The sequence below is a fragment of the Bactrocera latifrons genome, unplaced genomic scaffold (genome assembly GCF_001853355.1).
Source record: "Bactrocera latifrons isolate USDA-ARS-PBARC rearing strain unplaced genomic scaffold, ASM185335v1 scaffold_345, whole genome shotgun sequence".
Classification (NCBI taxonomy): domain Eukaryota; kingdom Metazoa; phylum Arthropoda; class Insecta; order Diptera; family Tephritidae; genus Bactrocera; species Bactrocera latifrons.
This window is the reverse complement of record NW_017536985.1, coordinates 186,432-258,520: the sequence shown is the minus strand read 5'-3', so window position 1 is coordinate 258,520 and position 72,089 is coordinate 186,432. Positions and strand designations below refer to the sequence as shown.

Below are 72,089 nucleotides of genomic sequence, written 5' to 3'. Positions count from 1 at the left end.
GAACTAAATAGAGAAGGTACCATCTTTTATAAGAGTGTACAGCTGCTGGCGTATGCCGATGATATTGATATCGATGGACGATAATTGTTCTCTTATAGTGGTACGACTGTATGTGAAAATTACGTTGAATCGTACCAATACTTCCCTTAGCTCCTATAACTTAATATAAGGATTTTCGAACTTCCGAGCTTCAATATGTGAGTTATCCCAATGAAGATAAGAAATGGTGTTTTACTCATAACAATGTATCTTTGCGCCAAAAATAGATAAATTTGAGCAAAAACTTGGCCAAGCCTCTATAAAACTAATATCAGGATATTTGAACGTTTGGCTGACTTTACTGTATATGATTCTTGCAAGTTGCAAGAGTATAAAATGTTCGGTTGCACCCGAACTTAGCCCTTATTTAATTGTTTAAATTATATTATAGTTCATAGGCTCACGTAGATCTATTTATATATTCAATACAAACTCCAGTGAAGAGGTTGATAATAAAAAATAAAGCCAACCGTTGTTTGAAAATCTTATTTTTTATATACAAGAAAAGCCAATAGCCAATACTACGACCCGATTTTATCAATATTTGGCATTATTATAAATTAACAGAAGAATATGCTTTTTGAATTTCATTAACGCCCCTCAGATACGATCTCCAATATATTGGGTAGTTGAAAAAATCTTTTCGTATTTCTAATCAAACTTCAACTTGTTTTTTGGAAAACGAATCAATAAACTTCTCATTAAACTAAAACTTTCATTGGTGGCTTACGTGGCATTCTTCCCTTTTTTATACAAAAACTAGCGTACCCACCCCGCTTCGCCGAGCTACAATTTGCTTTTTTGTTTGAATACTCGTGCAAGGAGATCGTGTCTATGGGTTGAATTTTGATCGGGATCTAACAGGTCAGTGATGTCTTTCCAAGTTGGATTGGACGTGAAAGTAATGAAGTGATCCCGTCCTCCGTACTTTCGCACGTAAGTCATAGCATCTTGGGCGTACTCGTTCATATGTCGATTACTACCAGTGTACGTTGCTGGCAAAATCACCATTTGGTCAATATTTGCAGCATTTTCATCATTATTAATCGCATCACGTAAGAGAGTATATTCCTCAGCGCATAGCTTTCATTGATTCAACCGAATAAAAAGAAGATGTTCACTTTTAATTTTTGCGTACGTGTCGACCCCAAATTGATGTAATAGTTCACGGCATTTTAACATACTACATGATTAAATTCATTTCGTGGGATCATAAGGCGGTAGGCATAAAAATTCATGCAACCAACTTTTTTTGTTGACTCATTTTTTAAATATACTTGCAGTACATTAAAATGGTAACCATCTTCGCCAGGTAGAAAGAGAACCAGAGTAGACCATAACCACTGCAACGTCGTCTTTACCGATGCATTGAAACACCGCTTATGCTCCCCGGGTGGTGTTTTGTCTGCTCTTAACACAACCTTAAAATCATTTGTCGGCATCTGATCAGGGCTGTTTTGAATGAACGTATGAGACTGTTGAGTCATGAAACATAGTTTGAAGTTCTAAGACGATTTCTCGTCTTACTTGAGTACTGATTACCCAACGTCGTTCAGCTTCATTGCCGGTATATTTGTAAAAACTTGGGATCTCATCTTTAACTGGGAGCAATGATCCAATTCTGTGATAAATTTAACCTTGTACTTTAAAAGTGGGCATTTAACCGGCATTATTAACTATGTTGGTTACTTTCGGATGTTTAGAAAAAAATGTTTTCAAGTTGAAGTGCGCTCCGAATTATAACTCAGATAGCTTCATCAATGGTGCCAAAACAACTCCAAAGCACCACGATGTGTACAAACTTTGTTCATTGCACCGACTATTGCATCCTTGTGATTTCTGTAATCACCATCCATATTGTAGTTGAACACCGCAAGATTTAAATAATTTTTTTTTTTGGCATCAAGCCTTGCGTATGTTTGTGGATTGTCTCGGTAACTCGCGATGAAGAGTTTTTTCACTGTCTTGTTGAAGCCGTGATTCATGCTCCTCTTTAGTATCTATATTTCTTCTTGTAGATATTATGTTACGACTTTTCTCAAGGCGCAACTCAAGTTCGTCAGCTGTTTCATTTGCTCTTTTTTCCTTAACATTCTTTGATTTGGAAGTTTCCTTTACCAATACTTGCTTTTTGGGTGCTTTTGGGCGCGGATACATTCGCGGCGCTACAACTTACCTGGAATTCCTAAAACTTCTTAATTATTTACTTTAATATACTTTAGTCTACTTCAATATACTTCATTGCACTTCAGTATGTTTCATATTGATATAAGTATGTACATATCCACAATGAATGTGTCAACACAAATTTGGGTTATAAAACAATAGAACCATCATAGCATATATAAACTGTATTTGACAGTTAAAAAAGGCGCTACGTTGTCATGTCGGCCGAATCGACACGAAAACACTCCAACTCTGAAAGTATTCGACCCAGTACATGTCGGGGGAAGCCTCCACTCTGTTGGAAAGACCAGGTGGAGAAAGACCTGGCTTCGCTTGGAATCCCCAATTGGTGCTACGTAGCGAAAAGAAGAAACAACTGGCTCGCTGTTATTAACTCGGCTAAAACCGCGTATACATTATTTTTAAGTTACGAGCCGAAAACTCTTCACTAAGATATCTCTTTTGAACAAACGGTGTGAAAATGAAAAATATACAACTTATAACTTTGTTTATGTGCTGGGTATAAAGAACAAATCGAACAAGTAAGCAAGGGCTAAGTTCGGGTGCCACCGAACATTTTATACTATCGCATGATAAAGTGATAATCGAGATTTCAGGCGTAGTTGTGAACCGATTTCACCCATATTTGGTACATGTCATCAGTGTGTAAAGAAAATATTATGTACAGAATTTCATTGAAATCGRTCGAGTACTTCTTGAGATATGGTTTTTGGTCCATAAGTGGGTGACGCCACACCCATTTTCAATTTTTAAAAAAAACCTGACATTTCTTCCGTAAAATTTAGTGTTTCTGACGTTTTTTCTTAGTCGCTTAACGCATTTTTAGTGATTTCAAACATAACCTTTGTATGGGAGGTATTATTATCCGATTTCTTCCATTTTTGAAGTGTATATGGAAATGCCTAAAAGAAACGACTCTATACAGTTTGGTTGACATAGCTATAGTAGTTTTTGAGATATGTACAAAAAGGGGGGCACGCTCACTTTTCCAAAAAAATTACGTCCAAATATGCCCCTCCCTAATGCGATCCTTTGTGCCAAATTTCATTTTAATATCTTTATTTATGGCTTAGTTATGACATTTGTGGGCGTGGGCATGCGCGTGGGCCGATTTTGCCCATCTTCGAACTTAACCTTCTTATGGAGCCAAGAAATACGTGTACCAAGTTTCATCATGATATCTGAATTTTTACTCAAGTTACAGCTTGCACGGACGGTCTGGCAGACGGACAGACGAACGGACGGACAGACAGACGTCCGGATTTCAACTCTACTCGTCACCCTGATCACTTTGGTATATATAACCCTATATCTGACTCTTTTAGTTTTAGGACTTACAAACAACCGTTATGTGAACAAAACTATAATACTCTCTTTAGCAACTTTGTTGCGAGAGTATAAAAATGTGCTGTTAAATTTGCGTCACTTGATATTAATTGAGGTCAATCACATACCATATCAGAAAGCTATGTAGAGAATATAGTTGAAATCGGTCTAGCAGGTCCCGAGACCTAAAAGCACGTCCATCGACCAATTGTGATACCTTTTCCGATAAGGGCTTCTGTGCCTTTCTGGACATAAATTGTCTTTAGTTATAGATTTATCACACTTCTATTAACTTCTAACAAAACCTTTATATATGAGAAGTAAGTAGGGTTATCATCCGATTATTAAGGTAATATTTGTTTTGAACAAATTCGGTTACTGTAGTATTAGTAGTTTAGGAGAGTCGCGCCCACTTTTTACTTTTTCAAAATTTTAATCCCACAGGTGCCCATTACTAAACACGTCTATATATTACTTTAGTGCTAGTTATAGCATTTTACAGGTTTTCGGTTAAAGGCCTTTTTATGAGCGTGGCAGCGTTCTTAATATGCCCAACAACGAACTCCTCCTCGCTTTTTTGAACCGTATGCCAAGTTGGATTACGATATCTAACTTATTAACTCAAGTTATCGCTTGCAGACAAAAGGATGGACAGACAGACGGACAGATAAAAAAGTCACGCGGATTTCAACTCGTCTCCTCATCCGGATCATTTATATATACATATAGTATAAGTATAACTATATATCGAAATTAGATGATACCAACAACCGTTTGGTGAACAAAGCTATTATGACGTGTAGCAACATGTTGTGCGAGTATAAAAAAAAAACCCCAACCTTTTTGCAGAATCTAATGAAAAACTGACCTCAGTCACAAATCTTAAAGCAAAAGTACGAATAACAAGGCTATCCTTTAGGTTGAAAAATCACCTTCAATATTCCATTTGTTTAAATATGGATATAGTAAACTCCAGGCAATTTTACGGTGATGTGTAATAGTTTTTGGGCTACTTTTATGGTAATTAGTTGTTAGTTAGATATTTGTTCAATGTTATTGAGATATTTTTAAATTTTTATCGTTATTTTAGTTGCTTTTCTGTACAAGTGTTAAACACGCTTCAAGAATTTTCAAGCAAAAAATTCAGTTACAACAGAAAATTAAATAGAATTTGCATTAAGTTGTAAAAATATAATTGTACAAAAAATTTTTTTTCTATTTATACACAAAGTTGACTTACGAAAGCAAATGTAAACATACACAGGAAAAATAAAACTCACCACCATACACAAACTTCAACTTGACACCAAAGTTATATTTTATTCATAAGAACTCTCTACTTATAGAATTTCAGATTATCAGTAAATCGTTTTGCGACCACTGAAAATCCCAATCTTTACTTGGACTATGCTTATTATAGAAGATTTATAATGGGCTACGCTGCAATAGCCAAACAACTCACAGGATCACTTTGGAGAGAAGACGCGCGTTAATATCTGATGGCATAATATAATATATTGACTACAATAAAGAATTTACATTAACAAAAAAAGAATTTGCAAAACCAAGAACTAGAAGGCTACGAAAGCACGTAAAAAGAAATTCAACTCTCATTCGATATCAACATCGGATAAAATGAAAGTTGTGCTGACGAATCGAATGTCCGTTAAGCTCTGCCGTCAAGAATTCCGTCACCGTTGATCTAGATGTAACTTGTGTGTATTTTTTTAAATAAATTATTGTAGGTTATAATTTTGCATTCAATAAAGGAAAACATATTATATGGGAAAAAATTAACCTATATGTGGAAATAGCGTATAACGTTGGATTATATTATCCACATATAGGATAATTTTTTTCCATATAATATTATATGACTTCTATTTTATAAAGTTCCTAAAAATTAATAACAACTGAACGTTAATCGAGTAGCCTTTGAAAGGTAAAAACTGGGTTTTCAGTTAAAATCTAAATGTACTAAATTATTTGACTGTGCATAAAGGTTATTAGCGTAGTGTGATTAAGTACCAAAAGTAAATGACATCTTCACATACTTATATAATATAAGTACATACACATGTATCTAATATATTAATATCTGCTATTCTATAATTTGGATTTCAAGAAATATGAAAGTTTAAGCTGCTAAAAATTAGTTTCACATATAAGAAAGTTTATTTCAGGTACTAAAAATCTTTAATTTTTTAAACAATTGCAATTCGAATTCCTGAACTTAGAATTTTCTTACATGCATTAGGTATTTGATATGAATCATTTAGAAGTTCAGAAAAGAAAAAATATTAACAAAATTTCGAACCAATATTTATTTATTATCATTTAAAAAGTTGTTGACGCTTGCTGTCAAATAGCACCTCCGCCTACAATTCGCACCAAATTGCTTTTGCAGGCAACCGCAACTTTAGCAATAACACGGGTTTATTTCAATAGCTTTAAGCGTGTATTTAACACATCCTCGGATGTATTGAAAAGTATTGCATTACATGATGGGAGATGGATGCTAAAACCTGGTTTCTTTATATTGTTGATTTGATAAATAATGAGAACAATTAATGGGAATTCACTACAAATAAACGACAAATATAATACGTTCAACATATGAATTCAATACATAAGGACTTGCCTAACAAATTCGCATGCACAATAGCCAAATTGAGAATGTTCAAATACATTCTGATGGATAACACGATAGCATATACATATGTATGTACAAATCTGAAGGTAAGCAATAAGTAAGGCACTAAGGCTATATTGTTTTCTTTATTATCTCATGTTGAGATCGAATTTCAAATCGCTTGGAATAATCAAAAGGATCTACTGAGTACTGAAGTGGTAGCAAGAAGCCTTGAAGAAATTTTAGTGGTTGTACAAAATTAAATATAGTATACATATGTATTTGCATATGTATGTTCACCTAAAAGCAAAACAACGTACCGTCAAAAAATTCGAATTTGAGTTTTATATAACATCTTACCTCTCCAAACCAAATATTTATAATACTTTATATCAAAATTAAAACCAAAATTTTAATTCGGTTTCAATATAGTTCCTTCTACTTCTACTTCATATCGTTTCTTCCCCTCTCCTTTAAATATACGAGAGTTGACGTCATGATGTATTTAGTGTATATAGGATGCATATATTATTTATTTGAGTGCGTTGATCTACCGTATAATGAAAAATTCGAACTAGTCTGAAGAGCACTTGACTTATAGCAATTAATTGGAAAGTTGATTTCGAAAGTTACTTGTGCTGTGAATTGTAAAAGTGAACCAGACCGACATTTGAAATTGTTATGTTTTTTATAGTCTTGATACCAATCACGTCACGTTTGGTATTGTCGGCCCCGTTCCTTTAAATTTAATGTCAAAGGTGCACCACGCATTAGAAGGAGAATTGTAATAACTATCTATAAAATAATGAAAATTGTGGATTCTGATCATCAAGTAAGCACTTGAACCATGCTGAATGTATGGGTGCCACATGGTTTTGAGCGTCTGAAAGATTTTGCTATGTGCTTGGTTTGAATATTCATATTTAATCTGAATTGGATCATTCTAACTATTCTAAATAAATCCTTAAAATTAATGCAAAAATATAATATTTATTTCTAGTAAACTTTATAGGTATTAAACTTAACTTACTTTAGATCAAATCCTGTTCGTATTTGTCCACATAATGCATGTGTGGGAGATGTTTGTTTGCGACGTGAAAGGTTTATGTGTTGATTTTGACCATGACAAAAAGTGAATAACGAGTTAACCTAAAATTTTGTGTTTTCAATGACAGGACAGTTACGAAATCTTTTAAAAAGTTGCAAACATATTTTATAGACTACTTTAATCACGAACTAAGATATTTTAGTCTCACGAAACTGAAAGCTAAGGTTGTGAAGTCACCAAAACATGAGACAAGCATGTCTTCTATTAGAGAAATAGCAATTTAAGCTTAGTTTTCAAACTTAGTAACTATGTGTGCCTTTACTATGTGGGAGATATATATATATAGTATGGTTCTATACTTATGTTAATTTCCAATATTATTATTATATATTAAAGGAAAATTTTGCAAAATTATGTATTAAAAACCACATAAAGGTCTTGCAGGAGAAAATAAATAATCGGAAAATTCGGTGGTATGGGTGATATACCTATGTTATAGTTGTATATAGTGCGAAGCCTGATTCCGGTAAGTAAACAAAGCAATCTCAAAACACATCTTTAGTACAAAGGTTTTGGAACTTTTTAAGTTGACGAAAAAGTTTTTATAAATCCTAAAAGCTCAACTACGTCGTGAAAATCGCTGGCCCGAAACTGGAACCTCAGTTTCTTACTCTAGGTTGTATAAAATAAACATTTTCCGCATATGTTTCTCTCGTTTTCTATGATTATCGTGCTGTGGTTGATCATGAACTCCATCACATGGTCAATCGCTCAATAAGACCACGCATTTTTTCGAATGTTGTGAATACAAGATGATTAAGCCAGATTATCACATTCAACACTATTCAACAACTCTTTTGTGGTCTACGAGCATTATATTATATTAAAACATAATTATTCGCTAATAAATAACAATAGTTTTTCTTATTGAAAATCACAAAGAAATTAAACGAAACAAAAATGTATAAATTAGTCCAAAGTTATGTTGATATATTTGCACTCTCTTTGGTTGATATGAGTTGTAAACTTAAAGATTTTCGTCTATCAGTAATAAAAGTACTAACAAGAAAAATAAATTTTTAATTTCAATTGTCATTTGAAACAAGAAATAATAAACAAAAGAAATATGGCAGCATTAAAGATTAAAAGTTATACTCTTTTATAGAGCAATTTTTTTTACAAGTTTTCATATCAACGATCACACGTAAGTTCGAAATTGTAATTTCAATATTCCGGATATAAACCCTACCCACCGATAAACATTCATCGATACTTTATTTTGTTTGCGAAATGTGTGCCAAAACAAATTGTATCGAATAGTATTTAAAATACATTTTGTGCAGTTCAATATCATAATAAGATAATCATTCCCAATTTGTGGGATAAGACATAAAAGTTTAGCTCAATAAAGTCTAATAGTCTATTACACGTATTGACAAAATCGGTACAGAACTGAAAGATAACAATAACGCCTATTTATTCATTATTCATATCAGAAATTAGTAATACATTTTTTCTCTTGCAAATTTTAACATAGGTTACTTTTAAACATAGCACATATACAAAGAGAAAGATTCTAAGTGATGGACAAGTACAAAGTTAAATAATTTTATTTAATAATGTAGGGAAATGTAATCGAATGAAAATTCAAGAAACGAAATTTGTACATTTCTCATAAACATACCTATATATGCTTCAATATTTCAAAACACTATCTTAAGCATCGAACAATTTGCTTCGTGTTTGATATAAAATATATTTGGGGATAGCTTTTAGCTCTTTCAGCGATTTTCATCTCAACATAGCCATACTCATAAAACACTTCTAACCTTAGCGGTTACCACAGACAAAGTAAGCGTCGAATACAGCTGAAAATGTATCGCTTATCAGTCATGTGCATATATGAGTATATTAACATAATAAAAAAATTAACAATTTTACTTTGCCAAAGAGGTTATATTTAATATTTATATTGGGTATGTTTGGAAAAGTTAATCAGAGAATCAGAAAATATTAAGGTAGTATATGGCGTTCAGAGCAAGATCTAGAAAAATGTCATTCATATTCATGGTAAAACAAAATTATGTTAAAAAAAAATGTCTACTTAATTTCAATCCAATACCACATTTATTGACCAACGTAAATGTTTGGAAGTTAGCCGGAAAGTCGGAAATCTCATTATACATTTTATTAACAGTGCCGTTGAGAAACTGGAACACATCCTCATTTACAGTTGCGGCAGCTATTGTAGATACTAATAGACGTCCTACAATTGGTATGTTTCAAATGACTGCTAAAAAGGTAAATAAAAAAAAAACTAAATCCCTACAAAACTAATTTCTTCGTATTGATTCTGTTATAATCGATATATCCTCTTTTATAAAGATAGACCGACATCAACAAATTCATTGGTATGTTATAATATGCCAACAAGAAAACTCGCACTTGCTGACAAGTAGAGCCGCATTTTGCCGCTTTAGCCGCAAACAACAACAAAACAAACAACAAAAGGTAGCTACTTTTAGCAAAAAGCCGCAAACTGTAGCGCAAATATTCGAAATTACCTGCATACCGCATACCGGGCGGTATCAACATCACCAAACTAGCTACGATAATGGAAGAGACAGTAGCATCATCAACTGCTGTAACTATTTATGTGCCAATAAGTATACATTCAACCATACAATCGATGCAAGCGCATGGGGCTTCGATTTTTCATAATTGGTGGTATTGGTGCTGTTGCGGTATCTTTTTATTATGCATTACAGGCTTACTCATATTCGCTGCCCAGTGAGAATTGTCTGTAGTAAATATAATATACGCTACTACTATGATTAATCGAAGAACTAAACAAACAAATGACGGTGTTATAATATTATAAAAAAGTAACGACAATATCTGTTTGTATGTATGTATAGTATCTTATAAATTTTCAAATACTAAACATAAACATGATAAGGGGCTATACCAGTGTTAGGAGATTTTAGTGAATTTTTTCAAAGAAAGTACCCGATTGAATGTTTCGAACTTCCTTGAATGTAATAAAGTATATTTTCAGTTAAGTTTTAAGATGTTTTTTGTAAAATTGTTGAAAATTAACGGAGTTTTGTGCTGTCTTCGGTGGTGGCAAAAAACAAAGTGGCTCAACTAAAATTCTAAAAGTTTCTTAAACTTAAAATATTATTCCCATACAATGACCTACGATCTTCGAAAAATGGCGTAATGTTGAAAAAAATAATTTTTTGGGTAAAATTTTTTCGTTTTTTTAATGCCAAATTGACAATTTTCAACCAATCAAAATGATTGTAGTTCATTGTATAGTAAATGTATTCAATAATACTCAGTCGATCGGTACATTTCACGATGAGTTATGATGTCAACAATTTTAAAAAATGCGTTTCAAGAAAAACGCGTTTAAAGTTTCAATTATATACGTTTGTACATCCGAACGGTCGCTCTTAGAACACTGACATCCAAAAACTATTCCAAAAACCTTGCCGATTCCATAGAATATTTTTGGAAATCTAAACTATCAAAAAAAATTAGTTTATCTACTTTGGCGCAAAATAAATTGTATGTAAAAATTTAAGACAAGTGTTAATAGTTATATTTAGATCTACTATATATATATATATATTTTTTTTTTTTTTTTTGAGAAATACGCTTATAATTCTCATACAGGACGAAATAGTGGGAACGTAATTTATATTTTCAACTGGATAAGTGTTTCTTTTCAAACATTTTTTATTTTTTTTTTTAATAAGTATTTATTAAAATCTACCATGTAATATTGAGAGAACCATTCCTGTTCTTGATTGAAAATTAAACATGCAATACTAACAGTATTAGAACGAACTTAAACATTTGGGTCAAGAATACACATATGTAACTAATATAAATGATGTTTTGTATTAAAAAAGTAACTCAATACTTAAGTCTTTGGTTTACTAGAATTGTTTTGAACATAGGATTACTGAAGAATTAAGAAAAGTAAATATTCCAAGACTGCGGAAATCTATGCGATGTAATGTTAAATCAAGGTGCAGAATCAACTTGTGAGCGTAAATATTTGTAAGTACATATATAGTAGGTGTCCACAGAATCTGCCTTATTTAGAAACTTGAGCTTTAAGGCTCATATTGTTTGCAGAAGCCCGTTAACAAATACAAACGTACATTATAGTGTGGGTAAAAATAGCGTTTTTTTTCTTTCGTACACTGAAAAACCAGTTGATAGACATCTCCAGGATCATCAAGTATGAGTAGTAAAGTATGCCCCCACCCAAGGGTTTTATATTTTTTTCTCATTATCGGATAGTATAAAATTCCCGTTACAATTAAGAGCTCACACTTGAGAGTCCTTCTTAAAGGTGTCATTAACCAATTTATCAAACAAAAAAATTTGAATTTTGACCCACATAAATACAACAGCATCAATAAATACATGTGTATACTACTGTGATCAAAATGAAAGGTGAATTTTGTCCATTTCATTTCCTTCAAAGTAATTCCCTTGCGTTGCAATACACTTATGCAAACGAATTTTACAGTCATCATAGCACTTGGAAATATCCTCCGTCGTGATGGCCATCACGCCTTCGTCGGTTCAACTTTTATATCCTCAATTGATTCAAACTCTCGTGGACAATGCACCACTGAATTTTCACAGACTGATTGATTCTGACTGTTTGGATCAGATGATGAGAATCGTGTGATTGGAGTCCGTAGATCCGAACTAAAATTTTTCTTTTATTTTACTTTGCTAAAATACATAGGTATTACATATGAACCTGAACTACATAGGGTTGAAATATTATAAATCGATTTTGAAACCCTTTTATTGTAATTAGTTCCCTGTATATTTGGCAATGATAAAAGTATTAACAACTGCAACATAAAGGAACTGTAAGGAAGTGAAACAATATTCTGTGCCCCAATTTGCGGCCTTTCCTATTGAGTTCGTATTCTTATTATTAATTAAACCTGTATAATTTCCATATTATCGATTTCTTTTATCTCCAAGGGGATGTTGTTGATTCATCTTGATACTTTTATTCGGATCATGGAAGTTAGGGAAAGCTGTACCCGCTCTTTTGCCAATCCACTTCTTAAATATTATTCGAAAAATACTTCAGTTCTGGACGAGATGGCTAGTAGTCTCGATAACTAGTTTAAGGTTTTATTCCTATAATATAATATTATTTTTAGAAAATATATCACAGATGTAGATGGTTTTGTAGGTGAAAATATTTTGGATTTTTGTAGTAATTGGTTTGACGCCCACTATTGTGCTATTTACACCAGGTCTCGAAATTCGCAAAAATTAGGCAATACAAGCAAAAAAGTATTTTGAACTAGTAAAGATGCCATGAGAGGAACGCACTTATGAGAGCTGCCCTCGTCACGATGTCAAAATCGCGCTTGGCGACTTTAACGCCAGGGTGGGCAAAGATGGTATATTTGGCACTACGGTCGGTAAATTCAGCCTCCACGAGGAAACATTCCCAAATGAGTTGAGGATGATCGACTTCGCCGGGGTCCGAAATATGGTTATCTGTAGTACTTGATTCCAGCATAAGAAGATCATCAAGAAGATTCGACGTCGAGAGCTGCAATCCCAACAGACTGCTCTCCTGCTCTCTGAGAGCACTCCTCAACAACTCGGTATAAGGGAACTGTGGGACGGCATTTCAAACTCCTTATGTACAGCTGCAACCGAAACCATTGGTTTTCGTAAAGTKCARAAGAACAGATGGTACGACGAGGAGTTCCGTGTCGCAGCGGAGAGAAAACAAGCTGCCTCCCTTGCACCGTTACGATCGACCAGAACACTTGCGGGATGGGATAGATACCGAGAGTTGAAGAGGGAAGCGAGACGCATTTGAAGACAGAAAAAGAAAGAGGCAGAAATGCGTGAGTACGAAGAGTTTGATAAGCTGGCCGATAGGGGTAATGCCCGAAAATTCTACGAAAGAGGGTTACAGAAGGTTTCAGGACCGGAGTATACTCTTGTAAAACCCCCAAAGGTGATCTAGTAACCGATGTCCAGAGCATACTTAAATTATAGAAGGAACACTTCTCCAGCTGCTGAGTGGCAGTGATTGCACAATGCCAGAAGAAAGCGAACCCGATTCCTCAATTGATGACGATGGAGCAGAAGTTCCATTGCCCGACTAAGAAGAAGTTCGAATAGCAATTACCCGCCTGAAGGACAACAAAGCGGCGGGGGCCGATGGATTGCCGGCCGAGCTATTCATACACGGCGGCGAAGAACTGATAAGGAGCATGCATCAGCTTCTTTGTAAAATATAGTCGGACGAAAGCATGTCCAACGATTGGAATTTAAGTATGATATGCAAAATCCTCAAAAAAGGAAACCCCACAATCTGCGCCAACTACCGTGGTATAAGCCTCCTCAACATTGCATATAAGGTTCTATCGAGCGTATTGTGTGAAAGATTAAAGCCCACCGTCAACAGACTGATTGGACCCTATCAGTGTGGCTTCAGACCTGGAAAATCAACAACCGACCAGATATTCACCATGCGCCAAATCTTGGAAAAGATTGAAAGATAATACTGATATCATCGCGCCGTTAGTTCTGCTTTCTCCAGATTGGATAAGGAAGCAAAATAATTGGGTCTGGCAGTGAACAAGGGCAAGACGAAATATCTCCTGTCTCCTCTCACGTCACTGTTGACAGTCATAACTTTGAAATCTTAGATAATTTCGTCTGTCTTGGAACCAGCGTAAACACCACCAACAATGTCAGACTCGAAATCCAACGCAGGATWACTCTTGCCAACAGGTGCTACTTCAGACTAAGTAGGCAATTGAGAAGCAAAGTTCTCTCTCGACGAACAAAAACCAAACTCTATAAGTCACTCATAATTTATGTCCGGCTATATGGTGCAGAGGCTTGGACGATTACAACAACTGATGAGTCGACGTTGCGATTTTTGAGAGAAAAGTTCTGCGAAAGATTTATGGTCCTTGCGCGTTGGCCACGGCGAATATCGCATTCGATGAAACTCCACGTAGCGAAAAGAAGAAACGACTGGTGCGCTGTTGTTAATTCGGCTATAATCGCGTAAGCGGTGCCTACGCCAAGTAAGAAGAAGAAGAAGAAAGATGCCAATTTTAATAATTTAACCGCTATAGATTGGTAAAGCTATTTGCTTAGTCATTTGCTTCTTTCAGATAATAACTAGGTAGTCCCACAGTTTTTGAAGCATCAGTATGCAATTTTGCACACGTACTTTTATCCTCATGAAGCTGGCTTACTTGTTAGTAACGTCGAACCATTACTGCTATACCTGAACGATCGGAATAAGTGTTTGTACGGACAACTTTTTCATTTAACGAGATATCAATCTCCGAATAAATTGTTCAGATCGGATTACTACAGCTATATGCTGCCATAGTTTTTGTGTGGACAACTTTTTTATCATGAAGCCCCCAGAAACCGAATATGTGGATCTCATTTCTTTTGCGAACCTTTTATTATAGAAATGCGAATGGTATTCGTATGTTAAAAATGATTAAATGGAATTAATAATAGCCTTGGTTCCCTTACATCTAATACATATAAATATTTTCGATCTTCCGGCTTATTTTGCATATATCCGTATAACTTGTACCACTTCAAACATCTGCAATACATCAAATAAATAATCCTTACTAAATAATCTCCTGCCATTATTAAATATCATAAGAACGTTACTCTTCAAAGTTATGTCTGTGAAATATTGTGAATTGGGATCACTTTGTTAAGCGAAGTCCTTTCACTTGTTCGTCTCTGTCGGTTACGTCTACCCCTAATTTTTATATTAGGATTTTCGCTTGTACCATAATTGGCGAAAGCCATCCTAATGAATAAAAGTTTTGTTACAGAGCATCTAATTTGTTGTTTTGTTATGAGGAATAATGCCGATGTTGACTTCGTTTTCGAATTTAACAAATTTATGTTCTTTAGGTCCTTTTAACTGTTAGTTTAGTGTTTAGCCGATATTTTTTTTAATGGAAATGTTGCCTACGCGTATAATAGTGGCTCGTGGAAGACTGAGACTTTCAGACAGGACGATAAGATAGATGTACAAGGAAATTCTGACTTTGAGTTTTCTGCCAATTCATGGAGTCTTTGAACGGCTAAATATGGGCACAGTTAACGCAGAAGGACACTGTTTTTAATTTGTAGTCACGTAGTAGACTATTGGGGGATTTTCGGAAAATAATTCGCTGAAAATCTTGATTGTCCTTATTTAGTACTATTTGTCTACAATTTTTTTTTATTCCTGTTGAATACATATTTGAATATACGTTGTAAATGAGTTAAGCTTTCCGTCCTGTTATATAAAACCTAAACAATACAACTCATTACATCAGGAAAAAGAAGTACACACCGACCTCACACATCAATACATCACACCGGTAAGCAGGGGTATATGCACATGTGGGATACCAACCCACTATAAGCCTCCACCGCCCAACGAGCAAAAACGTCTGTCCTCGAGCAGACAGCATTTTTACATCGGCTGTTTATCCCGCCGTATCGACGAATTATATAATAATACTTACAATATAGCGTAATCGATTTTTAATACATCCCTTTTATAATTCGTACATAATAAACTTTACAATCGAAACATACAGATATATTATATTATATTTTGATTAAACATTTCGAGTGATGAGGGCTCCCTGCAATTAGGTCAATTTGTTATATCCTTAGTTTGGTGAATATATTTAATATTTAAAATAACAAAACAATTATTGAATCGTGGGGTTTAGTCTATTTTTCTGGATCGAATTGATTACAAACGATCTCAAATTCGAAATTCGCTCGGTGTAATAAACAATAAATATACAACTGAAAATCTCATGCGTCTTTAATGTATAAGTAAATTCAGTGAATATGTATGGAGTTAGTATTATGTATTTTTTAACAGAAGGTTAAACTTTATATACAAATTTAATAAATAATTCAGCTACTTTTTAAGAGCAAAGTAAGAAGTTTTTGGCACCACTACGGGAAAACAGCGGCAATGCGAAGATATGAGATAAGTGCAGTTTGAAATTGTTCAACCGGTCGTTACATTTGGTAATTAGTAGGTAGAAAGTAAAAAAGTTAGAATGCCAAAGTGCCGTGAAGATTCTAACCACTTTTCCATACATCTCTGTTGCACTCATTCACCAGTGTCATATAAAAAAGTATATCTGTCCCGCTCTAATATCCCCAATCGAGAGCTGATTCAGGGTTGCATTTTCTGTTTTTAAACAGCTGATGCAGGGTTGCATTTTTTGATTCCTACATTTAAAATTTTTTAATTCTTATTTTACTTTTTATATATTTACATAAAATTTATTATAATTTAGACAAATAAAAATATATTTGATTTAAAAAAATAAATAATATCTGAAAAAGGATTTATCAAAGAAAAACATTATTGAAACCTGAAAATAAAAGACAAGTATAATACAAAATAAAGGTTATTAATACTTGAATATAAATAATAATTACATTGAATTTGTAATATCTAATAGGAAAAGAAAGATTAATTGATTAAAATAAATTATATTAAATATAAATAGAAAGCAAAGATTAATTAAATAAAATCTGAAAATAAAGATTAAATATTCTTATTAAAAATAATAATAACTAACAGACATTTGTTTTCACATATTATATTAGATAGTGCAGGTCAATTTAAACGCATAAAATACATGCATATGTGTGTACTTATTTTTGCGTATTTTATTGGACTGCGCGGTTCAAGGTACACAGACTATTTTTCACATACTTACTTACTTAACAATTGATATTTGCTGCTATCTGCTATTTCCAATTCATTCTGATTTCTATAAAAACAAATGAAGTAGTTATTTGCAAATTATTTTTAAAAAAATCACATAAAATTCACTTACTTACTTTCTTGTTGTATGCGTACGAATGACATGCGTCTTTCAATCGTTTTTTTATTACCCTTTATGGGATTTTCTATTGGCACTATTGACAATTATGTTCTCTCCTTCGCAGTCATTCAAATAAATCAAGAAATGAAAGACAAAACAAAAAATAACCCGAAAATGTACGTTGGTTTTAGTGCATAGAGAAAAAATGTGTACTTGTATTGAAATGTTTGAGAAAAGTGGTTAGCCGTGGTTGGCAGGGTATGCGTAGGGTAGCGTCGATAATCGTTGCGCTGATTAACTCCTCAGAGAAGATAACATAGGCATATATCTGTGTGTACTTATCTGATTCAAGTGAAATATGTGGTGCTGCGAAGCAACTGTAACCTCATACATACTTACATATGGATGTATATATGGTATTTAGAAGCTATCATGAAGAGTAAAACAAGTTCTTATTAGTTCATAGTCACACTGTTATATATATATATTTGCTCGTTTGATAAAAGTTTCATAAATACATAATAATAGGTATCCTATTTAGTACCCCCTTACGTTTACGCTTACTGCTTATAGATTTATGTAAGCGGGATTATTTTTAGGTTAATAATCAAATGAATTTCCTACAATTAAACTAAATATATCAACAATAATTATTGAAATGATATTTAAAGTGAAATCTGAATACGTATTTATAATTTCTTATATTCTACAAAATCGCCTTATTTTAGAGATTAGTGGAAAATTATCTTGCGTTTTGTGTTGGGAATTTATAATAAAATCACAAGAACCAAAAACAATAGGTTCTAATTTATAACTGTAAAAGTGCTAAAACGCTGAACCGTAAAAGAAGCAATCAATTGCAAATTTATGTGAATAATTTAACGTGGTTGACATACAATAATAGTATTGTGTATATTCACATATGTATGTATAATTATATTATATATTTTCTAAGAGGCATCAAAGTAGACAACTATAAATAATTAAATACGGTTTTCTTCGGCACAATTTTGGTTTAATTCTTCCATTGGTAAGCCTTCTTTATGTGTGACAAAAGTTTGCTTTGCATTATTATATGTCTGATGGACATCAGTAACTTTTTCTATTTCGATATACTCATCCTCTTCGCCTGCTATGATTTTATCATTAACCGGGAATATTTCCCTTTTAACTTCAGTCAGATGGGACGCAGAGTTATCGACTTCTTTAAGAAACGAAAATTTGTTCTCACATTTTTCTTTATTTTTAGATTCAAGCAGTTGCCGCTTCTCATGGCTCAGTAAATGATGCTCAAGTTCCGTTCGGAAAAAAAACTTTTCGCTACATAGATTACAGTCGTAGGGCCTGCTCTGCAATCCATGCTCATGCATGTGGGATAGCAAACCACTTGGAGCAGTAAACACAGCAGAGCATATATAGCAATTAAAGCCTCGCTCTTCACAACCAGCAAATGTGTGTTCGACTAAATGTTCTTGGAGTTTTTGGGTGCATGGTAGAATCAATTTGCAGATATTACAACGACTTTCAACCTTCATTGTGCTTTGGCAAGCTTCGGAAATAGGTTCATAAGGAACATTACGTAATCTTTGGCCCTGAAAATGAGAGCCAAGTTTGTGTTTTCGGCAGCATTTGTCACAAACTTTTGCTTCTCCGTTAATCGGGTTGGGAATAGACTCTAAGCAAAGAGCACATACACTTTCTGGGACGTTCGAAGATTTAGTATGGAACCTAAAAATAAAATATTATTACAATTTATATTTCAAAATTATTTATCTGTTTCATTACTGAGCATGCAAACTGATTTCAAAATCAGAGTGAAGCGATTGTCGGCAGCAGATACATTGCATGGGAAGCTGACTCTCAATGTTGTGCTCACTAAGATGTGCTTTAAATGCTGCAACATCGTCCAATGGTTTGCTGCAGTGAGAACATTTTCCGGATTGACCAACCTTGGAATGTTGCAATTTGTGTTCCGCCAATATAGCTGGCGAGGGGAAAATTTCATCGCAAATGAGACATTTGTGTTTACCGGTAGAATTATGACAAGTTCTCATGTGATGTTCCAACTCAGTGCGTGACTTAAAATTTCCTGAACAATAAGCGCAGCGCAGACTAACACCTGTTTTTATGTTATGAACGATTTTACGATGCGAATTAACTTCTCCTTCTGATCGGAAATCATTACGTTCGCAAATATCACAGCTATACCCCTTTGAAGAGTTCGAAGAAATGGGAGTTGGAATTATTGACTCTACGGGTGATCGTATTCGGTTTGAATCTGTTTGAGATTTTAAATGTTGTTGTTTTGTTCTGTTATAATAGTTTTCCACAGTTTTTGGTTTCTCCATTCTACGATGTGCATACATCTCTATCAATGTCCGGCTTGTGTCAAAATACCGTCCACTGAGCCCATACATGAGATCGGGATGTTTCACGGTGTCTGTATCCACTTGCAAAGCATTATAAAACTTGCCATTGGTCAATGTTGTCGCAGCCTCATGGGGACCAGGGAAAATTCTTTTATTAAGATGTGCCGCAAAAGCAATATTGTAGTCAAGAATGCTTGTATTGTTATTTTGTGAAGAAATATTCATTAGTGGCGCTTTGTTTATTAAGGAATTCATATAAGGAGAGTTCATTTGACTCGGCATATTTGAAGATGTTGATACTTCTTCGTATGTTCCGTTCGAAGACAATGCTTCTCGATTATTGTCTGTATGATGATTTTGCATATGTCGATCTAAAAGAAATTCGACATGAAATGTTTCCGGACATGAAGGGCACTGGAATTGACGAGCATGTGCAGCTAAGTGAAAATGCATCTCTAATTCATTTGAACAAATAGTGCGGCAAAACATGCATTGAAGGGAATTAGGTGTCGGTCTATTAAGACCAGGATGATGTGATTTGACGTGCGTACTAAACTCATTTTCAGATCGAAATATTTCCATACAGGCTGAGCAACGGAATATTTTAGTTTCAATGGAATGTGTACAAGCAAAATGCATCTGAATTGCCATTTTTGACTCAAATAGTTCGGAGCACACAGAACACTTGAACATAGGGATTGCGTGCTGCTCAAACATATGATCTTGAAGTTCCTCCGGTTTTGAATGAGATTTGTCACACTTGTTGCCCGCACAAATATATTCAGAACTTGTTATTAAATAATGTGAAATCACATGCCGTTCGTGTTCTGATTGTTCTTGTAAAGCCAAACCACAATGATGACATATAAGGTTTACGTCTTGCGTTATATGAGTTTTTAAGTGGTTTCGAAATGTATCAAAATCTGGTAATCCAGCATTACATTGATTGCAAAAAAACATATCTGGCTGGAGAGACTCTTCTGGCATTTGGAGCGCAGTTGAAGAACGTCGATTATTTTGACTAAGATCAGTGGGCTCATCCTCTTGTTTTTCAGCATGGACGTTTGCTGAAGGTAAAAGTGGCTCTAGCTTTATATTACTCTCATTTACCGTGATGCCTTCCCTTTCAACTGTTTTGTCACTTACCAAACGAGGACTAAAAGTACCACATGCAGCCAAACGATTGAAATGTTCAAAATATGAATTGGGACTGGCCAATCGATCAACATGTGCGAGGCGTATATGTTGAAATAAAGCTGGAAGGTTTCCAAACTCTCTAGTGCAATATTCACAACTCAGCTGGAACGGGTTTATTTCCGAAATAGCGTTACTTATAGCAAGCTGTGGAGCCGGTTTCTTTACGGAAAATAAATCATTGCTATGATTCGAGCTAATATGTTCATTGAACTGCTCAATAGAAATAAACTTGGACTTGGAGCAATAATTACACGTCAGCAGATTAACTGTGCTGGGTCGTTTCGGATGGTCCATTCGATTGGTTTTACTAATGCCAGTAATTAATGATGCGCCATAGCTCCTTTTTGGTAAACTTCCACCACTTGATACCGATCCACTTGATCGAGGACTGTAATTAAGAGCTTGAGGGTTTCTCCCTGCCGATAAAATGGCTGCTTGTTTCTTGTGGTTTTGCATATGCGAAGTTAATGCTGCAGCTGTATTATAGCCACGATTGCATACCGTGCATTGGAATGGTTTCTGATTATCGTGGGTTTTCATATGAATTTTTAGATGATCACTAAAATTAAAAGTTTTAATAATTAGAATCTTATCGGCAGTTCAACATTTATATAAATAAAGTTAAAATTTCATAGGTTGAAAGCTAGACCATTTCAACTACGAAAATTCTTCACTACATCTTTATTACCTTCGAGAGAAAGCTGCCTCGCAGTGTGGACAACGGTATCGTCGATCCCCAGTATGCAGCTTGGTGTGCCGATCTCTAGACCTTTTATGTTTGAAAAGTCTAGCGCAATATTCACATTTGAAAGGTAGATGTTCGGCATGACTCTAAAAAAATATATATCCAATAAAACATTTGTTTAACTATGCATTGCTAAAATATATGTTAGCAAATTATATATAGTAGCGTGTAACTAATTAACAACGATATTTGAAAAAATATTTGTACTTCATTACTTTTTACCTGCAATGTAAGTTTTAAAATATAGTCATATACATACACATATGTATACACATAGACTACACTACATGTATACATGTAGACAATTGAAACTGTACTATTATTTACAATTTGCATCATATTATAACTTGTAGTCATCAAAACCGGTGGGAATTTCCCATTCTGAATTCGAATTGAACAAAGGCGTATCTGGATAAGTAAAATATGCCAATATTATAAAAAGTAATTATAAATATTTATAGGCTAATGAAATATAAATAAGACAAGGAGATATTTTCGTTATAGGAAATAATTACTGAGCTTAAAAAGAGATACCCAAAGTTTTTATCAAAGAAATTTACAGAATTAAAAAAAAAATTAACGGTATCATGATATATGGGCGATCTTTGTGTTACACCTGTGGCCACGCACAATAAACGATTCAAAGTTTTAAAGTGTTGCGCATATTGTCAACACTTTATAGCGATACTTTTTGCGATTTAAATTTTTTATTTAGAATTAAGTTAGTGACATGCTATTTATCAAAAATATTAAAAATTAAAAACAAAACTCATTCAGGGCTTAGACTAAGTAATTTGAAAGTTAGTGTGCTTTAGAAAATGAGCTCGAAATATAAGGGACTGACATTAGATGAAAAAATCATGTTATCCATTTTTTTAATTTTATTTATACTATAAATGAAATTAATGTTTTTCTTTATTTTATCATTTAAATAAGAAAGTTGGTCGGGTATTACTTTAAAAATAATAAAATCTGCCGCTTTTTCACGTACGTCCATTTGTATTACTCAAGCACAAAATTTTGTAACACATCTAAGCATGTATTTAGTAAAAGTTGTAATATTTATTTTGTGAGCCAAATGGTAGAAAATTGGTAATTCTGACAGATAAAAATGAAATTTTAATGTATGCTTTATACTAATACTTTAGTATGCATCTAAAACTAAACGAAACTAAGTTTAAATACACCACAGAAACACATACATACTTATGAAAATTTCGTATGTACATGGTGAATCATAGTTTCAGCCGTTTTAGCGGCATTTTTGCTTTGAACAGTGATGGTACCAGCCGACGTTGACGCTGACACTGAGAACGCCTTACGAACTCGTAAAATGAGCCAATTTGTATGCAGATTCATAACGCATATTGCACCATATGAACAAGTTATCGTGTTGGTTATGGTTTTTTAAACTGCTCACCAAATCATCAAGCCATGAACATAAATACAAAAAATATCGTAAGACAAATGGTAGTAGCAACGGAGGTGCTGTCGGCTAGTCAAGACAAACAAGTAACTGATGAAGTATATCAAAACTTGACAGTGCAAAAATTTACAAATGATAAGAATCTCGCACACTTTATTGCTGTCGTTTCAGGATAACTGTGTGTGTTTTTGCGGTTGAACCCAATTTCTATTTTATACCATTGACAATGCTGTTGGTAACATCGAAACGAGTTTATACAGAAGCTGAGATGATCGCTTAATAATAGTATGTTTGCTTGGAATCGAGATGCATATAGGGTTATATACTAGTATATTATTATATATATATATTATATTAGTATACATATTATATATATAAAAGATGAAGATAACAAGACGAGTAGAAATTCGCGAGACTGTCTGTATGTTCGACCGTCCGTCCATGCGTGCAAGCTTTAAAAATTATGAGACCTTGATGGAAATCGATGAAATCGGATAATAAAGTCAACTTCTCACTTAAGCCTAAATGCGCTAGAGGCATTTAATTTAACCCCCGAGGTGCTATGAGAGGATTTTGAACAAGCCGGTGTCAATATCGTAAAATGGGCGTGGTCTGTCGATTTTTAGGTAAAATCACATATCTCAGGACCCGCTAGACCGATTTCTAACAAATATGGTATGTGGCAGTCCTCTGACACTTTAATGTTACAATCGGAATACAGCAACGCCTACTTTCCTTAGAATACAGTTTTAAATTCCATCTGATTCTTTCCATTCGAGTGTACAAATGAAAAGCAATTATTATAACAGGATAAAACTTTGAAGGAATAATGATTTTACAGTTAACCACTTTATAACCAAAAATTGTCCAAATCCAACTATAACTGTTCAAGCCCCTAGGTACTGAACTGCCTATACTTGTAGTTGACTTTTTACCGAAAATATTGGTCAATGTGTTAGACACATAACTGAAATTCAGAGAGAATCCTTTCCAGATAGTAGCACGTCTGTGTACTACATGTGGGTTGGGTGGGACTTCATGGATAATGCATTATAATTACTATAATGCTATATATAATAAATGCGTTCGATTTTCTTGCTTACTTACTATACAAAATTTCTGACCTGAACTAATTATTTTGATATTGTTTTTATACTCTCGCAACATGTTGCACGGGAGTTTTGTTCACCTAACGGTTATTTATAATAGCGAAAACTAATTGAGATAGGCATAAATTCAAATATATATATATAAACTAAGGAATCTGGCCACGCGTTGTTATTTATGTAAAAAGGCGGAAACGTTTTTGTAGGTATAAGAATAGGAAAGGATTGTACTCAAAATTAATGAAATTCTGGAGAATGCAGTTATTACTTGGTTTTTACAAAAGAGAGCATTCGGTCAGCCCATATCAGGACCTCAGCTATGTGAAAAAGCATTGGCTTTTAATCAAAAACTTGGTGGTAATAATTCTTTCAAAGCGAGCTGTGGAGGGTTAGCAAAATTCAAATCTAGACACGGCATTCAAGAACTGGAGATTCAAGGAGAGAAACTTTCTGCTAACGTTGCATCAGCCGACTCTTTTGTAGACGAGTTAAAAGAATTTCTAGATGAAAAAGAATACGATTTAGATTTTGTATACAATGCAGATGAAACAGGTCTTAATTGGAAGGCTCTACCAAGCAGATCGTTAGCATCACGTCGTGAAAATAGTAAGGAMAGAGTTACAGTTATGGTGTGCACAGACGCTAATGGAACACATCGATTGCCACTGCTACTTATTGGTAAATCAAAAAATCCGGGCTGTTTCAAAAATGTTAAAATCCCCTTAACTTACGCTAACCAAAAAATAGCATGGATGAACACAGATATTTTTCTTACTTGGTATGAAAATACGTTTATTCCTGAAGTGAAGAAATTTCAAAAGGACGTGGGGAAAGATTGCGGAGTATTGTTGTTGTTAGATAATGCGCCAACGCAACCTTCCGCTGAAATACTAAATCGAGAAAATGGGAAGTTCACAGTTAAGTTTTTACCCCCTAACGTAACATCGATATTGCAACCAATGGACCAAAGTATCATTGAAACTTTAAAACGCTTATACAGAAAGCAACCATTGCGTCGTCTTTTGACAATAGAGGACAGTGAAATAGAAACGACGTTAAATTTTTTTAAGGAAACAAATTTAAAAGATTGTTGTTATATGCTGGTAGAAGCGTGGAACTCTGTGGAATTGCAAACATTAAAAAGGGCTTGGAATAAATTATTAAAATTAACTCTATCTAATTCCTCGATTTAACCGCATGACGATTTTAAAGAAATAACAGAAGCAATGGAAATTCTTAGCATTGGTGAAGGGTGCGATGTAGAAAATATTAAGGAATGGAAATAATGAAGACCCTGGATTCCAAATATTAAATGATAAAGAAATCATTGAGGATTTGAACAATAACGAGAGAGAAGATGAAAAAGAGACTGAAACTGGGGATGTATGTTAAGTACCATCTCACGCAGAAGCTTTTGAAGCTCTTGATATTGCTTTTAAATGGTTTGAAAGACAGGATGTATCGGATCCCATACAGTTGCTACAACTGAAACGCATCAGGGACTTGGCCGCAATGAAACGATGCGATTCTTTACGTAAAAGACCAATAACAAGTTATTTCCAACCAAAATTTTAAATTACATAGGCATTATGTACTACATTATTTATTGTTAGAGCTCGGTTTTTATTAATTGTAATGTAATTTAAAAATTGTTTGATTTGCTTTGAAATCGATTATCCGGATTTTCGATTATTAGGAATAGCCCTGGTTTTATTTGATTTGGATAATCGGGATTCTACTGTACTTAATAAACATGAACAATGCGTATGGTTAATAGCACGTTCATTTAAAAAAGCTTTCACTGTATTCTTTATTTATGAATGGTTTTAACTATCCTATCTTCTAAGTTGGTTCGAACTGGACACAGTGTGCTAAATTTTACTAAAATTGGTTCAGTAGCTTAGGATTCCTTTACGGAAAAACAACGTTGCACGTACTTTTTATATATAAATATGATCAGGATGACGGGATAAGTTTAATTCCGAGTAAATGTCTATCCGATTATTTGCTAACTTTAGTAATGTTTCAAACTTCGTATATGTGTGCCTTGGCACCTAAATGAGACTCATGGGCGTAATTTGAAGACTACCACGCCCACAAAGTGCCAGTGTCGTAATTAAGCTTCACAGTATGACATAAAACTCTTATTTAGTACAAAAAGTAGTCGTGACCCCTCCCCTTAATGTGTTTAATATACATATCTCATAAACCAAATAAGTTAAATCGACCAAATTCGATCAGGTCGAATACTGGGTAGTCGAAAAAATCTTTATTGTATTTTGTCAGACATCGCGACATAAAAGCAGCTCCTTTTCGTGCTATAATCGACGAAGAGGTCAGCGCAGATTGTTGGATCTCCCTTTTTATGGATTGGGCATAGCACATTTGAATTCCAATCGTTGGACATGTTTTCGTTCGACCATATTTTACAAAGAAGCTGATGCATGCTCCTTATAAGTTCTTCGCCGCCGTGTTTGAATAGCTCAGCCGACTATCCATCGGCCCCCGCCGCTTTGTTGTTCTTCAGACGAGTAATTGCTATTCGAACTGGTTCATGGTCGTGCAATGGAACGTCTGCTCCATTGTCATCGATTGGGGAATCGGGTTCACCTTTTCCTGGCGTTTTGTGTTCACTGCCAATCATTCATTGGAGAAGTGTATCTCCTTTGGGGGTTCTACAAGAGAATGCACCGGTCTTGAAATCTTCTTTCTCTTTATTTCTACAAATGCATCTCCCTTTCCTCTTCAACTCTCGGGATAGATACCCCATCCCGCACGGGTTGTGCTCGATCGCAACGTTGCGAGGTAGGCAGTCGGTTTCCTCTCCTTTGCGACACGGCACTCCTCGACGCTCCAGCTGTTCTGTCGCATTTTTCGAAAACCAATGGTTTCGGTTGCAGCTGTACGTTAGGAGTTTGAAATGCCGTCCCACAGTTCCCTTATACCGAGTTGTTGACGAGTGCTCTCAGTAGCAAATCGTTCGGCTGTCTGTTGTGATTGCAGCTTCTCGACGTCGAACCTTCCTTGTGGAAGGACCAAGTCGATGTTAGGACCTCGAAGCTTACGCACGTCTAGAACACTAGCGACGTGTCAATCCGGAGACATCCAGGTAGATTGATGTATATTCTTGTGCTGGAATCTAGTACCACAGATAACCATATTTCGGGCGCCGGCGAAGTCGATCAGCCTCCACCCATTTGGTAACGTTTCGTCGTGGAGGCTGAATTTACCGACCGTAGCGCCAAAGATACCTTCTTCGCCTACCATGGTGTTAAAGTCGCCAAGCACGATTTTGACATCGTGGCGGGGGCAGCTCTATTGAAGAACCTCGCTTTGATGCGGATTGTGGCTAGACGTTCATTCATCGGAGTGAATGATAGTACTCGGCGACGGAGACTCCTTCCCACGACGAATCCCACACCAAAATTGCGCTTCTTTATATGGCCACTGTAGTAAATACCACAAGGACCTTCTTGTCTCTGTCCTTGTCCCGTGAGTGGAGTGAAGTCGTGAGCTGCTTAAGTCATATGTAAAATAATCGTTTCTGGCCACTCTCAAGTGAATGGAGATCCTCTGATCTTCCTCACTTGCGTGACCTTCTGCACATGACTTCGAATAGCAATTATCCGACTGAAGAGCAACAAAGCGGCGGGGGCCGATGGATTACCGGCCGAGCTATTCAATCACGGCGGCGAAGAACTTATAAGGAGCATGCATCAGCTTCTTTGTAAAATATGGCTGGTTGGTTCAATCTGCTGCTGGAGAAATAATTCGAGCTGCAGAACTTGCTGGCGTATGCTGCGATGCGCCGTTAGTTCTGCTTTCTCCAGACTGGACAAGGAAGCAAAGCACATTGGTCTGGCAGTGAATGAGCGCAAGACGAAATATCTCCTGTCATCAAACAAACGATCGTCGCACTCACGACTTGGCCCTCATGTCACTGATTACAGTCATAACTTTGAAGTCGTAGATAATTTCGTCTATCTGGGAACCACCACAAACAATGTCAGCCTGGAAATCCAATACAGGTTAACTCTTGCCAACAGTGCTACTTCGGACTGAGTAGGCAATTGAGAAGCAAAGTCCTCTCTCAACGAACAAAAACTATAAGTCATTCATAATTCCCGTCCTGCTATATGGTGCAGAGGCTTGGACGATGACAACAACTGATAAGTCGACGTTGCGAGTTTTCGAGAGAAAAGTTCTGCAAAAGATTTATGGTCCTTTGCGCGTTGGCCACGGCGAATATCGCATTCGATGGAACGATGAGCTGTATGATGTATATGATAACATTGACATAGTTCAGTGAATTAAAAGACAGCGGCTTAGCTGGCTAGGTCATGTTGTCTGAATGGTCGAAAATACTCCAGTTCTGAAAGTATTCGACGCTGTACCCGCCGGGGGAAGCAGAGGAAGAGGAAGACCTCCACTCCGTTGGAAGGACCAAGTAGAGGAGGACCTCGCTTCGCTTGGAATATTCAATTGGTGCCACGTAGAGAAAAGAAGAAACGACTGGCGCGCTGTTGTTAAATCGGCTATAATCGAGTAAGCGGTGTCTACACCAATAAAGAAGAAGAAGAACAGATTAAGTTTTAGTATCCTCCAAAGTACCATGAATAGTCATTATCTTTTATCATAGAAATTGTTATTATCATTAATGGTTTTTTAAATTTGCATAGAAATTTGTTTAAAAAAATTATTGCTTCTATACGATACATTGAAATATTTCCAAAAAGTTTATATTTGAGTAAAATACAGGATCGTCAATATTTCTCAATATTAATTTTTATCAATTAAGGATACTTTGTTTGTTTACCAATTTACATCCACAATGGAAGCAAATATTCAAATACAATTAGCAACAGTCGTACGGGATTTACCAAAAATACATTTCTTTAATCAAAATATTTTTATATTTTTATTGCATACGTTAAGCAGGTTTAGGAAATAACATACCATATTGCCATAATTAATAAGAAATTTATTCCTAATCTTCCACTCATCTTATACATAACTAAATGGATATAAACATATAGTATAAATAAATCCAAATGAACAAAAATTAAAAGATTTAATTTCTCTTATGCTATGAAATGTATTATCACCCCTTTCTTACTGAGTCTCACCTGTTCGTGTTTTTTTAAATAACCAAGCCGCGGAAATGATTTTTCACAGAATTGACATTGATAAGACCCATCAACGTTGCTTCCCTTAATGCCATCTCCTGTCAACTTATCAAACTTTGTCTCGACTCTTTCGATTTTTCTCAGTTTTGTAACAAGCTTCGCAGTGTGATACTCTCCATGGTGGTAAAGGTGCTGCCGGTGAAGGCGCACTTGTCGTTTGTGTTGAATATTCGAATTACCATTGCTTTCTTCAAGTTTAGTTGTGTTAAGCGTCTTCGCAGAACTGTTTTCTGTTGGTTTGGCATCTTCATTACCCTCCATTTCGTTTCCGTCAATATTAACTCGTTTACCTTGATTTTCGTTTTGATTAACACTCCCGTCGGAACGCTGCTGCGGAAAGTATGGAATGGTTTGTAGATGAGCAAGATGTGGTGTTATGTGTTCATGATTTTGTAATGAATTTGGTGTTAAGGTACCATCCGACACAGACGGTGAATAGTTTGAGGATGTTTGCGTTGAATATATATCTGCAAATAAAAAATATCAAACATTTCGTTATCAAATTTACAAAAATGTATATATTTTTTGTGAATATTAACATTATTCAGTTCGTATTACACTCCACTTAATAAATAAAACGGGTGGTGACGGGATACGACAACAGGACATGACATGATATAAATAATATAATAGTTCATTTACCTATTACTTGTAACACCCAAAATTAATCGAGATATAATATTATATAATATGTACATACATATCAAGATGACGAGGCGAGGAATTTAAGCCTATTGTTTGTCTGTTTATTTTTCTATGGAAGCGATACCTTGAGTAAAAATTGATATATCTTGATAAACTTGGTGCCATTATTCCTTGGAACTTTAGAACATTGAGAATGTTAGTATTACCTGTGAGCGAAATCGGATCATCGCCTCCTCCTCTATACAGTGATATACCTTAGTCGCAAATCATGAATTTACAACAGATTTTTAGACAAAACCGGGTGGGTTTACTTATATCGTATTCTCAAACTCAATTATATTATTTTTGTACGTGGCCATACGATAACGACATCAATAATAAGTAAGAAACGGCTATGTTCGGATGAATCCAAAATTTTTACTATTAAATCAAATTAAAGCTAGGGAAATACCTTAAGGTGTAAAACGTTAACCAGAGGATCGGAATCCTAGCGAATGTATATATGTGTGAATACATAAATATATAATATATAAAGTGTGATCCATTTCGAGGTTTTCAAAGTTTTTAAAGAAAAAAACACAGAAACTTCAATTTAATGAGGAATGTTTATTATCATTCGAAAGAACATTCTTTGGCATTTATTTTTTGAAGAGTATTGTTTTCAAATGTTGGCCGCGGCCACGGCTCTGATGGTTCATTAGTAAAGTCCAATTTTCGATTCGTTCGAAAAATTCGGACTGGTGAATGACACGCGTGATGTTTTGCTCCAAGGCCTGAATCGAAGCGGGATTGTCCGCATAGACTTAATACTCTAAATGTCCCCACAGTAAAAAGACTCACAGTGTGTGTTCCTGTTGAAACCAAATATCGGCGAGATAACGAGCATCAATTTCAGGTATCAAATAGAAGAAATATGGACCGATGAACCCACCGGCCCACAAACTACTCAACCGCTGTTTTTTCAGGAGGAAGTGGGAGCTCATGAATATCTTCAGGTTGCTCTATGCCCCATTCGCAGCAATTTTGCTTGTTAAAATACGCATTGAGTCAGATATGGGCCTTATCGTTGAACAAAATTTGTCTCGAAAACGTCGAACCTTCTTGAAAGCGATGTCGCTTGGGAAGTTCGCGCGGCTTCAGTTCTTGAACATGCTGTATTTTGTACGCTTTCAATTTATGACCCCAACGTAAAATGCGTCAAAACGTGCCATAGCTCAGTTACAGTTTCTGCGAATGGCGGAATAAATGCTGGGTCTCAAGATGGTGTGGCGACCGACATGACCGTTTATGTTGACCATAAGTTGATCGAAGCGTAGGAACGTGATAGAACGTGAGTTTTAATAATACAGTTAAATGCTTTATATAACTTGTTCAGGCGAAAGACTTTCCATTATGAAATTACAAACACTAATGAACAAACATAACATAACTCTAGCCGGTATATATGTATATATATATATATATATATATATATATATATGCAAAACTCATACACCTACCAACATATTCGACATAATGTTTGTTGGAAAAACTAAAATCGTCTATTCATATGTCGAATGTAAGACTTGGGGTGGTATCGACCCGATTTTATTTATTTTTACCAATATTACTTACTATTAACATGCCACAAACTCATTAATTGAGATTCATTAAGGTACCTCATATAATAAGTCTCATATAATAAGTCAACCGGAAAAAGTGGACGTAGCCCCGTCCACCAATAAGTGTAATGTACATATATCCTAAACCAATGTAGCTTCTAACAACAGCGCTGCAGTCGCTTCTTCTTTTCGCTACGTGGCGCCAATTGGATATTCCAAGCGAAGCGAGGTCCTTCTCCACTGGGTCCTTCGCACTTTTAATTCTTATAATTCAATGAACAATGTCAATGTCGTCGTGTATCTCACACAGCTCTGCGTTAAATAGAATGCGATATTCGTCGTGGCCGACGTGAATCAATATCATCGGCATACGCCAGCAGCTTACACTCTTATAAAAGATTGATTTTTGTTCAAGCTCAGTTTACACAGCCGTAATAATTTTGCGGGGTTTCAAATTCAGATATAGCAGGACCTTTCCGAGCTGTAGAAAGCAGTTTGGAAATCGACGAAAATGTGGTATGTGTCGTTTCTCCTTTCACGGTTTTTTTCCAAGATTTTGCGCATGGTGAATATCTGGTTGGATGTTGATTTGCCATGTCTAAAGCCCCATTGATAAGGTCCAACCAGTTTGTTGACGGTGGGCTTTAATCTTTCACACAATATGCTCGATAGAAACTTATACGCGATGTTGAGGAGGCTTATCCCTCGGTAGTTTGTGCAGATTGTGGGGTCTCTCTTTTGGTGGATTAGGCAGAGCACACTTAAATCCCAACTCTTGGCCATTGCTTTCGTCCGACCATATTTTACAAGAAGCTGATGCATGCTCCTTATCAGTTCTTCGCCGCCATGTTTGAATAGCTCAGCCGGCAATTCATCGACCCCCTCCACTTTGTTGCTAATCGAATTTCTTCATGGTCGGGCAATGGAACATCTGCTCCTTCGTCATCGACTGGGGAATCGGATCACCTTCTCCTGGTGTTGTACTTCACTCCCATTCAGCAGGATAGAAAAGTGTTCCCTTCATAATATCTCCGATCTTGAAACCTTCTGTTAGCCACCGCATCCTTTTGTAGAATTTTCGAGCATTACCTGTGTCGGCCAGCTGTTCAAGCTCTTCATACTCACTTATTTCGGTCTCTTACATTTTCTGTCTGAAACGCACATGTTGTGGTCGTTCGTAACGTTGCTAGGTAGGCAGTCTGTTTTCTCTAAGCTGCGACACCGCACTCATCGTCGTACCAGCAGTTCTTTTGCATTTTACGAAAACCAATGGTTTCGGTTGCAGCTATACGCAAAAAGTTTGAAATGCCATCTCACAATTCCGTATACTGAATCTCAGAGAGCATTAGTGTATACCAAATAGAAGATCATGCAGCTTCTTAACGTCGAACCTTCCTTGTGTTTGTTGAGGTGCGTTTTTTACTGCACAGAGGCGGGGGCGAATATTGTCTGCAACAAGGCAGTGGTCCGGGACGATGTATTGACCTCCCTCGGAGCGCACGCACATCTAAAACACTGGGGACGTGCCTTCCGTCTATCACAACATGATCGATCTGGTTAGTATTTTCCGATCCGGTGAGGAAAGTTCTCTGATCGCTATTCACTTGGGTGGCCAAAAACTATTATTTTACATATGGCTCAAGCCGCTCACGACTTCCGGTCTTTGACCAAGTATCCTCTGGTTAGCCTAACATCCGCTTGGAGAGCTAAAGAAAGAGGCGAAACATTCCCTCCACTAGGTTGTGCGCTAGGTTTGGGACCCGCCACGTATAAAACAGTACCAACGCAAGCCACTATAGCTACAATAACCACATTCGTCTATCATAAGTTTTATAAGAACTCCTACTGATAGTGTGAAAATGGTTGAAATTGAATTATAATCCTGCTCACATCCCGTATAACGGATATACATAAAATTTTATCACCGAGATAGTATGAGAGGACTTTAAAGGAGCCAGGATCAAATTAGAGGATGGGCGTGGCACCGCCCACTTATAGGTGAAATCACATATCTCAAGACCCCACTATCGATTTCAACCAAAATCAGTTCGTTACATTCACCTTTCATTTTTATGTTACATTGTGAAAATAGGTGAACTCAGAATACAACCACACCTAAATATGTACTTTCTATATCACAATTTAAAATTTCTTTTGATTCTTTAACTTCCCATTATACAAACCCAGAAAAAATAATACAATGAGATACGATTTTGAACGTATATTGCCTTTGAAATATGCCACCTCAAATTGTGCAATTCGCATAAAACCCCTAGGTACCTAATTGACAGACCCCAGTACCTATAATTAACTTTTTACATAAAATATTGATCAATGTGTGAGATATATAATTGTAATTAGGAGAAAATTCTTTCCTGATAATAGAATGTATGTACCTGTATGTCTAAAATGGGTTGAATCAATATATCTTTTAGCACCCTAATATTAATCAATATGTTAGTTATCTCAATAAAATTAACAGAGCGTGTTTTACCCAAAACAGAGTATCTTTTTGCCAAAAAGGCATATCATTAGGTGAGAACTTTGTCTAGCCTATCTTACTAATGTCATAATTTTCGAACACCCGGCTGGCTATAATCAGTATGTGTAGTAATTATATGTGAGGAACCTTGATGAAACCTTGGAAGCATTTTATTAGTCTGTGGTCGTTTAACTGCAAGTATTATTGGCGAAAAAGATCAAATCAGGTCAATACTCCTATAAACCTAATATACGGTAAGATCTTCAAGATTTCGTCGAAATTAACTAAACTTTTAATATTGGATTAAAAATGGCAACAAAGTTAGCGAATTGAATTCAAAACAAAAGATCGGAAGTAATCAAAATGGTATAAGCGTTTTCTTCAATCCTACCAATTGTTTTGCTTACACGTTTTGCCATAGAAAAGTTTTTACATAGCAGAAAAACAGAAAACAAAATGTGTTTATTTTAATGAGTTTTTATAGAAGACATATGGCGTTGACGCTCTAGGCCAAGGCGATTATACAATGTTTTTTTTTTTTTTTTTGGTCCCGATCTAATGTTTCTAACGATTGGGAATCGAGTACAGCTTATATAGCGCTAACTTTGTAGTATATTTATGTGTCAAAAAATTATGTTTTTTAAGAACTAACTAACTTTGTTATATAGTTCAAGAGGACTATACAACATTTGTAAGCGTGGAAATAAGTAAAGCTCAAATATAATGTCTTAATGATGACATATGGGCTTAGGAATATTTCGAGAACTTTAATAGCTTAATCGAGCTAATTGCTTTAAAACCGCATTTAATAACCGAACATCCCACGCGATTAATTGCCAGTATGTACACTCATACTTACATGCATATACGTGGGTGTCACTCACATCCTCATTAACTAACGCTGTATTAATTATTAAGCTTTTGTTAAAAGGCGCTAAAAACACCGGAAATCTAATTTCAACGAATCATGCGGGAGATACATCACGAAATTAATTTAATTAAAATACCGTTATATATAAAGATATACAATACACATACATACATATTGTGCACCCTGATAATATGCTTCGCTATATTTATCACAGATACATTCAATATTGGTAGTTTATGTCAGACTATCTGAGCCTTAAAAATTAATCTAGAAAAGACAATCAAACATTATAAATCCACATATATATATAATATATACACAACAACATACAACCCAAGCAGTTAGATAAATATAAGAGCACTGTATTATAAAATCTTTAGTATGATGGATACACATTATATAGCACACACATACATACATAGCATACATTGTCTACGTATGTACATATGTAGATACATATGTACTTACTTATGGCTGCTCGTTGCGTGAGTTAATATTAAAGATAATTATTGCCTGTGCCGACACTTGAAATACAAATTAGCTGTTAGGATATGTGCTTTCGGCGGTAGCATCTCATCAATACTTTTCTTTATCATTATTTTATCATATGTACATGCTTCTGCTTTTATGAAATAATACGTACGGCTGAAGAGATTATTACTGACATTTAGCAATTCTCTAAAATTTAAGTGATGAAAGTAAATTGTTGGTTTAAGCAAACGGAAATCAATTAATTGGATGGCAACGAATGTTAGAGTCCAGCTGGCTTTCCTATTTGAATTTTTTGAAGTTTCAAAATTTACTTTAATTTGCGAAGCATAGATTTATAACTATTATAATCGAAGAATTCCCGTTACTTATGTATATAATGAACTTTTATTATGTCACGTACCTGTACACCCTGTGACACTAACAAGTTATTTCAAAAATTAACTCCATAAAAAAATGATAAACCCAAAAACATAGACACCAAACTATATTGTCATGAGAGCTAAATACCGACACCATTACAATATTCATATGTATGTATGTACATGATATAATTCGAACATAAATGAAAATCAAAGGGAACGTCAAATGTCATCATAGACTATTGGCACATCCACAAGAACTCGATTATTATATAAATTGTTTTAACTAAATTGAAAATTAAGAAGAAAGACACAATAATTCCTATTCTAACAACACTCAAGTGATGTTGGACTCAGTTTATCAAGAGTTGAGAAAATGTTTCAAAGTCATTCCTGAAGTTATGTAAAGCGTAACTTTATACAGCCTTGCACGTCTGACATTTTATTATTTTAAGTTTTATACTCTTGCAACCTGTTGCTATAGAGTACTATACTTTTACTCACCTAACGGATGTAAGAAAGAAAAAAAGTTGAAAAAGTGACAGTTGTTAACTCGATTATAATCCGTCCGTCCATCCGTCCGTGCAAGCTGTAACTTGAGTATGAAAATTGCACGACTGGCGTGGCACCGCCCAGTTTTTCCCTAGACCCGATTGAGCGATTTCAACTAAATTTAGTACGTAGCATTCTCCCATTTCTATACCACAGGGTTAAATTGGACGAATTCGGACTACAACTACACTTCCCACACACACAATATAAAATTCAATTTGATTCTTTCACTTTATAATACACAAATGGAACAAAATTTTGCAGTAATCCATTCCCTTAGAATATGCCACCTTATGACCAAAGTTGTCTAAATCAAACCAAAACCGTTCAATACCATTTCCGAAATGAACATACATAGTAGTAATTGGGAAATCGCTTTATTCGATAACTCTTACCTACACATTTTATTTCCATGATATTTACATTGCTGAAATAGGTTTCTTCAATGATGATACCGATTTTAGTTCAGCTCGTCGCAAACAATTGCGCTTGTTATCAAGTAACTACGAATAATTATGTAGCTATGTAAATATTTTTATTTCTATTCTAATTTTTCTTTTCTTAATTTTGGATTGACAAATTTCTTTTGTGTTTTGCTTAATCTACCAATGTTTCACATGTATGAATAATGTATTTTAAGTTTTAATGCTCAGTAAAATGCAATATGAATATACAATTTGTATGCGTATCTGAAATTTTATAGTTTTCAACATTTTTAAACACGGTTTTTCGAAGTAAATATACTTCTTTATTTCATATTATACGGTTTCCAGATGACATGGAACGTATCCCCCATTTTACTATAGGAAACGCCTCTTTTKTTACACGGTTTTCTGAGGAACGTATCTACCGTGTAAAAAAAGAGTTGGGTGTATATGTAAAATTACCAATCATCTGGTTGACAATTGACATCGTAAGGTATTTGACTTTGATTCCTGCAATTTGCAAGAATATAAAATGTTCGGTTGCAGCCATTCTTACTTGTTGTGCTTTAAAATATATTTCTCTTAAAACATTTGCTGGACTAACTGCATCCATTTTTGGGATAGTATGTTCAAGAATATATATACATTTACTTATTTTTGCCAATGGAAATAAAGTTAAACAAAAGTTTCCAAATTCTCATATTAGCTTTATAATATCTTACTAATTTAGCGATACTTTCAGAATTAGGCAAGCTGTGGTGTTAATATTTGGTTTACTTATCTCGAATAGATACTTACTAATATATTCAAAACGGCAGAGTTAATAAAGTGAAATATGTAATTTGGAATTGTTGTGTTATTGTTGGACTGTAACGAGTTTTGATTTTTTATTTAAATTTGCTAAATTTTGTAATGTGTCACTGAAAGTGAAATTCGATGTTTTAAAATGATTAAACACAATAAAAATATCTAGAAAATTGAAACTTGCTACTGCCCTCTTTAAAAAACTCAAGGAATGCAACATTCCTTATTCATTTATGCCAACCTTTGCTAGCGTTGGTATTTTAAAATAATTTTATAAATTCAGGGTAAAATATTTTAAGTTAAACAAGTCAGAAAGGGAAATTTCAGAGAAAAGTATACTAAAAATATCTTCAAACGAGATATACCCCAGCGGGATATGGTAGACATTGGTAAGCGAGCAAAGTAAACGGTGCAGCATGATTGTATCGTTTACTCCGACCGATGAAAATTAACACGGTGATGTCCTACGAAAAGTAACAGATCACCCCTTTCCCTTACCATAGGGACGAAGATTTGGAGCCAAAGTTAACGGAGAATACCAAGGCCAATAGTTGAATAGAAAAAATTGATTTTGTTTTATTTATAAAAATACTTGTATGAAATTCGTTAGGAAAATAAGTATTTATACTTAAAAAGGAATTGTTTTCTTTTGATTTTGTGGCTGAGTCTCTTTTCGTTTTTTTTTCCAAGCAACGAGACTTAAAGAAAGGGCCTTTGGCGAGTCTAACGCTTTTTGAGTTTGGTGAACACATTCGATTCGGTGAACCTTTCTACTTTTACACATTCTTCAAAAAAATATGAATCCGTATGTAATCATAAATTTCCATCGATGATAAAAACACAAAAAAATTACCAAATAGTAACTGATTAAAGTGTTTCACTTTTTCATTTTTAATTAGTCTTCTCATATGCCTTTTCGAAAATATTAATATTATTTCTTTATTTAAAGCTTAAACAGAAAATTAAACACAATTTTGAATTAAAATAGCAGTTCAGTTAAACACAACCAACTTTCTGCAAATTTTCTTCCCTACGTGAACTAAGTTTCATTACGATATCTGAATTTTTATTCAAGTTACAGCTTGCACAGACGTATGGACGAACGGACATATGGACAACCGGATTTCAACTGGGTATATATAGGTAAACAAAACAAATAACATGTTACAAAAATATCAAAATTCACAATGGATTTTTTGCTTTACTTAAGGTTGACTGTATTATTATGTAAATAATCTTCTTATCCAGTGGCGGATTTGCAAGCAGGCTGAAGCCTAGGGAGGTTTTAAAAAATATTATACACACACCAAATACGAGATTCGAAAATTTGACAAAAATTCAAATCATTATCCAGTAATAGTAAAAAAAAGTCGTTTATCGATCTATATGGCCTTTTACATCAGATTTAATAATTACGGGGAGTAGCGTTTGCGGTGGTACTGGCCGGCCGAGGCCGAGGGAGTGTTCCTATAAATAGTGGGGGGGTGCGATAAGGCCATGTGAGTTAAGGTCATGATGGCATTAACTCACATGTGAATGGGAGATTAAGCTATATTATTTTGAAAAAACGATATGGTTTTATCTCGCTTTTGAATTTGAGATAAAGCCATCATGGTTTTTTATATTTTGCAATTTATGAAAGATTAGTAAAGTGTTACCCTTTTACAAGATAACAAAAATGGGAAATCCTCACCCTGTTTTGACAAGAAGTGCAATTGGCAATGTATTGTTTTATTAGAAGTCACCCTGTGTTGATAAAAAGTGCATTTGACAATGACGTTATTATTTAATGTCATATTTTTATTGCCGTCCACGTGTTTTCAATTTCGCGAAATTCTTAACAAAATGGAAAATGTGAACACAGTTTTTGAGTACACCATTATAGCAGGGTTTAGAAAAAATAGTAAACTTTTGTATATTGACAAGGAAGAACAAATCTATAAATATAAATATACAAGTAGAAATATTAAATACTATTATTGTTACAATAAGAACTGTAAAGTTGGTGTTGCAGTTGATTTCAACAACCTCCTGATTCATTGTCGTAAAATTAAAAACTCAAGTTCAGTCCAGGATCATGAAAAACAAAATATATTGTTTGATAAATTGAAAATAACAAATGCGATCAAAAATGAGGTCAAGCCTTGGTCGAAGAAGAATTGATATGTTTACAAATGAAGAAGTTCAAAAACAATTCGCCATGTCTAGATTTGATCCAAAAGAAAAATTTTACATAGACATAATTATAGAGAAAGACTTTCACACGCTTTATTTATTTCACCGACTATTTCTAATGCTATAACCAAAATGAGTGGCTCGGAAGGAAGATGTCACTTTTAGTAGTGTACCATTTTCTAAACAGTTTAAACAATTGCTCATAATACACTTCATTCACGCAGATCACGTAAGTCTATCATTATATGTGTTGTAAACATTATTTATAAAATAATGGCGGTTCTGTGATTACTCTCCTCGCGTCCCGCCGCGCATGGCCTTACCGCATGGCCTTATCGCACCCCCCTTAAATAGTGTGTCGGAGGCCGCCGTTCTACAATCGAGGTACTTATATTTAAATGGAAACGATGAAGTATATTCGTACATTTTCAAACTGATCCTTCCTCAGAAATAATAAAATTGCTAAGTATTTGTAATAGTAGAAAATTACTGCAACCAAATACGAGGTACAATGGATTATAACTGGCTCAGTAATCAGTCGATGAATATTATACGACTTGCATCACAAAAGTCTGATGTCATAACATTGCCAGCTGACTTTTTCGTCTTTTCACGCTTGAGAACCGGTTCATCATGTGCAATCCATCAAAATGACAATCGATTTGAACTCCAATGTTGAGCCATATTTCATAAAACGACGCAGAATTCGCTTTTATTACGATTAAAGAGCACTCAAAAACTAATCAGAATCAGAAAATCGTTGTTTTGTTAGATTATGAAATTGCGAGGCACCCACTTTGAACGGAGTTTTCACTTCTTTAGGGCGATTATCCTCGGTGCTCATTTCGCCTCTATCCGACTCAGCATTTCTTTTTCTAAGGTGGGCATCCTCGGTGCTCATTTCGCCTCTTTCCAACTTAGCATTTCTTTTTCAATGGTGTGTCAACAGTGTTTTCTCCCAAAAAGAAATGCTTTATTAACAGGGGAAATGCTTTATGATCCATTTTATTGTATACTAACATACGTTTCTTCACAAAAATGCTCTATCTCATTAACTAATAGTTATAATCTAACTAATAAAAATCATATATATGGTAGTAGTAGTATTATCTATGCATATATCAGCAGCGGGAACGCGTGAACAGGTCCTTTAGTATTCAAAAAAATAAGGTGACATTTGAATTTAAACTGCGCGCGTGTAAGGATTTGGAGAACTATTTTTTTTTAGGTTGGTCGTACTGTCAGTCACATTTATGTCAAATTTCATGTCAAAATATTCATTACTATTTGAGATACGTGTCGTTTTGTGAGCTGCTAAAAGTGAGTTTTTCGTTTTTTGCGATGTCGAAATTTGTTGAGCAAAGAATTTGCATTAAATGATCATTTCGCCAAAAACTTAACCTATATCTTTCCGCAACCACCGTATTCCCCTGATCTGGCGCCGTGCGACTTCTGGCTGTTCACCACGCTTAAAAGACCGCTCCGGGCACACCGTTTTTATAAGATATTCAAGCCGCAGCGAAGACGGAACTGAAGGCCATCCCGGGAAGTGACTACAACCAGTGTTTCGAAGATTGGAAAATCCGTTGGCATAATGTACTACATCTAATGGGGATTACTTTGAAGGGGATGAAAATGATTTGGAAGAATAAATAAAGAATTTTCAAAATAAATACAATGTCACCTTTTTTTTTGAGCACAGAATATACCCAAAGTAGTAAAGAACATACGTATGTTGAATGAGAAAGTGGGATCTATATTGAACAGGGATGCAAACTAGACTTGCATCTCATGTTTATTTCAAAAACAAGAGCAAAGTCATGTTAGATGATTGCCTTTTAAAATTTTTGGATTGTAATGATTTTATTATAATTTTAGAAATATTCCATAGATTTTATGAATAATTTCATATCATAAATCAATAGTGGGTAGAGTAAACGTTTATTTTCGATAGAAAATTCAAATGTTAATTTAACCGCAACAAAACATTAAACTATGTAAGCAAAGTATGTAATAAAATATTATTTTTTCTTGTCTTATTATACTTATCAACATCTCTTTTTCAGATATTGGGTATTAAAATTTAAAATCAAATATCTGATCGAAAGATACTCGTAATTATGTACAAAAAGCAAAACTTTTAATTCAATATTGTTTTGTTTTTTAATTACAAACTTTTGGAATTGGAGAGACAGAGGAGCAATCAACATTTCAATTCAATTACATTTGAAATTTCATTAAGAGCAAATGTAATTGAAATGATTGGATCTAAAGTATCAAAGCTTAGAGGCGGCAAAAAGCAGTCATTACTTATAAATGTAGTATAAAAAGTATTTGGCATTCTAATCATGAAATTTAGAAATACATATGAATGTTTATTAATGATACAGGGAAAAAATTATCCTTGAAGGGCATAGTTTTAGATTAAGTATGAAAACATCAAATGTAAACAATATTTTTTTAATTAAAAAAAAGATGCTGAAAAGATGCTACTCTAGTTTTGATTAAAAATAATTTAGAGAATTTTAGAGGGTTCTGAAGATCTATGAAAGTGTTCATTTCTCCCTCACCTTGAAATACAATTTTAGAGCGAGTTTATCAATAGTTGAACAATACTGAAATTATTAAATTTTTGGTTCTATTCTGGTTATATTTTATATTTCCATAAAATATGTACGTTACTTGTTGACAAACATTAAATTTTGTTTTCTAACATAATTAAATGTTGGCTAACATACATTAAATTCTTATGAAACAAATGCATTTTTAAATCATTTTCAATAAAGCTAATTTTTCAAACATTTTGTAAACTTTAAAGTCTTAACATTTTTCCAGGCTAAAAACAGAAAACTATCCATAAAGTACAAATTCGCAACCACTCTATGTGCTAACTACCTAACTAAAAAATACATGCGAAATCGTAAGAAAAGAATACATATCAAAAATTGTGCCTTCTCGAGAATCAGACATCCTCGCTTGTCCTAGTGGCGGCATATTCAGATTTTCACTGTATCTTAGTAGATCTAAATCAAACATTTATGTACATATATTTACATACAAAATTTTGGTTTTTTTCTGAAAGCTTACCCGAAGTTCCAATTTCCTTTGTAGCCTGTATCTTTTCAATTAAATTTTCAAGCCTCGAACTTGGCCCTCGATAGAGCATCTTTACAGCCATTATATTAGAGTCATATGTTCACTATTTTTAATGTTTTACTGTTATATGTAGGTACATAAGTATATTCACTTACATATATTTTAAAATTTAATAAAATTGTATATGTAACTGTGATTCTTACAACTTGAGTTAAATTTATCAATATTTACACTTATTTTTATCAAACAACTTAATTACGCGAACGCCGAAGCCAGACAGAAATCATGATTATCACTGTTTTAAACAAATGATGTTAGGTGTTAAGTTGGACTTTAACTATTTCTATATGGCGATTTCATATCCACATGTAACGTCCTCAAAGGGTTAATTGAGCAATCAACATGACACTCGCTCTAAGATTAAGAATTTCTAAAATAAATAAGTGATGCGTAAAACAGTTTTAATTTGTACGCTTGGTATGAGTAAACGCTACTAGAAAATATAAACCTTAAACAAGAACCAGAACTGGCACTAAAACACAACTGTTAAACACGACCGTTCGCCAACAACTGATGAGTTTGGTGGCGTTGTAGCTTAGCCACTGCTGGTGGCGCAATGGGATTGGGAGCAAAAATACACTGATGACAAACACCTATGTATGTTATCTTCCCAGTAGAGAAACTAAAAGGAGAAACCAATGCTTGTTGATACTCACAGCGCTAATGGGCCCGACGAGAACCTGATTTCACAAACACAGCGGCATCATACAGGTTCAGTTTGTTGTTCGTCAGCCAAGACGCGTTAGCGAACACGATTTGCTGTCGTATATAGAGGGTGAACGAATACAGACAGGATGTAAGGGCGGTGATTTTATTATTCGAAACTGTTAAATGGCGCTAGCGCCCACACATATTTTCTGCTATCGTCGGCAGTCGACAGAAGCGTTTTTATAATTTACTACGATACGATACTTCGTGCCGTCACGGTGTTGGTTCTTGTACTGAAATCAACGATGTTATTGGTGTGTTCATTCGTGTATATTCACATTTGTTTTCAAAGCCATGTATTGTTTATTAGTGCAGAAAAGAGATGGCAATGTAAATACCCAATTGTAGAGTAAATCGTACGGAGCATATTCATTTACCTCTGCATATGTATGTTAACTGTAATAAGTTCACTTATTTAAAATAGTTATATACACATACTATTTGTCACAAAGTTAACAAATACATGCATATACATATTTATATGTACATATATATTTTCACATGTTTTTATTTAAATCTAAAAATTGCAAATTTTTAAGCATACTTAATGTTTTAGTATTGGTTAATATTTTATGACTAAATGTAGATGGCGATTTACCAAAAAATTAAATGTATGTATTATGCACATACTCGATCTTTATATAAATGTATTTGATTATATTACTAAATGAAATTAATTTATCTTTTTGTTGAGTCATAAATTTCCATTTTTCAATTTCAATTGCTTGTGAAAGAATACATCATTAGAACAAAAATGTTTCTAAAACTACAAATCTTGCCTTGACCAAGTTTTTACCAAAGGCAATTGCCATAGTGCCAAATGAAACTATTTATTAAATTTTTAAAAACCGTGATCTATTCACCTACGTATGTTCGTATACATAAATGTACGTAAGGTCTCCAACTATTTTATATAAATTTTTTTATATTATAGGTAGAAAGCTTAAGAGAAAATTAATATAAACCACATTTTTTCACTTAAAAGCTATGTTGTCAACAACAACATAACATAACAAGGGATTTCGTCCAAGTATACAATGGCGCCTCGGTTATATCTTTCGTCCACTTAGTTTGCATCGTATTAGAGAGGGGATATGCAGTTTTAGAAATTTTAAAACCACTAAAAAGTTATTAACATATATTGCTCAGGACGAATCTTTTCGGTACATCTCCGGAAGTGTAAAAATTAGTGTGATCGGATAATAACTCCACCTACTCTTTCTATAACGGTATCGTTTGGTTAGAATTGCACAGACAAAACAAAACTACGAAAAAGCTTCTTTTGGGGCCGGTATTAAAACCAGACAATGGAGGCATCGCCTACCTTAAACTGAATTAAAAATACTTCAGGTCCAGTAAATATATCGTGATAAATATTTGCATAACTAGCCACTTCAGGATGTAAACCCAGAGCTTATGGCTAACTTTCTACCGACATATCCGTCAATCTCGAAGATATATTTTTGAAATTCAAAGAGCATTTTTCATTTAATTTCATTGAATCGAGTCAATACCTCCCTAATATTCATATATGTAGATAATATAACTAATATCAGAATTTCTAAACATCCAATTGTTATTACAATTCATATATTGATTAATATGTTAGGTGACACAAAGGTTATCCTTTCGTGTTAATAATATGTCATAATGCCAAAAATTTATGATATCGGGTCAATATTTACCCAATATACTTAATAGATAAATTTAAAAAATCCGGTTTGCATTATACCACATAAAGCAGCAAAAAGCAAGAAATTTTCAAAAAATTAAATTGCAATATAATACTAGATAAACTGTATATAATATGTGTAATCGGTCTATATATTACTTCAGTCTCATGTACAACAAAGAAATATATTATTTATTCTAAAATGCATAGAAATATGTTCATTCGTATACTTAAGTAATGCTAAACTTTAATGCAATCAGTCCAGAGGTTGGTTGTATCTCATTTGAGAATGGTTTTAATATTATTATCGTCAAATAATATTATATATAGTGACAACAATAACAACCAAAAAATTTTTGAAATGGCTGATTGCTGTTATCAGCTCCATAAATTTACCGAAAATTTTAATTGAAGAAGGTGCCTTCTTTGTATTTATTTATCACTTTGAAATATACAGTTCAAACCGACATTTCACCTTTGCTTCATAATTCAGTTTAAAAAGACTTACATTAAAAAATTAATCCTTTGATTACCAACTCAAAAGTTGTAATTTGACTTACCATCTAATGAAGGAATATGCTCATTTTCTCCTCTGAACATTTCAAATAATTCCATTTCTACTCATTAAATTTAAATATAGTGAAATTCTTCATAATCAGAAAACCACTGCTTTAGTATATTTCTATTGAACTGATAAGTGCGAAACAATGTCAGCATTTATCAACAACATTTAATGAATGATAATTATCCCATTAGTTACCGTTGAGCCACCATGAAAGAACGCAAGACATTTGTTTGCTGTGATCATTTTACATATTTTTATTAAACATACTGTCGCAAAATAACAAAAATTAATTAAACTGGAACTATAAATTCTACACAATTATCTTGACGAAATTTCCCCGTTTATCAGAGATAGTTTGAAAATTGTCCAGTTATAGGGGTTGTCCGGCTATGAGGACTGTCCGCATTGGTGCATATCATTGCATTATATTGCTTAGTTGAACGAGTTTTGTGCTTTCATTAATATACCTTTTACTGAAAATAATTGATCAAAAATACCCCCTTATATAGCATTTTTTTTTTAAAGAAGAGTGGCCAGATTTTCGTGTACACGGCTTTATTTTATGTGGATATGTGAAATATCGTACGTCTATCGTTTAAATAGGGACAAATATTTGATTCGGTTTGTAAAACATTTATCAGCTATTGTTAGAAATTGCTTAACGCTGATTGGTCAACGAATTCTCTACCTCATTCATTTATGAAGTTTGATTGGTCGCTTAGATCAGCAATTTGACTCTTTTGAAGGTGGAGCGGAGCATGCGCTACATCAAATCGTGAATTCTCTCTTTTTATATATTAATATATGTGGTGTAGTGATGATACAGAGAGCAAGGAAATATATAAGTTTATATACATACACGTACATATCTTATGCTAATTGTTATATGAGTATATAAATAATAACCACTTAAGGTTATACATGTTGCTCGCTTAAGTCTTTTGAATTTAAAATGAACGAAATAAATACTTTTAGTTACGACCATAAATGTATATGTCTTTTACACACACAAATATATATGTCATCACGCATTAGTTTTGTGTCTAGCTATATTTCGGTTGGGATATTGTGGAAGAACTAAACAAATACAAACTCTTTACGCACATAAATGCTTTGCCGCGACTAAACAGACCTCCTCAAAATGTTTTTTATTTTATTAGTTTAATAAAAATAATTGTAAATATACATACATATGTCATTACAGTGTAAATAAATGAAATAATTTGTTAATTAATATTTATATGCGTTTTAATTATTATTTCTTCTAAAATATTTTATTATAGCAAAAGTGTTAATGTTGAATAGGTAAGTTTCAAAGAGTAAATCTATATTATTAGCAGAATTATATCAATAATTACTGGTATTATAACAAAGTTTTAGTTCTATCTTTAAAAATCTATATTATTTGGGTATTCAAATTAAAACAAAAACCAAATGCTGAAGCGCCAAGTATTCAAGTGTACTCAAGAATATGATTTTATTATTAATTTTATGAATATAACTTATATTCTGATCGACATAATCAGCATACATTTTTCATTGTCGAAAAGCTTTATACTGTCGACGCTCACAACTTAGAAGCACCTTGTTGGGTGATTCTAATTTCTGAAAAATTACAATTTCTGGAAATTTATTTGTATATGTATAAACAGGAAAAAAAACTTTTGTTCACTATTAATAAAAACCAGGAAACAATACAGTACAATACAAATGCCATGATCACGTTCAATACAACATATGTATATATGGCTGTACAAAACAGATTCAATAGAATAAAACATACATAAAAATGTAATTACCAGAAATATTTTTCTTGTTAAAATAAAAAAAAATAATAATAATTATGTTCTCTTTCAAAGCTAAGATATAAATTACGAGTAAAAATCGACGCCTCAATCAACATTTTCAACACTAATCTTTACTTAATATATGTTTGTATAGTCAGTTTCATTTGTTAATTTTGAATCGGAAACATCAATATTGGAGAGCCAAAAGATCACTAACTTGCTTAGTAGAGAATAGTGCACTGCAATTATAAATTATTAACTCATACGCTCAAAACATCGAATTTTCAATTCTAATTTCAAAGCGTTTAATGTATTGCAAACATTGATTCTAAGTTTTTTACTTTTCAATTTTCAGTTATTTTCCCGATGTTAGTTTTAAGAAATTTCTGTAATTTGAATATGAATTAAATATATGCAGTAACAACCGTTTGGTTCAATTGGACATTACGAAATACTTTTGTCAAAAAAATTTGGTCTCTGAGTTTCATTAAGATACCTTTACCAATATATATAGTAAGTAATAACGTCAGCAGGAGTTTTGCGAATTCTTATATTAACTATATTTCCCACTCTATTCATTTCATTTCATTAAGAAAATTCACATATTGACCGATAGTTTAAATTTTCTTATATGGTATATGGGAGCTGGGACAGTATTTACTAATTTTTTATTTATGTTAAATATAAATATAATTATCTGCGAATATATAAAATATAGCACGTTTCTCTCCCTAAGAAGCTCAGGCTGTTCACTTTTCGGAATCGGCAATATCAAACCAATGCTATCGGACAGCTTCCCTGGTGCCTTGCTCTTCACATTTCCTTCAGTTATCTCGATCTGTCAGTCTCATTCTGCAGGCTTGTGCTGCCACCAGGTTGTGACGAGTGAGAATTCCAATCATGTGTCTACGGTCTCTTCTAATGGGAATGAGTTGGAACTTGTAGTGTTTTTGGTCTGCCGCTTTGTACATCACTTTTGCAGGGTTGCAACCCGACAGATCCTTCATTTATTTTTAATCTTCATACTTGTCCAGATCGTCGTCTCGTTGCCATCGATGTCTTTGTGATCTGGCACCCTGTGGAAGTAAAATCGCTTGTTACTGGCGACATCCTCCATTGCTGCCCTGCTTCCCAGACTCTTCTGCCCTATATCCGAACCGATATTACTTCCTTAATATCTAGCTGTTTGGCTATCTACGTAGATATTAGCATATATAATACATAGCTGCCATACTATTTGGTCGATCAAAATCCAGCCTTGTTACGAATCTTTGTAGTTATTTGTAAAGGGTATTACCATATAGTTTCCGTACAAACGTTTGCGTTTTTATTGTGTTTTTATATATTTAGCTAAAGTCTAACCAAATAAACGGATTTCCTTTGCATAACTGTTTTGGTAAATTATTTCTGTATAATGTTCTGTCAGCTCATTAAGACCTTATTCTCCAATCTGATAAGTCAAAAATGTCAAACAACAAATTGTGATTTCTGCAATGTTCATTTAATTTCTGATAGTACACATACATATGTATATAATTTGCGAGTGAGATATTCCGCTCCTAGATTTTATTTGCTAATATTCATAAGAAATTATATCATTGTTGAAAATTTACCAAATGGCAATTTTACATGAGTGACATATTGTGACAGCGATGCTAATTCAGCTACGAGCTCTTTCTTCCAATATCTCGCGCCTAAAACCATCATGTCAAAACTTTTCACTTTGTGGACTAGAATTTCTGCATGTCAAAATAAAATCAAAGGTAATTACTACTTCCCTTTGAATGTTCAACTGCGTCTCCTGCAAAAAGGGAAGCTTCGACCATTATAAATGAAAGAAGTCACTTCATATGTCACCCATCAGACACCAGCTACTTGCTAACAATTTTAAATTTTTAATGCGCGGCTAAAAGTGACATCTCACCACAGAGAGTATTTTTCTCCATTGCCCTTTTGCGAAATCAGGAGAAGTGATACACCGTATATTACCTACATAGCTATTGTTTAATGTACTCTATTTTTTATTTTAAGGAAGTGTCTACACAAAAATAAAATTATATATTATAAATTTGTATCTATGTATTAACATTCAGATGAATTGCCTACTGCCTTTTAGCCTTAAATAATATAGGTAGACTATCTTCGAACCCACCCTAAACATCATTATCTATACCATTATAGCTCTGACTTTTCTATTCTTGTTTATATGTATTTTTTTGGTTGAATTGTATGTTTCTAAAATGTCACTAGAATAAAGTGAGTACCAGTAGAATCAAAACTTTACAAATGGAAAGAAAGGTCGACTAAAAGCCACTTTTTGTGCATACAGGAATGCCAGTAAACGAGGTAGCTTGTGCATAATTAATAAATAATAAAAATTTTCTTCTATCCAAAGCTGAACACCCCAGCAACCACCGGCTTGTCCAAAAAATTTTGGTGAGTATCCAATCGCATGTGTCACTCAACATGTTCGCTATCAGTGACATTCATGAACTTGAATATGTGATATGGTCACGTGGTACGCTGGGTATGTTCAGACTGTCAACAGTCACTTTATTTCCCTGCATATACGTCATCCTACACATACAAACCCACAAATGATGTTAGCGATGTAAACTCGTATGAGTACTGCTTTTATGAAGTCCGCTTATGTGAAGGGTCCTGTACACACAATAGATATAGGCATATGTATGTATGTATTTGTGGGCAAAACGAATGTGAGTTGAACATAGCCTTTAATTTAAGCATAAAGCTTAGATGCATGTCAGTGTCAGTCAGTCCGCCTATGCACTCCATATTCACCTCCTTACTTTTAAGTCGCTTCGATACATTTTTTTGCTATTATTACCTTTTTAACCAATATGTATTTTATTTTCTAAAAGAAGAAATCATTGATATCGTGATTTTGTAATAACTCACTAGTGATAATTATTCTTATACTCTTGCAACATGTTCATCTTACAGTTGTGCGTATCACCTGAAACTAAACGAGTTATAGCACTGACAGGCGAGCAAAATTAAAACGCATTAAGCAACGTTAATGCGCATTGAAATTTTATGGTGACAGACGGCAGACTTGTGCATTTAGATAGCTGATAGTGAAAGTTCTATATTTATGAAAAAAAAAGTGAAATAAAAACAAGAAAAAACATTAACTTCGGTTGCACCGAAGCTAAATACCTTTCACAAGTGCATTTCTGTTAGTAACTATGTGTTCAGTTTGTATGGAAGCTATATGCTATAGTTAACCGATCTGAACAATTTCTTCGGAGATAACATTATTGCCTTTGAAAATAATCTATACCAAATTTCGTGAATATATCTTGTCAAATGTGAAAGTTTTCCATACAWGAACTTGATTCCGATCGTTCAGTTTGTATGGCAGCTATATGATATAGTAGCCCGATATCGGCAGTTCCGACAAATGAGCAGCTTCTTGAAGAGAAAATGACGTTTGCAAAATTGCAAAACGATATCTTAAAAACTGAGGGACTAGTTTGTATATATACAAACAGACAGGCAGACAGACATGGCTAAATTGACTCAGCTCGACACACTGATCATTTATATATATACTTTATGGGGTCACCGACCCTTTTTTCTGGGTGTTACAAACTTCGTGACGAATTTAATATATCCTATTCAGGGTATAATGAATAAGAGAAATTATTAATAGAAATTTTGGTATCTTTGGAAAATCAATATTAATTTAACGAAAAAATTCTTTTATTATTAACTAATTATTACTATTATTAACTAATGGGAAAAATGGGTAGTAAACTGTGCGTTGTTTATTTTCTGCCATCTAAAAATATTAAAATTTGTTTTTGTTAACATATTTGCACATAATTTTATTAGCAATAAAAAGCCTCTTACCTCTGATGCTGTAAACACAAAGGAGGCAGTAGACTTCAAGCGACATCTGTCAAAAAATAGCAAAAATCTGCCATTTTTGAACATTGTTGCCTATTCAAATTTGATAAATTCAGCTAAATGCACGAAATTCTTATGCATTACAAATTTGCATTAACATGGATCAAATGCGCATGTAAATGTAAATTTGGCCCACTAATGCAAGTTAGCGCTTTCGTCTGTCTATATATAGTCCTTCAGTTTTTTATATCTAAAATTCAAAAAACGTCATATCGTGATTTTGTGATAAATCACTAGTGATAATTATTCGTATGCTCTGAAACTAAACGAATTAGATTCATGGTTAGATATATATGTATATACAAGTAGATAATCAGGATGATGAGACGAGTTTGAAATCCTGAAATCTGTCTGTTTGTCAGTCCGTGCCAGATGTAGCTTGAGTAACACGTGAGATATCGGGATTAAACTTGGCACACATGATTCTTACCCCCATATACTTGGCAAAAAGATAAAGCGGAGTTTTTATATGGGCGTAATCCGATCACTGCCACGCCCATAGATCTCAACTAAAGGAAAACCTATAAAGTGCCAGAACTTAGCACTTGATTAACCTTAGTACAGGGAATTGTAGTAGCAAGGGCCACCTGTGGGCCAAAAATCTTGAAAAAGTGGGTTAATAGGTTTAATGTAAATATCTCTAAAACAGTTTAAGAAGGAATAACCATATTCGCTGAACATAAGTCCCATAGTCGATAATAGGAAAACGGAAATCGGACGATAACATTGCTCACTCTCCATATAACGCATCACCCACTTTAGGGTGAAATCAAGTATTTCCGGACCCACACACATGAATTCAACCACATTTGGAACATACTATTCACATTAATAAACAAAGGTACGAGAACGTGCGAAATCGGACCGAAATCACGCCTACTTTCCATATAACACAGTTTCCAATACCATCTGATCCTTTCAGTTTGCAGTTAACAAATTAAGGAGCAATAAAATAACGAAATACAACTTCGCACAAATAGTGTATCCAGGGTTTGACCAAAAATTATTCAAATCCAAAATTATTTCTGCTTAAAATAGGTAAAATTGAGCGAAAACTTATCCTATCCCCCGTGCAACTAATATTAAAATTTATGAACATCCGGCTAACCTTAGTGCATATGATTGGCATGGATGGAGTCATGTGTAGAAGTTCACGCAAGTGAGGAAAGTTYTCTGATTGCCATTYACTTGGGAGGGGCCAGAAAMGATTMTTTTACATATGACTGAAAAARTCATACGAATGAACTTAATCTGTTACTAATATTAAATAATTACTTTATATTATACATATTATACTTCATATTATTACATATGTATAATATAATACATTATTGGGCGAAAGAGTAAAGTTATTGTTTGTTATTTTATAAACTATATTATAGGTCGTAGACTCACTTAGTCTTGATATCTAAAATATTGGTGCTAAAAACAACCTGGTAAACTCAATTGAGATATATGTGATATATATGTATATGAGACGGATATCATTATATTAGGTATAAGACCGTAAACTTCTCAAATTTCATTGGTATATTGCGCGGCATTCTTCTCTTTTTATACACAAATTTTAAAATATAGAGAATTTCTTCATTATTTTCTTTCATTTATGAACAGCTGTAATATTTTTTTGACGACACTCATCTGGAACGTCCGGTCCCTTAATTGGGAAGGTACCGCTACCCAGCTGTACCTGTGTGAGCGCAAGTTTGGAGTGGGAATCGTGGTGGGAGATAGACTCCGTCGCCGTGTACTATCATTCACTCCGGTGAATGAACGTCTGCCCACAATCCGCATCAAAGCGAGGTTCTTCAACATATCGCTGATTTGYGGCCACGCCCCGACGGAAGAGAAGGACGATGTGACCAAAGATGACTTCTACGAGCGCTTGGACCGCACTTATGAGAACTGCCCCCTCCACGATGTCAAAATCGTGCTTGGCGACTTTAACGCCATGGTAGGCAAAGAAGGTATCTTTGGCACTACGGTCGGTGAATTCAGCCTCTGGCTGATCGACTTCGCCGGAGCCCGAAATATGGTTATCTGTGGTAGATTCCAGCACAAGAAAATACATCAAGCTACCTGGCTGTCTCCGGATCGACACGTCTAGTGTTCTAGACGTGCGTAAGCTTCGAGGTCCTAACAACAACTCGGTCCTTCCGCAAGGAAGGTTCGACGTCGAGAAGCTGCAATCACAACAGACAGCCGAACGATTTTCTACTCGGCTGGCACTCCTGCTCTCTGAGAGCACTCGTCAACAACTCGGTATAAGGGAACTCTGAGACGGTACAGCTGCAACCGAAACCATCGGTTTTCGGAAAATGCAAAAGAACAGTTGGAATGACGAGGAGTGCCGTGTCGCAACGGAGAGGAAACCGACTGCCTACCTCGCAACGCTGCGATCGACCACAACACGTGCGGGATGGGATATCTATACCGAGAGTTGAAGAGGAAAGCGAGATGCATTTGCAGAAAGAAAAAGAAAGAAGATTTCAAGACCGGTGCATTCTCTTGTAGAACCCCCAAAGGTGATCTAGTTGCCGATGCCCAGGGCATACTTCAATTATGGAGGGAACACTTCTTCAGCCTGCTGAATGGCAGTGACCGTACAAGGCCAGGAGAAGGCGAACCCGATTCCTCAATTGATGACGATGGAGCAGACGTTCCATTGCCCGACCAGGAAGAAATTCGAGAGCAATTACCCGCCTGAAGAACAACAAAGCGGCGGGGGCCGATGGATTGCCGGCCGAGCTTTTCATACACGGCGGCGAAGAACTGATAAGAAGCATGCATCAGCTTCTTTGTAAAATATGGTCGGACGAAAGCATGCCCAACGATTGGAATTTAGGTGTGCTATGCCCAATCCACAAAGAAAGGAGACACAAAGAAACTACCGTGGGATTAGCCTCCTCAAYATCGCATATAAGGTTCTATCGAGCGTATTGTGTGAAAGATTAAAGCCCACCGTCAACAAACTGATTGGACCTTATCAGTGTGGCTTCAGACCTGGAAAATCAATAATCGACCAGATAATCACCATGAGACAAGTCTTGGAACACACACCACCTCTTCGTCGATTTCAAAGCTGCTTTTGACAGCACGAAAAGGAGCTGCCTTTATGACGCGATGTTTGAATTTAGTATCCCCGCAAAACTATTACGGTTGTGTGAACTGACGTTGAGCGACACTAAAAGCTCCATCAGAATCGGGAAGGACCTCTTCGAGCCATTCGATACCAAACGAGGTTTCAGACAAGGCGACTCTCTACAGTGCGACTTCTTCAACTTGCTTCTGGAGAAAATAATTCGAGCTGCAGAACTTAATAGATAAGGTAACATCTTCTACAAGAGTGTACAGCTGCTGGCGTATACCGATGATATTGATATCATCGGCCTCAACACCCGCGCCGTTCTGCTTTCTCCAGGCTGGACAAGGAAGCAACACAAATGGGTCTGGCAGTGAACGAGAGCAAGACGAAATATTTCCTGTCATCAAACAACAGTCGTCGCACTCGCGACTTGGCATTCACGTCACTGTTGACAGTCATAGCTTTGAAGTTGTAGATAATTTCGTCTATCTTGGAACCAGCGTAAATACCACCAACAATGTCAGCCTAGAAATCCAACGCAGGATAACTCTTGACAACGCGTGCTACTTCGGACTGAGTAGGCAATTGAGAAGCAAAGTCCTCTCTCGACAAACAAAAACCAAACTCTAAAAGTCACTCATAATTCCCGTCCTGCTATGTGGTGCAGAGGCTTGGACGATGACAATAACTGATGAGTTGATGTTGCGAGTTTTCGAGAGAAAAGTTTTGCGAAAGGTTTATGGTCCCTTGCGCGTTGGCCGCGACGAATATCGCATCCGATGGAACGATGAGCTGTATGAGGTATATGTATGACGACATTGACATAGTTCAGCCAATTAAAAGGCAGTGGCTACTTTGGCTAGGTCATCTCGTCCGAATGGACGAAAACACTCCAGCTCTGAAAGTATTCGACGCTGTACCCGCCGGGGAAAGCAGTCCACTCCGTTGGAAGGACCAGGTTGAGAAGGATCTGGCTACGCTTGGAATATCCAATTGGCGCCACGTAGTGAAAAGAAGAAACGACTGGCGCGCTGTTGTAAATTCGGCTATAATCGCGTAAGCGGTGTCTACGCTAATTAAAAAGAAGAAGAAGATTGGTACTATGAATCTCATAATACATTTCTGCTTCATTTTACTCGGTTATATTCTACACGGGTACAAATGCATAACCACTTCATCACTACGAGTTAAATGTTCTACTCGAATATAATATACACTTTTTCTTTACATATGGAAGAGGTGTACCTTATTGCTAATTTTTTTCTTTACACTTTAATGTGTCAGCTAGTTAAAAGTCGATGTAATGAACGGGAATCAAAGAAAAATAAAGCAAGTTATAAGAGTATAAAATGTTCGGTAGCACCCGTACTTAGCCCTTCCTTAATTTTGCTGTCACTATCAATCCACATGGAGACAAGTTCTTTTCGCAAAACTGGTTTTTGAAAGAAACGAGAATATGTAACAGAGAACTACGTAAGTAAGTAAAACATGTACAATTTGGGCCAATGTGAGAGTTGAATAGACGGAAATAATCCAAGAATTTATTTTATCGTGATATCTCGTTTTGAAACTCTGTTGGAAACGTCAAAACAAAAACCGTCATATCATTATTTTCTTATCGAAGGGTTTGTAGAAAACATTTATTAAACATACAACAGAATATTTCAAATTACTTATAAAATTACATCTTTAAAGGTGTAACATACACTCTCAATAATTCTCGGTCAAGTTCCAAATTTCTACCAGCCTGCCCGAAAAGATAACAATTTATAAGCTTTGAAAGTAAATTATATTTATACTCTCGCAACAAAGTTGCTAAAGAGAGTTTTATACTTTTGTTCACATAACAGTTGTTTGTAAGTCCTAAAACTAAAAGAGTTAGATATAGGGTTATATATACCAAAGTGGTCAGGGTGACGAGTAGAGTTGAAATCCGGATGTCTCTCTGTCTGTCTGTCCGTCCGTCCGTGCTTGAGTGAAAATTGAGATATCATGATGAAACTTGATACACATATTTCTAGGCTCCATAAGAACGTTAAGTTCGAAGATGGCAAAATCGGCCCACTGACACGCCCGCGAAAACCGAAAACTTATAAAGTGTCATAACTGAACCATAAATAAAGATATTAAAGTGAAATTTGGCAAAAAGGATCGTATTAGAGAGGAGCATATTTGGACGTAATTTTTTTGGAAAAGTGTTCGTGGCCCCGCCCCCTACTAAGTTTTTTGTACATATCTCATAAACTACTATAGCTATGTCAACCAAACTCTACAGAGTCGTTTTCTTTAAACATTTCCATAAACAGTTCAAAATGGAAGAAATCGGATAATAACCACRCCCACCTCCCATACAAAGGTTATGTTGAAAATCACTAAAGGTGCGTTAACCGACTAACAAAAAACGTCAGAAACACTAAATTTTACGGAAGAAATGGCAGAGGGAAGCTCCACCCAGGCTTTTTTTAAATTTAAAATGGACGTGGCGTCGCCCACTTATGGACCAAAAACCATATCTCAGGAACTACTCGACCAATTTCAATGAAATTCATAATATTTTCTTAACACCCTGGTGACATGTACGAAATATGGGTGAAATTGGTTCACAACCACGCCTTCTTCCAATATAACGCTATTTTGAATTCCATCTGATGCCTTCTCTGTATAATACTCGTATATACCAATGATGATAGCGGAATAAAACTTTACACAAATACGGTATTCGAGCTGAGGTATCCCTTGTGGAAAAATTGTGGTGTTCGGAATATAAATATTTGGAAATGAAAATACAATTCAATACTCAAGTACACAAATTGATCTAATCTAATTAATTTTACAGCAAAATAAAAAAATGTAAATGACGGATAATGAAATCTCGATTATCAGTTAATGATGCGAGAGTATAAAATGTTCGGTGACACCCGAGCTTAGCCCTTCCTTACTTGTTTTATTTTAAAAATTTGATGTTTGGATGTGGAAGGTAAAAAATAGATAACTCATTATTGATATATTTTTTAATTTTTTTATTGGTTTCAGTTTTAGCTTTTTATCTGATTCAGCTGTCTTTAAATAAACAGGTGCATGAAATTTCTAATGTAACCACAACGTATGCCACGAGTCCGACCGCACGAGTTTTTGTTGTGATTATGTTATAAATAAAGAAAATAAAAACATAACTATACATTGGTTGAATGATTCAGTGGTACAATTCGTTTGTGAATTCATAACATAATTAAAAATTGGTAAAATTAAAAAACGAAGGACTCAAGAAAAAACGTTATCTTTGACTACACTGAAACTATAATACCAGTCCCAGTTGCACTTCTATTGAATAAAAGAGTATAAAAAGATTATGGTCTTGATTCTGACCAGTCATTTTGAAGGGTATACACATATGCATAAGTGATCTATTCTGAAAAAATTGTTCAGAGATTGAAGCGATGGAATGCATAACAATCTGCCCCAATTTCGTGAAAGTACTTTCTCAAATTGTCAACTGTTAGTTTGTATAGTAGATATATGCTATAGTGACCCGATCTGAGCAATTTCTTCGGAGATTACATTCTTGCCTTGGACAATAAAATATGCCGTATTTCATGAATAAAATCAAAATCAAAAGTTTTACAGACATTTTGCAAAATAATTAATAAACATTATTGGCACACTTAATTTAAATGTGAGCTAAAATATTACGTGATATATGATGTAGGCTAGTTTTGGTTTTTTTGATTCAGCTGTGCAGTACTTTTACAGATACACCAGTGACATCTTTAACACTAGACAATGATACACTTTTGAGCGCTAAAGCAACATCATTAAAGAGACACATTGCTGAATGGGCAGAGTAAAGTGCAGGTATCTATTTGCGCGGGACAGACTTGTCACAAAATACATTAATAACAATCACTGCTACTTCTAAACGTAACGTTTAACTGGCTGCTTAATGGTTTCTGAAATTTTTCGAAGAGATCTTAGACGTTGATAAATTTTGTAGAGAAACCTAGCAATTTACGACACTTTAAGATCACTCTTTACCAAATTTAATCAATCCACCGATAATCAGTTAATTCACTATTAAAGAATTGTCGCAGAAAGGTAAGTATGCTTCATTATGGTCTAATTATAAATAATTTCATTAAACATAGGATCACATTGAAAAAGTATTCCTGTGTTATTTATTCATTTGACAATTAGCAACCTGTTAAAGGAATGTTTCAGTGTGAAATTTTCAAGAAATCGATTTATGGTGCATTATTGGATAGTATTCACTATAAAAAACATTCTCTCAAATTTTCTCAAATCTTTAAGTGCGTTTTTCTAAGAATGATGTTTTTTAAAACGGTTTCCAATCTCAAAGGAAGAGTTTTAAAAGTCCCAATTTGGTGAAAACATTATACGCTATAGCGCTATAGCGCTACAGAAGCTTTTATTTTATTTTATTTTTTGATTTGTTTTCCACCAAAATCTGTCCAAAATGTAATACTTTTGTTCAAACCGCCGCCATTTTTTCAAATTTCTAAAAGCAAGAAAGGTTTCCATATCATGATAACGACTTTCCTACAGATTAATTATCGTTTTGAGATTTTTGCTTCAAACCAAAATTTCTATTTTATGGGTCATTTCTAAAATTTATTTAACTACTATACACCCAATAAGTGAATATAAAAAATAATTTTTTATTTGTCATGAATGTATTTATTTATTAAAAAGTCAGACTGTTTAGTTAATTTCAGTACTAAATAAAATAATCGCGAAATCAATGATTTTTTGGAGGGTACGGAGACGATCCCTTAATATTAATATTAACGGAAAAATCACCATTAACTGAAAACTTATAAATTACCGTAACTAAGCACTAAATTAAGATATACAACTTTAATTTGGCGCAGGGTATCACAGTAACAAGGAGTATTTTTGGTAGAGGTGGCCCCGCTCTCTAATAAGTTTAATGTACATATCTTCTACACCACTAAAGCTACACTAACCAAGTTCGCCGAGCACAAATTATAACATCTCCTACCGATAGTGTGAATATGGATGAATTTGGAAGATAACCCCCATCTCTCCCGGTACTGTTAAAAACTACTTAGAGCGCAATAAATCAACAACTAAACACACCAGAGACAATATATGTTAACTACTTGTTGGTATGAGAGGTCCTTAATGGAGCCGTGTCTAAATTGTAAGATGGGTTTGGCACCACTCACCTTTAGGTGAAAACACATATCTCGAGATACGCTTGATTTGGTACGAGACATATGCACCTCTGATATTCTTATGTTATTGCTTGAAAATGAGAAAAATTTTAAATTGCATTCGAAATTTTCATTTTGAAGTATACAAATCAAACATGAATTGCACGAATGCTTTAAAGCCAAAAATTGTCCAAATTACCCATATACCCTATAGCTATATGGCAGTAGTTCAACCTAAGGCAATAGTCCTTACTAAATTTCGTGAAGAAAGTCGTTTTTTCTTAGTCAGTTTTTATTTCAGTTAAATACAAATATTTCTAATCTTTTTAAATAAACATGTTAAATCTGTAGAATATGAGTTTATTTAATAAAATTACGTGAAGAATTTTTAATAATTATAAATTTTGTTGCTAAGACAAAGTAAGCTTAGATAAGGAAGAATTTGGCAAAACTTCGTGGCTAACTTAACATAGCGTTTGAGGGTATAAATATATCAACTCCTGCCACTTCTCAATAAAATTCTCGCTTAAAGTATTGTTCAACTCAAAACTTTTATCGCTTCGATTTTCGAAAGGAATAAAAGTGGTAAAAACGAGGTGATACACATACATTCATAAATCAATCATTTTGTATTCATATACGTATAGGGATATATCAGGCAAAAGAATGTTAATGACATTATCGCAAACTTTTTTCCGCATTTAATTGTATTTAAGAGATCACGTATTTATGGTTTACTTTTATATTCATTAAATATTGACATATGTAATTTATTATCTACAACGAAGTTACAATAAAAGAACTCTAATATTTTTATGCTTTTCGGAGTGTCACAGTAAAAATGAGAGAAGAATTCAAACTAAACACATGCATATCAATGTACCTGTCGTGTTCATGGGAAGTAGTGACACAAGTATGTTTCAAAGCGGTGGTCAAGTGCAAGCTTTCGTGAATCTTATGAATAAGGTAATCGATTTTTTACGACCACCAAATATGCAATTTGTGAATAGTTGCCATAAATAAAGTGAACACACGCCCCAAATAATAAAAACAACTAGCAAATAAAATGTGTACTGTTAAGGTATACTTTGTACTCATACTATACTGATATTTTTAAATACAAGTTCACGGACGAATAGTCCGCCCTTAAAGCATAATGATATAACAATAATAAAATGTATATATCTGTGAGACTAGAAACCATTTTTATCTTTTAAATTTATTTTATCACAAATATCGTGTTGAGGAGTATTTTAATAAAACTTTGACTCATACTACACAATGCCATTTTGACATGGTAGTTTTTAAATTGAAGTTTATTGTATAAAATTTGGTGAATTTTTTATCTCTGTAAGTATGGGAAGGAGTCTTTTGAAAGGGCTATTGAAAATTGAGATCGATTGTTTTAACATATGTAATGTGAAATTGCAATACTGGAAAATTGTGCAATTATTTTTATATTAAAGATCCATTATTTCAATAATGCTTGTTTCCGTTTATTAATTAGCTGAATGCAGTTGTTATGTAGGTTTGCAATGAAGCTTTGCTTAAACTTGTATTCAGTAGTTTTAAAAGTTTTCTATTAAATATTCTTAAAAACGCTTTCACAAGTTTAAGGATATATACTAAGATATTTGTAACATACTTATTGCGTTTTTACTTTATTTCATTAGATAAACCAGGTGTTCCGGTATGAAGTGTTAAGATACACATGTACGAAACATTTTTTGTGAACGAGCCTTAGTTTTCTTTCAATTTGGTTGGCAAGACATCGGTCAAACATATTACATACAGTAATTGAACAAACAACATAATATTTTTTCACTGTGTTGGTTGTTTCCATTTGAAAAAAGTGCTGTAGAGTCGCATTGAATGCTTTGTCGAGGCATATGTTGATCATGCTCTGTCAGAAGCAACATGCAAAAGATAGTTTCAACGGTTCAGAGATAATGAGTGAGTGAGAAATTACGAAAGTGGAAAACCACCAAAAAGTTTAAAGACGTCGAACTGCAAGCAATATTGGATGAAGATGATACTTTGAGTCTAGAACATATGGCAGCCGTTTTAAATTTTGCACGACATTTTCGACCGTTTGGACGCTATGGGAAAGATCCAAAAGTGTTGCAACATGGCTTGAATGATAGACAAATGGAAGACCGAAAAAAACATTTGTGATATTTTGATTCAGAGACACGAAAAATTCACGGAGAAAGTCATGGCTTAATTGGGGTCAGAAGAGTGTGCTATATCACGAGCTTCCAAAGCATGGCGAAACTGTTAATACTAATATTTACAGGCAACAATTAATCAATTTGAATAAGGCATTGGTCGAAAAACGACCAGAATGGACCAGAAGACACGCCATGATTCTGAATATAATCAAAATACTTGGTGGGGAGCTGCTACTCTACTCGCAATATTCACCAGATCTGGTCCCTTCCGATTCCTATTTTTTCTACAGTGGAACACGCATTAGCTAAACAGCACTTCGATTTCTACGCATAAGTCGGGAATTGTGTATTTGATTGGTTTGGTTCAAGAGACGAACAATTCTATTGATATGGTATCCATAAATTGCCAGAAAAGTGGTCAAAATGTGTAAAAAGCAATGGACAGTATTTTTACTAACTTTTTATTCTTTACCATTCAAAACAAATATTATATTTTCACAAACAAACTTCATACCAGTACACCTGGTTTACAATCATGCACCACACAAGTCAATACAATCATAAGAGCATGTATTTCCGTGGCTTTGATTTTTGCAAGGTTAAAGAGTATAAAATGTTCGCTTGCACCTTTCCTTACTTGTTTGATTAGTGCTCCATTTGTTGTTATGAGTAGTATTTACATAACTGCGACATTTTCTTAAACTAAAATTTTGAAAATAACTAATCCGTCCGGTTTTGTTATAATAAATATGTAAATACATTCATGACGAATAAAAAATAACTTTTTTACGTTTATTTATTGGGTGTTTAGTAATTAAATATATTGTTATAATTACACGGAAAACCATGGTCCCGTACAATGTTTACGACTGCGGCCGCATTTTTGGTCTAAAACCAATATTTGTAAAAGATTATTGATTTGTAGGAAAGTTTCTATCGAGATATGGAGGTTTTTTTTAACAAAATATCAGCGGTTTGAGCAAAAGGTATTGAATTTGGTCCTTTTTTTGGCAGTTTTTCTAAGAAAAAAATAGGAAGATTTCAAAAAAAATGTCCATACTGTTTTTTTTTTTTGATAGAGAATGACGTTAAAAACGGTCTCTCAAAATTGGAAAAAGATATTTTTGAAACTCTTCCTTTAAGAGTGGAACCTGTTTTGAAAAACACCTTTCTGAGAAAAAAATAGGAAGATTTCAAAAAAAATGTCCATACTGTTTTTTTTTTTTGATAGAGAATGACGTTAAAAACGGTCTCTCAAAATTGGAAAAAGATATTTTTGAAACTCTTCCTTTAAGAGTGGAACCTGTTTTGAAAAACACCTTTCTGAGAAAAACGCTTTTAAAGATTGGAGTCGCTGAGTTCCCCACTCTGTTCCCTTTCCAGAAGAACGGCCGTAGCGAGCAATAATTTGAGAGAATGTTTATTACTATTTATAATGATTATTATATTATTTTTTATTATTACAAAAAATAGATTATTCGAAAATTTTTCACTAAGACGTTCCCTTAAAACGCATTGAACAGTAAAAGTAACTATAACTAGAAAAAACTTTTTCGAGCCGTTGGAATTCTGCGGCAGGCGATTCGTAAATGTAAATGAATAAATTTAGTTAATTTTTTACAGCCACACTGTAAGGAAAATGAATAAGTTTTATATACGCGAGTTAAAATCTTATTGCATATAAATAATTATTCAAAATTGAACGTATATTCCAATCTAGCGTATCATTTATTATTTCCTTATAAATCATATGTACTATGGTATATCTGTATTATATATTCTCGAAACATGTTGTAACGAATACAATATTTTTTATTTGTTTCTAGTTCTAACGGAGATTTTACAACACGAGAAGAAGAATCAACAACTCCACACCAACTTTTCCAAACTAGTTAGATTCAAAGCTTGCGCCATACGCTCACTTTACAACGTACTTGTACAACGCGTGCCGCGTTACGAACCCAATGGCCGAAAGGTCAGCATTCCGAAAAGTAATGAAATTAAAACATGACAACTAGTGACAAACAAAAAAATAACATATAATATGTATATGTTATACCTTGTATTTTTTATGTTCTGTTAGTATATGTACTCTCATGTACACAAACATACTATACATGTAGAGTCATACTAACATCAGATAACTAATTTGATAGTATCAGTTTATGTGGCCGAATTGGAACACATTTCTTTTCGTACACCGTAATATGTTGCAACAGAGTATAATCTTTTTGTTCATCCAACAGTGGTTTATGAGTGCTTCAAAATAATTTTTTAATTTTTTTTAACTCTTACCCCCTCAGATGTTAGGGATTGACAAACAAAAAATCCTCCCTTAAGCCAGGCGCTGTACCTTAATTCTAAGGGGTTGCTATTTTTTTTTTTAGGTTCCCATACATTTATCATAGGAATTTTCGTTTTTTCATTCAAAATAAAATTTCACTAACTAATTTTCGTTTCTCAGAAATATTCATAATAAACTGATAAATAATTGTGCAATTGTAATAATTGCCTGCTCGAAGTATATAGTAAAATTGGTAACAAAATAGAAATACAAGTCAAAAATCGAAATACAAATGTCAAATATAGTGTATAGTTAGGTGCCAATTATTCTCACATTATTTCAGGATATAATTGGAGTTTGATTAATTGTTATTAAAAAATGGGTTGGAAAAAGTGAATAGATCGTATAAGCTTTACTTTGTGTTCTGTGGGATAATTCCATAATCAGGAATGTTGGGAAATAATAGTGATGATTAATTTTTAACAGTTTTTATCTTAAAATGTTAGCGTTAAGTTTTCTGTAATTATCGAACCACCATTAAACATAATTCAAACACCTATTTGTAGGAGCTTTTATTTAGGAGCAAACTGAAGTGAAGATTTTGAATCATTATATAAATCTTAATGTACATAAATAATATATTTTGCTGCAAATAAAGAAATATAAAACTTTTAGTTGAGCCAACTTGTGGATACTTGATAAAGGGAAGATTTTAAAACTGCCACACTGAGTAATTTATATATATATTTCCATATAAAGCTTTGAATATATATACATGTAGACACAGTTTCAGATTACAGGTATAGCATGTGCACTAATTGCAGCACAGTATGTCACACAGTGTTAAAGGTGCTTGGTTAATTTGTGGACCAAATTCATATATTTTCGGATTAAACTATCATAATAAGTTCACTTAATTTTATCATCTTACCTATGGCTTACCAAAGAAATTGGGAACCAAAGATCATTCGTATCAAGTTTCATGGCTTTTTCTAAGATTCTATCAAGTTATCGCTTGCACGTACAGGCAGACGGACGGACACGACGAACAGAAATTCAGCATTCAGCATTTATATGAATATATACGGATACCTCTATTTCTACGTTTATCAGTTAGTTTAATATAATATATTGAATTTTGTTGAATTGTTAGATGTTTCAACTTGTTGGGAGAGTATACAAATAACTACTTTAAGAATGATGGTTTGTTTCCTCATTCTAATTAATATTGGTTATATTTTTGTTTATATAGGAAAGGATATCTCCCATTTTGCATTTCATTGAGTCGTTTTGTTTTCCAAAATAATTCGACGGACAAGTTTTTGCAAACTTAAACGGAAAAGAGAAATTACATTTCAACATATTTTTATTGAACAGAGTATTGTGATTCATGCTATCAAAAATATGGAGGCTTAGATTTTTACAAAATTCCATAATACTTACGAAAAATACGTCATACGTAAATTATTACTTTAGCTAGAAGAAGATGTTAAGAAGTAATTTTTAGACAATATCGAATTATTTTAAACTGATATTAAATTTTAATTATTTAAATATAATTTTTCGGCTTTCTTTGTAAGCAGTTTCTTTTCTTAATAACTAATAAATACTTACGGTTTTCGTATTTCTTCATTTATAAATAATTTTTTGTTATTTACATGCTTGTTTATCTGTTAAAAGGGTTAATACAATTTCACTCTTTCTCTGGTTTGCTGTGAGGTGTAGACGGATGTTTTCTTTGAGAATCTCTTGACTGCTGGTGTTAGAAATTTTGCACCTGAGATTGCTTTTGCATTTCGGAAACTCACCAGTTAACTGTTTAAAGCAACATCGTCTACCGCGGCATCGTGGCACTGGCGTGAATATTATTTATGAGTTTTCACTCCTCGCTCAGCTTCCTTTTTTGTTTTCAACTGTCTTAACCATGAACCAAAATAGCTTTGGGTACAAACAAGAGTAAAACTATTTACAAAACGAAAAGAAATACACAAACAAAAAAAAAATTTGTTTTAAGTTTGCCTACCAATCTCAAAAAATTTATACTTAGAATTTCCACCACAGAAGGAGTAGTACATTTAACATGCAAATCTTTAAATATTTGGCTACAAGTGCATGTATATTAAAGTAGTATTCAAAATAAACATCGTCAACTTTTTAGTGAATACTCCATGATATTTGTTATTCTTTTTAAATAATAGCAGCATTTTTCAATACATTTTGTACAATTGAAACAAGAGCTAAGTTCGGGTGTAACCAAACATTTTATATTATACTCCCTCAACTTTTAAGGATGAAAGTAAGGGAATACTTTCAGGTATTAGCAAACCCTTACATTAAAACATTTTAAATAAAATTCTAGCGAAATTTAATTATTCCAATATCTGTGTTTCATTATGGGTTAACACATTAAGGTGCGTACATAAAATCACCAATCACATGAAGTAAAGTCAGTCGGATGTTCGAAAATCCTTATATGAGTTATATTGAACCTCAACTGAAAATCAAATAATTATCTCTGGATTTGAGTACTGGAAAGTGAAATTTTCGAAGTGTAACGTTTGATTTCACCAAAAGGGCGGCGGTGCTACCATAAGCCTTGTCATACCGTCTCGAAGATAAAATTTAAACCTTTGGCGTGTTTAGTTATTGACTTTTTTGCGCTTTATGTAGTTTTTAACAGTATTGTTCTATAGGGAGTGAGCGGGGTTAACTTCCGATTTGATAAATTTTCACACCGTCGGTAGGAGTTCTTATAATATATGCGCCAAGCAAATTTGGGTACTGTAGCTTTACTGGTCTAGAAGGTATGTTTTTTAAACTTATTAGGGGGCGGGAAGAATCAAGATATCTCAATTTTACTCAAGTCTCATCTTGCTCGGACGGACCGACTTTTAGACAATCACCTGGATTTCAACTCGTCTGATCGTCCTGACCATTTACACATACTATATAACCCTACATCTATATCGATTAGTTTTAGGTGATACGTACATTCATTAGGTGAACAAAACTAATATATTTTATAGCAACAAGAGTATAAAATTTTACATTTTCGATAAATTAGGGAAAAGCGACTAGAGGCGCGAATACCACTATGTTTGGGATATGGAGTTAAGCCTAAGGCCATCCTTCCAACTTATTCTAGTATGCGAGCGCCTCAAAACTAGCGCGTTTGATAACATTTTGCATTGTAGTCAGTTCAGACAAAATACTTGTTGTTGGGTGTACATAATAAACACCCAACATTTGTTAAGATTAAAAATAATTATGGGTTTACTATTTATTATATGGAGAAACTAATTGAATTGTATGATTATTATGAGTTTATGATTTATTAATACAAATGGATTTAAACCTTTCAATACTTAATTCTGATTTTAACTTGTTAGCTCTCAATAAATAGGTGTTTTTTTCACATTTTCAATTGAAAACTAATACTATGAAGCATTTCGTTTTAAACAAATGCATGAAATAAAGATAGTACATTTAAATTTCGAGTTAATTTTTTTTATTTATTGGTTTTACAGTTTTAATGAGTGATATGGAATAGTGGAAACAAATCCCTCTATCCACATACATTTTTGATAGAATTTCAATCTGGTTGTTCCAATCGTTCCATAGCTAAACGTCAAAATCTTTGTCAGTTGACAGAAATCGGGAGGGTTTGAGTTTAACAATTGCTGTCTCATTGTCGCACTTCTTTATTTTTGACAAAGGTCTAGAACGATAATATATTCAGTATGTGTGGTATGTGTTTATTAGTTATTATACTTTAAACCATGCTGCTTATAATATCATGGTTTCAAGCCGGCGATAGTCTAGCTGAATCACGATATTGCAGGCCCACGGCACTTATCAAAAGCTGAAGTATTTGGTGGCAAAGAAAGACCGTCTTAGAAAAAGCCAAGAAAGTTGAAGAGTTGTAGGCGACGGTCCGACCCAAAAGCACCTTTAAAAAGAGAAGTCCAAGGCGAAGGTAATATTATTTTGCGCATTGAACTGGGTACAAGCGCTGTGGCTCCTACAATGACAGAATACGGACGTACCGATTACCAACTGGAAGACGTTAAGCGCCCACGACATCAAAACTACTTTAGAGAAAGGTGAAGTGAAGAAGACTCTTGGCATAAAAATCATCATGGCAACTTTACTCGTCCTCAAGGAGGAGGAGAAAGCACCCATTCAGCACTCTAATGGCTCAAAAGCGAGAGCTGAGTGAACCTCTACCAAAGGAAGATCACATCCGAGGAGCTTCTTCTCAATTAAAAAATAAATAACAAAAATCTAATTTCCCATATTGACCTCAGTCTTTCCACAGATGACCTTAAGGTTGAGGCAGTATAAGGTATCAAGGAAGAGTTTTCATTCCGTGCGTCCTGCTATATGCTACACGTTTGCGAGGAACCACCGGCAGATCTCCAAACGCTGACGCCTGCATCCAGCAGAGCCCATCATACGATGTATGCAGCTTTTAAATTACTTAAAAAAGAGAGTACCTAATCAATTTTATTTTACAATATCTGGTTGTAGCTACCTACATAGGCCCCACCTCCAAAAACATCCCACACATAACGCTGTATACCAGTATATATGCTATGGTAGACAACTTATGAAACATAAACTGGGATCTCTAGAGAATGCACTTCATACGCTAGTATTTAATATTGGAACAGCTCTTGAGTATAGGAAATATGCTCTTGGATTATCCCTGAACATTTATGAAGCAATCAACAACAATTCCACGGAATCTATTCTAATAAATCTAATTCTGAATAATATAAAGTCAGATCAAATCAGAAGCGTATTCGTTCTATTTATTAAGGGTGAGCGTTCGCTGCACCTGTTGAACTCCTTTTCAATACTGAGGACTGAAACCTAAGTAAACTTAAAACTAAGCCTAAAATAAAACCATTCGTTGCTGCATACGTGACGTTATCCCATTTCATTTCGTTGTTGGGATTAACATTCATACTATAAAGCGACAATTGAAGAGGTTTCAGTCAGCGCGGAAGCGGAAAATCGCTGACTCAGGTCACGGGCGAAATATAATATCTTGCTGCGTAGGACCTATTCGCGTTAACTCCTCTCTTTCTAAATGGAATTTGTAGGTAAGGTAGACTCAAAATCTCTTGGCGGTCGGTTTCCAATTTATCACTACCATCTGCTACGTTATTGCTTTTGTAATATTGCGCCATTATGTTGGACAAGAAAAATAGTTATATTTTTACGAACTAGGCTCGGTTCGGGATATATAAATATAAAATGCACAAATTTCTTATCTAATAGTACTTTTACATATGCTACTACCATTAAATCAGTTATTGTCATACTTGTAAAGTGCTGATTTAACAGTTTTTCTAAATCTTAAGAATCGTGAATAGCAGGGTTAATAACCTGAATCTTTGCGAGTGTAATTGATAACTCTGATATAAAGATTCTTTTCTTTGTTGATAATGATTCAGGTATCGATTTGTTTATCTTTCTTATACTTAACGATGGTACTAATGATTTCGGTTAAATTAGCGGTATTTTTCAATATTTAATGGGATTTGTTCTCGGGATACCACGGATCCGATATATTCCATTGCTTCTTTGAAAAATTGTGATTTTTCTCGGGAAATACTAATATTTTCGGAACCAAAGGGAAGTCTGTAAAATTCGTACTTCCTGTTCGCTACAGGAGAGGCAGTTATTTTCCTCTCTTGTTCCGCAAGCAGTATTTAGTTAAATCCAGATTTTAAATCAAGCGTGGTAAAGTACTTGCCTTTACCGAGGTTTGATAGAATTATATTTGGAACAAGATATTTATCAGTAACCGTTTTGGAGTTCAGTTTCATAAAGTATGTAACTAGTCGATTTTTATGTTTCCTTGTTCGTCTACCCTTTTTTCTACCACCCATACTGCACTATAGTAGGGTGATGCTCTAGATAGCCTAATTATATTATTTCTCAACAAATTACTAACTTGGTTATTTACGCAGTCAGAAACACCAATTGGGTAAGGATACAATCTGAAGTATACCGCTTCCTCATCTTGCGTTCGGATAGTGGCAGCAATGTGAGGATTAAGCAGATCTATTCCTATTATTCTGTCAAATGTTAACAGATTTGGAAGTATACTATAAAAAAAATGTAGTTATGTGCGTAAAAAGATACATAAGGCATTTACTTTGAAAAGAGTTAAAAGCATGAAGTGGCTTAACTAAGAAAGAATGCCTTTCTTTTTTATTTTGTTAACGGTTTAATGTAATTTTTTGAAGCTCTTACATCAATAAATAGCTTTATGGTTCTGCTGTTATCGTTCGTACTACAAACGGCAGCAGGGAGCTATTCTAAAAAGTTCACTTCGTCATATTGATTACTTTCAATTCCTCTAATCCTAATTCCTGTTGAACAGAAGACCTTTTTTTCAGAAATATTATTTATCCTTTGTTGCTTTGGTCCCGTATACCTTGTAGTGCCACTATTTAGCTTTTTGATGATTTGATTCGAAGATGGTACATAGAAGATTTATTTTTACCCAGTCGTAGGTTTGTTTTGTCCGAGCTTAAACTCTTTTGCTGTTGTTGTTTAATCCTATAATATCTTTCCTCCAAGCTTTTGGCAAAAGAATTTGCGAATTGCACGCGTTCATGTTTAGACTCAACTTCTTGAGCTAGGGACTTTTTGATTTGGACATGCAGGTTTTCTTTGTATCTGAAATAAATACTGTTAGTATAGTTACTAAATGGTGGTGTTGTTCGAATGTTTTATCTTTGTCACAAAATTGGGCGTTGTCACGCTCGTTTACCAATTTTAATACCAATTCATATAACACTCTTACAATCTATCTTTACTGTAAAATTTAATGCGTCTGAATGTTCTTTTAGTGAGTTAGCGCACTATTATTATTTGTCATAACCATTATAAGGAGAGAGGTAACCACAGTTACGTTTTATTTCACCCAGTATTATTGATATAGTATACTAAATTAATCAGGTGTAACTTTTTGAAAAGTTTTAAGCAACATTAAAATTCGCGGATGATATTTTCCTCTTTAAAATATGCCCTAAATTCAATGAACGAATAATATTGGATATAATATACATTTAAAGCCGGAAATGTGTGGAAGTGCAGTACAAATTACCTATTCTTCTTATAATACTAATAATTATTCGTTTTTATAGTAGACTTTGTATCGAATGTATCAGTCGATATGGAAATTATCTACATAAAATTGCGTGGAAATATTTTCTCGAGTACGCTTTAATAAAATAAACAAGTATTGTGATTTTCAACTTCCACCTGCTTGAAACCATTTTTGTTAGTTTTTAAGCTTAATATGCCCAGAATGACCCTATTATAGTGAATTTCGGCTCTCTGTTTTATTTTTTCCTGAGATCCCAAATATATTAAATTTAGCTCCTTTGGTAGAGTTTTTATTGGATATTTCTCATTTGAGTTAATTGCATTGATTTCAAAATGTATGTCTAATATAAGTGAATATGATACCAAATATGATAATAATTCAACCACAATTTCACTGAATGACGAAAGTTGAACTTTTTCGCCACAAGTTTTAATGGATAAATGTGGAATATTAGGAATATATAAGAATAAATTTACATCTGTTTTATTAAAATGACTCACACATTGAATATCATCTTATGTAGCAGGGTTCATGGATCAATTTCACCCATTTTTTGTACTAAACCTCAATATATCGTAAGTAATGATATTATGTATTACATTTGAGTGTGGTTACCTTATTAGTGATCTGTTATATTTCATACTTTATATTTTTTACATTATTTTCCCATACGCAATATCAACGTCCATCAATATAAGTAAACATCTTAAATTTTACACACCTTCACGGGCATAAGAACAAACGCAAACCAATTCGAACTAGTCATCGCACAGTGAGAGAAGCAGTGGTTACTAAAAATATTACTTTGATGATTAATTTTGTATGGCAG

General features: G+C 34.2%; 1 protein-coding gene across 1 annotated transcript; it reads right to left on the bottom strand.

Annotated features, from left to right (window-relative positions):
- Positions 1 to 17,861: 17,861 nt before the first annotated feature.
- On the bottom strand, positions 17,862 to 42,756 carry LOC108971478 (zinc finger protein 423 homolog). Its single transcript, XM_018937573.1, has 5 exons — positions 42,666 to 42,756; positions 29,113 to 29,639; positions 21,398 to 21,540; positions 18,929 to 21,268; positions 17,862 to 18,871 (listed from the first exon to the last, which is right to left on the bottom strand). The coding sequence occupies exons 1-5, from the start codon at positions 42,754 to 42,756 to the stop codon at positions 18,127 to 18,129; spliced, it is 3,846 nt and encodes a 1,281-aa protein (XP_018793118.1). The 3' UTR covers positions 17,862 to 18,126.
- Between the last annotated feature and the right edge of the window lie 29,333 nt (positions 42,757 to 72,089).

Bases quoted from the DNA above. Each gene is read 5' to 3' on its own strand.
- LOC108971478 (XM_018937573.1), bottom strand. From the start codon at position 42,756: ATGGCTGTAAAGATGCTCTATCGAGGGCCAAGTTCGAGGCTTGAAAAT. The intron at 29,640-42,665 runs GTAAGCTTTCAG...TTTTATTTGCAG, and splicing joins AAAGGAAATTGGAACTTCGG to ATATATATTCAACGCAAACA. The intron at 18,872-18,928 runs GTAATGAAACAG...TTTTATTTTTAG, and splicing joins GAAATCAGTTTGCATGCTCA to GTTCCATACTAAATCTTCGA.